The sequence below is a fragment of the Cervus elaphus genome, chromosome 15 (genome assembly GCF_910594005.1).
Source record: "Cervus elaphus chromosome 15, mCerEla1.1, whole genome shotgun sequence".
Lineage (NCBI taxonomy): Eukaryota > Metazoa > Chordata > Mammalia > Artiodactyla > Cervidae > Cervus > Cervus elaphus.
Genome location: NC_057829.1, coordinates 1,687,164 through 1,759,058, shown reverse-complemented (window position 1 = coordinate 1,759,058; position 71,895 = coordinate 1,687,164). Strand labels below are relative to the sequence as shown.

Genomic DNA, 71,895 nt, shown 5'->3' with positions numbered 1-71,895 from the left:
AACTGCAGTGCCTCAGGCAAGTGGCCGCAAGACCTAGAAAACTGTGTGCTCCCCAAATTGTTACATAGCAAGGGCTCCCTGCTATACACACATAGAAGCCAACACTATGGCACTGGCTTTTGAGAAAAAAGAGAGCTTTACGGCAAGGTTAACTGGCAAGGCTGTCAAATCTGTCTCCCCAGTCCCAGGTCAGGGCAAAAGGTAAAGGGTTAGGGGAATTTCAAAGATGGAAATCCTCTGGCTAGTTTGAATCAGTCCATATAAGCTGCTCATGCTGCTGGAAGCCAGATTTTCCTTTTGGAGGGCTTCACAGTTAAAGCAGCTCAGGTGGCCACACTTCTATTCCTTGAGTTCCTGACTCTAGGGTAATACTAGAGATGTGGGATTCCCATTTTACACATGCATAGTGTTGTTTCTACAAAATGACAGCAAGGTTTGAATAATCAACAGTCTATTTAAGGAGACAAAATCAGTTTAAGCCGGTACTGTTTCAATTTGATCAAAAATCTAAAGAGACAAAACCAGTTTAAATCTAACCATATTTTTACTTGCTGTTTCAGAACAATTGAAAACCCAGAATTGGCTGATGGCCCTCTGTGGAATTATTTGATGTTTCAAAGGTACTCTATTACACGAAGAAATCCTTGTTGCTTATCTGTTTTATGTATAGTAGTTTGTATGTTAATCCCATACTCCCAATTCAATCCTCTTTCCATCTTCCCTTCAGTAAGCATATGTTTTCTATGTCTGTGAACAATTAATTTACATTATTTTTGGATTCCACATAAAAGTGATATCAAATATCAAATAGTATTTGTCATTCTCTGACCTACTTCACTAAGTATAATATTCTCTAGGTCCATGAATGTTGAGGCAAATGACAATATTTTAATCTTGTTAATGGCTGAATAATATTCCATTATTTATACACATATATCTATATTTTATATATACATATGTGTGTGTGTGTAGACACATATCTCACATATTAAGCCAGTCATGTATGGGCACTTGGGCTGTTTCAAGTCTTGGCTATTGTAAAGTGTGCTGCAATGAATTCTGGAGTGCATGTATCTCTTCAAATTAAGAGATTTCATTTTTTTTCCCCCAGATAAATACCCTGGAGAGGGATTGCTGGTCAAAAAATAGCAATTTTTAAAGGAACCTCCATATGGTTTTTCATAATGGATTCACCAATTTACATTCCCACAAACAGAGTAGGAGGGTTCATTTTTCTCCACATCCTGTCTAGCATTTATCATTCACAGACTTTTTGGTGATGACCCACTTTGACCACTGTGAGGTGATACTTCATAGTTGTTTTGATTTGCAATTAATAATTAGCCATGTAGAGCATCTTTTCATGTGCCTGTTGGACATTTGGATGTCTTCTTTGGAAAAATGTCTATTTAAGACTTCTTCACATTTTTCCATTTGGTTGTTTGCATTTTCCAAATTAAGTTGTATGAGCTGTTTTCACATTTTGGATATTAACCTCTTGTCACTCACATGGTTCACAAATATTTTCTCCTATTCTATAACTTCAAACTATATTACCAACCTAGAATAACCAAACCAGCATAGTACTCGCATAAAAAGACACAGGACAAAAAGCCCAGAAACATCAGTACGTGTATGGTCAATTTATTTATGACAAACCAGCCGAGAATACACAATGGGGAAAGGACAGTATGTTCAATAGCTGGAGTTTGGAAAACTAGGAAGCAACACGCAAAAGAAGCAATGTGGACCACAATCTTACACCACCTGTAAGTTCAATCTAACAAAAATGAACTCAAGCCCCTGCCCACACCAGGTTTGGAGGGCAGCACAATGGCGGAGCCCGAGCCCTGGCCCGGCACCCACCTGCTCTTTGACGCGGACGGCCTCCTCCTGGGTGGGTAGCTTGCGGCCTCCCCCGCCAAAGGCTGCTGAGGGGTGTGGGGCACAGGTAAGGCCGGGCAGTGTGTGGGACCTCCGGGCGAGCGAAGACTGGAAAACTGGAGCCACGTCAGGCTAATTACAAGTGGCTGGGAGCTGCGGCATCCACTGGCCAACAAGTACTTACTTCCGGCAGCTGCGCCGCGTGTGTGGATGCGGTGCGCGTGGAGAGGAGGTGCTTGAGGGCTCGGTGCTCCGAGTGGAGCCGGACGTTTTCATCCAGCCTCTGGGACCGCGGGCGCTGCGCGCACAGCCCGGCCTCTGTTTCCCAATCTGCACCGACCTCCAGGATTCCTACCGGCTTGCCCCGAGGTGCACGCACTTTGCCAGTGGCATCCTATAGACCATGGTTCTACACCCACTGATTTAGGTTATCTGCCAATGTCTGGCGGAGAAGGCAGTGGCACCCCACTCCAGTACTCTTGCCTGGAAAATCCCATGGACAGAGGAGCCTGGTAGGCTGCGGTCCATGGGGTCTCGAAGCGTCCCACACGACTGAGCGACTTCACTTTCCCTTTTCACTTTCATGCATTGGAGAAGGAAATGGCAACCCACTCCAGTGTTCTTGCCTGGAGAATCGCAGGGACGGGGGAGCCTGGTTGGCTGCCGTCTATGGGGTCGCACAGCCAATGTCTGGAGGCATTTCAGGTGACCTAGCTGCAGGTTGGGAGTCACTGGCATCCAGGGGAAGCGGCCAGGGATGCTGCTGAATCTCCCACAATGCTGAGGACTGCCTCACGTCACTGCAAATGCCCCAGACCCAAGTATCTGTAGCACTAGCAGAGGTGGTGGTGGAGCACTAGCAGTCTGGCTCGGACATCACCTGGGAACTGCTTTACAGTGCAGAGCCTGGTCCCTGCTCCAAAGCTGACCAATCAGAATCTGCATTTTCACCCCAGTGCCGGAAAATTAGAGATGCATGCTGCGGTATGGATTTGAGCGGTTAACAATCCTTAAGTGTGTGCTAAACAGTCCCATAGTCTATGGTGGCAGGCATGAACTTCACCAAACAAGACAAATTCAAATAGAATTCAAAGAAAACGCTCAGTTTATAACTCAAGAGAGAACTGCCCTGAGCACTGCCTAAAACTGAGATATATGGTTCATGACACTAGGAACTGTTGTGAAACGTGTAACCTACTGACCCTCAGAGAGGTAGTTACTTGCCCAAGGTTGCACAGCTAATTAGGAACAAAGCTGAGAAATTATTCCAGCTTGATCTGATTCTATATACATGTGATGTTGTTCTCATCTTACAAGAGTGTGACCTTGCCCTCGATGATATTATGGTTTACTGGTTTAGTAATGAGACTGATTTTTTAAAAAAGACCACAAAAGACAGTCTCTTCTTTTTATGGACCCAGAGATATAAACTAATACATTCCTAAGGGGAAAAATAAATTCCCTGAGAGGTCCATAATTAATGACTCCATATCAAAAATCTTATAGTAATCGTAAGTATAGTTTGCAGACAGTCAAATAAGTTCCTTACTCTCAAAAAAAATGAACTCAAAATACTTTAAAGATTTGAAAGTAAGACCTGAAACCATAAAATTCCTAGAAGAAAAAAATAATATATATAGGCAGTAACCTCTTAGAAACAGTCTTGGTGATGTTTTTTTGGAACTGACTTCAAAAGCAAAGGAAAGTAAAAACAAACAAGAGGGGAGTACATCAACTAAAAGGGTTTTGCACAGCAAAGGAAACCATCAACAAAATGAAAAGGCAACCTGCTCAGAGGGAGAAAATATTTCCAAATCCTATATATGATGAGATATTAATATCCAAAATATATAAAGAACTCATACAATGCAAAAACAAACAAAACAAACAACTCCAAACAATCTGATTTTAAAATAGGTAGAAGATCTGAACATTCTCACAAAGAACACATACAAATGGTCAATAGACCCATGAAAAGATGCTCAACATCACTAAGCATCAGGGAAATACAAATAAAAATCACAATGGGATATCACCTCACACCTGTTAAAATGACTTAAGTAAAGAAATAACAAATTTGGTGAGAATGTGGATAAAAGGGTTCCTTTGTCCACCTTTGGTGGAAATGAAAACTGGTACAGTCACTACTGAAAACAGTATGGAGTTTCATCAAAAAATGTAAAAATAGAACTACCATATGACTCAGAAATTCTACTTCAGGGTATCTGAAGAAAAATTAGACCACAAACTGGAAAAGATACATGCACCTCCATGTTCATTATATGCAATAGCCAAGATATAAAAACAACCTAAGTGTCCACTGATGGATGAACAGATAAAGAAATTATATATACAAACATATATATACATATGTTATTTACCCTTAAAAAGGAATGAAATCTTGCATTATGCTAAGTGAAATAAGTCATACAGAGAAGACAAATACTGTTTTATACAAATACTGTTTACGATTTTATATATATGCGGAATCTTAAAAATGAAAGCAAGCTAAAACAACTCTGACACCCAACATTCATATATACAGAGAACAGAGTGGGGGTTGCAAAGAAAGGAGTTTGAGGATTGCTGGTAGTGGTGGTGGTTTAGTTACTAAGTTGTGTCCAACTCTTACAACCCCATGGACTGTAGCCTGTCAGTCTCCTCTGTCCATGGGATTCTCCAGGCAAGAATACTGGAGTGGGTAGCCATTCCCTTCTCCATGAGGATTGGTGGAATGGGTTAAAGTAAAAAAAAAAAAAAAAAAAATTACCAGTTACAAAGCAAGTCATGGGGATGTAATGTACAGAATGGCAACTACTGCATATTTGAAAGTTGCTAAGAGAATAGATCTTAAAAGTTCTTATTACAGAATAAAACATGTAACTATATATGGAGACAGATTTTAGCTTTAGGGTTATTGTGGTGATCATTTCCCAATACATATAAATATACCTTCTTCATGTTGAATACCTGAAACATAATATTATGTCAATTATGATTCAAAAATAAGGTAACTACTATATCCTAGGGAAAAATTGCCAGAACTAGTTATGACTTTCCAAAAATAGTTTAAAAATTTTTTACAGATTCCAATTACCTTCTCTCCATACCCCCAGTTTTTTTATTGTACCTTATTTACATTCCCAGAAAATAAAGCCACTACATACTGTAATCTCTTTTTAACCCTCATTTAATCTTACTTATACAACTAACTTTATACTTACCTGTATAATTAAGATGTGGGCTTCCCACGTGGCGCTAGTAGTAAAAAACCTGCCTGCCAATACAGAAGACATGAGACACCTGGGTTCGATCTCTGAGTTGGAAAGACCCCCTGGAGGAGGGCACTGGCAACCCACTCCAGTATTCTTGCCTGGAGAATCCCCATGGACAGAGGGGCCTGGAGGCTACAGTTCATGGGGTCGCAGTCAGACATGAAGTGACTTAGCAAACATGTAACTATATACTAACCACCCTCACTAATCCTTATTATAATATCTCTTTAGTTATTTTGGTTTCCAAAGCTGGCTCTTTAGTACATTCCTCAAGGAGGGCTTCTGGAAGTCTACTGAAACACTGTAATTAGACAGGATCAGTATTACTGATTTTCTCTTTTGCTCAGTATGGCTCAGCATGCAACTGTTAATGATTCTATACTTTAAAATTTGATGTTTTGCTCATCAAGGACTTGCTAGCATTAGTTTTTTCTTTTTTTTTTTTTTTTTCATTTATTTTTATGAGATGGATGAAACTGGAGCCCATTATACAGAGTGAAGTAAGCCAGAAAGATAAAGAACATTACAGCATACTAACACATATATATGGAGTTTAGAAAGATGGTAATGATAACCCTATATGCAAAACAGAAAAAGAGACACAGATGTACAGAACAGACTTTTGGGCTAGCATTAAATTTACTTTTTGAAAAATTACTGCATTAAATCGCATTTATCTGGATTTTTCTTTTTTTTTTTTTGGTGGCCCTTGAAATTTTGTGCCTGTAATCAGTGCCTTTCATGCCTCACCTGGTTATAATCCTGAGTTGGAGCTGCTCTGCTTTGTCTTTACTGTTCCCAACCTATTTAATTTTCATTTCACTCCCAACAGTTGATGTCCTCTATGGGGTCCTGTCACATGGAGCCCTGGGGGCTCAGTGTGAGAATTCAAAGACTTCCATGCCTTACCTTAGACCTATGCCTCACTCCGTGTGGAATGAACCAAGTCCCTCCCAGTCTCAAGCTCTGGGTCAGTCTCCTGCGCCATGCAAGCTGGAAGCTCTGCCCTGGCCCCTCCTTTCGCTCCTGTGACGGGCATGCCGGCGGTTCTCCTGGGACAGAGGCTGCGGTGGGCTCATCCACTCCTCTACTGAGCATGCGCAAGGCCCTGGTAATTCTATGGTTACATTGTTGCTGCCTTCTGCTGTCCACACATTCCTGGTGATATTGAGGAAGTCTCCTAACTGTTGTGCTCCCACTTGTATTTTGTACTGACAAATACCTTGTCAGCTAATCTAGTAAAAATTCTCCATAGGTTTGGTTTTAATATTGTATTGCTGTGTTTATATAGCAATTCTGAAAGACACAAGACCATGCTTCCACCACCACTGCCATCTTCAGAACTCCCTAATTTATTGTTAGAGCATTCTTAAAAAAAACAGTGGAAAGCCAGAATGATTTTGTCACATACAGACAGCATTAAAAAAAAAAAAAGCTACATAAAAGAAAAAGGCACTACCATCAGCTTAAGGCATACACATGTTCTTATTGCTAACAGGGCAGATCACAACCGCTAGAGATACGACAGCTCCTGGTCCAAACACCCAGACCTCTGATAGCCTGGCCCAGCTCAAAAGAAAGGAGGGGACGGGCTGCGGGAGTGGAGAGAGGAAGGACAACCAGGTACAGCTTTGAATCTAATGCTTCAGCTCTCAGAGAGGGGGGCCTGCTGTTGTTTCATGGAGTCAGGTGAGTGACTGAGTTTCACTCACCTGTGACAGTAGAGGTGGCAACAGATCGGGGATGGAGACACACACACACCTAAACTAGGTCTGTTGATGGATTGTGTCCCCAACAGAAGGCTGACTAGAAAATATCCTACTCACTAAGGAAGTTGTATTGTCTGGGCTCTGAGTGAGAAAGAAAAACACTACCCTAAGGGCAGACAGTTGTAAGCCTGTGTTGCAGACTGAATTTAAGTATGTTTCTACCAAATTTTGGGACTTCCCTGGTGGCTCAGAGGGTAAAGCATCTGCCTGCAATGTGGGAGACCTGGGTTCATTCCTGGGTTGGGAAGATCCCCTGGAGAAGGCAATGGCAACCCACTCCAGTACGCTTGCCGGGAAAATCCCATGGACGGAGACGCCTGGTAGGCTGCAATCCATGGGGTCGCAAAGAGTCGGATACTACTGAGGGACTTCACTTTCACTTTCTTGCTAACAAATTTATATGTTGAAATCTTAGCCCTAAGATGATGTTATTGGGAGGTGGGGTCTTTGGGAGGTGATTAGGTCATTAGGTCATCCCACGACTGGGGCAAATATCTTATTAAAGAGGCCTGAAAGAGCCCCTTTCCTTCTGAGGACACAGAGGATGGACATCGATGCATGCAAAGCAGACCCTCGTGTGTGCATGCGAAGTCACGTCAGTCATGTCTGACTTGGTGACCCTATGGACCATAAGCCCATCAGGATCCTCTGTCCATGGGATTCTCCAGACAAAAATACTGGAGTGGGTTGCCATGCCCTCCTCCAGGGGGTGTTCCCAGCCCAGGGATTGAACCCACATTTCTTATGTCTCCTGCATTGGCAGGCGGGTTCTTTACCACTAGCGCCACCTGGGATCCTCATCAGACCCTAAATCTGCATGAAACTCAATCTGGGACTTCCAGTCTCTGAAACGGTCATAAATAAGTTTCTGTTATTTATGTGCTACCCAACCTATGGGATTTTATTACAGTAGCCCAAATGGAATTATAACCTGGGTTTGGAACAGTCAGAGTCTGACGATGTGTAAGTAAACATAAATCAAACAGGAAAAGGTGTTTGGGTGCAGGGTGGGTAATAACTGGTAAGTAAATGCTTTGTGTCAGGAGGAATGTGAAGGAAATTACACTTAAGAAGAATTCAATGTGTTCATCTACATATGGCCTGAAAATGTGTTTGAGAAATTCTTTTCTGATTAAAAACCAAAAGAAACACTTAACAAAATAGCAATAGAAGAAAATGTTACCTACACACATAGACACACACACACACATATATATATATATATACCACAAATCAAACAGAGATCCACTATCACAAAAGCATGTTCTGATTGCACCATGAACAAGAGTCAGCAGATGCTATACATGAGGATTAAAATCTCAAGGACTTCTGGAAATAGAATAATCTGATAAAACCATATAATAATTTCCTCTAGATGGGCTAAAAGATCAAATGCAAACAGTAAGTGAATAAGATATTGTGAAAAAAATAACAGGAAAATGAGCAAAACAAGATTTTAAAATTTTCTTGAACTAAAACAACATTGCCATGGAAATTGGAACTCCATTGGATGGATTAGGTTGCAGGTTAACCAGGGTTGAAGACAGATTTGGTGAAACAGAATGCTGCAGATAACTAAGGTGATGGAACACAAAGAGAGCAGGTATAGTGAGATGTGTGAGGTATATATAGAGTCTAATGTACATGGGTTTTAGGATGAAAAATAGAAGGAGTGGTAAAGAATCAGATTTGAAGTTCCTATTTTTGTATTTTTATTTTTAACATTTTTTTGGCCCCTCCACAGAGCATGCAAACTCTTAGTCCCCTGACCAGGGACTGAAGCCTTGCCCCTGTAGGGAAGCACACAGTCCTAATGACTGGACCACGAGGGAATTCCCTGAAGCTTTTAGAGTTACTGTGTTGTAGCCATGCGTTCTTGGAAACAAACTCACTCAGAAGGACAATGCAGATAGTGGAGTGCAGTTTATTACAACGGCGGGCCCAAGGCAGAGTCTCCTCTTAGCCAAGGACCCCGACCAGCATTTGTGAAAATCTTTTATACCCCATGTGTAAGTGTGTGAACCCACCACCCCAAATTCCTTGAGACTTACATAAACTAAGGAAGGGTAAATACAATCCCAATAACCCCATCATTCATGTGCCATGTGCTCAGACAGTTAAACAATTAGCTAATAATCAATAAGCATGAGGTTACACTCCGATAGGTACAAAAAATTTATGGCCTGTCTGAAGGAAGGGGTGATATGTGTTCTCTTAGGCGATGAGTAACCTGGATACGATCTTCAAGGTTCCCCTGTCCAGAGGGGGTCTTATCCTCCTGTTGTCATTTCCATAGACACTAAACACAGAGTTCAGAGTCCACTGGAGAGGTGGCTGAGCATGATCAGCATGGACAGGCCTAAGATGGAGTCCAGACCCTTTGAATTCCTTCTTCAACTGGAAAATATAGTTCTGCAGACTGCAGTCCTGAGCTGGAAAAATAAAAGCAAACTCAAACCTCACCTTACAGTATTGGACTGTAGACTATTAAAGACATTTAGAGAATTTATCACAGAGCAGGGAAGGCAGACCAAGAAGTCAGCAGTCACAGTTCAGGGGGAAACACAAAGGAAGAATGGCTTCAGATACCAAGGGAAACATCACAGAAATGGTCTATATATTTTTCACTCTAAACTATCAGTCAAGAATAAAAGCAAAATAAGAACATGTTCAGATAAAAAGACTACGAGGGTTTGATGCCCTAACACTTAAACTAAGAGGGAGGAAGGGTGTATTTAAGGGAGAAGTGAGTGAATCCCAGAAGAAAGGACTGGAATGTGAGACACAGGGAGGCAGGAAATGGGTGGATGCAGGTTTGAGTCAGACAGTATTAACTGTGTGAAGCAACACTCATGGATCAGTAGTAACAATAATCATGACTAATTAGAAGCATACACCTCTGTGGCTCAGTGATGTCCTGGCCATCACCTGCTGCCCTACCATGATTCAAGAAGCCTGAGCTGAGGTTGGAAGCATATCTTTATATAATATATGATCTTTATATATTGATATATATTTTATATATAGATATCTTTATATAATAATCATTTATATCTATCGATATAATTGGTTCAAATGTTTAAAAATTGGGAATTATTATAAAAAGATACATATCTCATTGTATAACAATCTATGTAATATCTATGTAATAAGAATTATACACCATGAACAATTGGGATTTTTCCTGGAATGCAAGAATGTTTCAACCTAGGAAGATACATTGGTTTAATGCACCACACTGATGGAATGCAGGGGAAAAAAACCATGATCATCTCAATCAACGCAGGAAAAGCAATTGAAAAAATTCAACACCCTCTCATGATTAAAAAAAAAAAAAAAAAAAAAAGGTCTACAAACTAGGTTTGAAGGAAATTACCAAAACAGAATTCAAGCCATATATGTAAATGCCACAGCCAACATCACACTCAGTGGCGAAAGACTTCTGATAACTTTTCCTCTGAGATCAGGAAGCATGAAAGAATGCTGGGTTCTACCATTTCTATGCAACATGGCACTGGTAGTTTCAGCCATAGCCATTAGGAAAGACAGATTAATTTTAAAATTTATGAAAAAGTCACTGACATTCAGTGATTTGAAACAAATAAGTAGAATTATCTCTGTTTCCAAACTACACGATCTCATGTGTAAAACTCCTAAGGATGTCCCCAAAATAACATGCAAACTAATACAATCAGCAGTGTCAGGACACAAAGTCAACATTAAAAATTCTGTGCATGTCTATACACTAATATGATGAATCTGTAAAGGAAATTAAGAAAACAGTTTTATTTACAATTACATCAGAAAGAATATGGCAACCCACTCCAGTATTCTTGCCTGGAGAATCCCAGGGACAGAGGAGCCTGGTGGGCTGCTGTCTATGGGGTCGCACAGAGTCGGACACGACTGAATCGACTTAGCAGCAGCAGCAGCAGAAAGAATAAACTACTTAATAATTAACCAAGGAGGTGAAGACTTGTTCAAGGACAACTGTCAAACTTTGCAAAGAGATTAAATGACACAAATTCCATTTTCTTGGATTGGAAAACTTACCACCACTAAGATCTCCATACAATTGATGGCAATTTACACTTCCAATGCAATCTGCATAAAAACCCCATCCTAAATGGAAAACCTCATCCTAAAATTCACTTTACACTAAAAAGACCCCCAAATAGCCAACAATTTTGAGGAAGAAAAACAATGTGGGAGGACGCACGTTTCCTGATTTCAAATCATACTGCAAAACTGGAAGAATCATAACAGCAAATCATAATCATAACTGGCAAAAAGATAGAATTAGAGATCAATGGTACAGAATTCAGAGCCCAGAAACAAAACCTCACATATATTGTCAAATGATTTTTGATAAGGGTGGCAAAATCGGTCAAGGGGGAAAGACAGTGTTGTCCACACAGGGTGCTGGAAGAACCCTTTGATATGAACGTGCAGAAAAAAGCTGAAATCTGCAAACACTGTTTATAAAAGTTAACTGACAAATCAGACATAAAGGTAAGAACTAAAATCCTGAAACTTCTAGAAGCAAACGTGGGACAAATTTCACAGACATATATACATCCATACAGACACAGAGATTTCACAGTTTCCTTGCTTGAGTTTAAAAAAGCCTCCTCCCTTTTTTTTAACCGCTTTCAGTTTTTAACCCCTTTAAGTTATACTAATTGAGCCAAGGCTGTAGTCTCACGTGTTATAGGCTGTGTTTACATTTTAAGGACAAGAAAGAGTTGAAACTGCAAGCTTTCTCTTAGGACTACTTTTTCTCTCAGGGTCAGAATTTTGAAACTGTTTTCTCAAGCCTGCTTTCTCTACAGTTTTAGCATGTCAAGAGAGTTCCATCCTGGCTCTTATAGAGTTAAGATAAGTGCTTACAAGCTCTGCCTTTGTTCCAGTTCTACTGGAAGTCAGCCTGAGTTTCAGTGCATAGCTGTCTGACAAGGGGGCTGTTTGGCTTTGGAGGCATGGTTTCTCATTATTAATTTGGTACCTAAAACAGATATGATCTGATAAACCTTCTGAGGCAAAGTGATAGATCAGATTGCTTCTGCAAATGAATCTAGCTACCTAAGGAGTTACCCTTGGGTCCTTTCTACTCTCTTGTCTCGGTTTCCCTGTGTGGCAGGAAAGCTGCTGTGGGTGCTCAGAACACCTAGAGAGCAGCCCTATCATGTCCCCCAGGTGAGCAGAATTTACTTAATTATTACAGAGAAAAGCCCTGTAGGATCCATAATTGTCAAGAGATTGACCATCAGATACTTCTACTATAGTCACAGTTCTGCGCAAACAGCCAGTTGCCTGAAGAAGCAAACCTTTCTTTGCTTCAGAGCTGAGCAGGCTCAGTGTCTTCTTTCACTAGCAAACGTTGTGTTCAGACATATATACACAGTCTTGCCAATTTAAGCCAAATTTCACTTCACTTCAAGCAGTTCACTCTAAATTCACTCCCTAGGTGCCTGCCGAAAATTCCCCCTGAATCTCTGGCTACGAAATGTACCAGCACCCTCTTAAGACCCTACGTTAAAGAGAAAAACAGCCTGAGTAAAATTCAGAATATCATTTAAAAGAATGCTGTCCAGCTACCAGGAGAATTCAACAAAGCACCTAGGAATACTGAGACGCACATGGGGTTCACAGGACACAAGCTACTACCAAGCTCCTGTCAGTCAGGCAGCTCAGTCATGTCCAAAGTTTTGTGACTCCATGGACTGCAAGATGCCAGGCTTCCCTGTCCATCACCAGAGCTTGCTCATACTCATGTCCATCAAGTTGGTGATGCCACCCAACCATCTCATCTTCTGTCGTCCCCATCTCCTGCTTTCAGTCTTTCCAGCATCAGGGTCTTTTCCAATGAGTCAGTTCTTCCCATCAAGTAGCCAAGTATTAGAACTTCAGCCTCAGCATCAATCATTCTAATGAATATTCAGGACTGATTGCCTTTAGAATTGACTGGTTTGATCTCCTTGCAGTCCAAGGACTCTCAAAGCCTTCTCCAATACCACAAATCAAAAGCATCAATTCTTCGGCACTCAGCTTCCTTTACACTTCAACTCTCACATCCAAACACGACTACTAGAAAAAAACATAGCTTTGGCTGCACATACTTTGTTGGCAAAGTAATGTCTCTGCTTTTCAATATGCTGTCTAGGTTGATCATAATTTTTCTTCCAATGAGCAAGCGTCTTTTAAAATCATGGCTGCAGTCACCATCTGCAGTGATTTTGGAGCCCAAGAAAATAAAGTCTGTCACTGTTTCCATTATTTCCCCATCTATTTGCTATGAAGTGATGGGACCAGTTGCCATAATCTTATTTATCTGAATGTTGAGTCTTAAGCCAGTGTTTTCACCTCCTTCAATTTCATCAAGAGGCTCTTTAGTTCTTCTTCCCTTTCTGCCACAACGGTGGTGTCATCTGCATATCTGAGGTGATTGATATTTCTCCCAGCAATCTTGATTACAGCTTGTGCGTCATCCAGTCCAGCGTTACTCATGCCTCACACCCATCCCCAAGCAACCACTAATCTGTTTACTTCAGAAATGAAAACGTTCTGTATCTGGCTGCTTTTCCTCAGTATCAATGTTTTCAGATTTATAAATAAACTATGAGGGGAGCTCCGCTGAGTTCCTCCTACTATGCCTGTCACTTTCCCAGGACTCGAGGAAGCATGCATTAAGACTTTAAACAATGCCAGCATGGAAAATATAGAACACGGACAGAAGGATGATCCAGGTAATTTCCTAGATGGACTACAAAAGCCTTTTGCAGATTCCCTGAGATTGATCCTGAAAGTGCAGAGGGAGAAATGGTCTCAAAAGAGAGATCTCTCAGTCAGCTTCAGATATGCGTAGTAAGCTACTAAAACAGGCGTATGGACAAAATCAGTCTTAGATAACCTATTGCGACCGGCTCAGACACATTATTATGGCAGAGAGGAATAGGCAGAAAAAGACGAGGAAAGACTGAAATCCCAGCAATGGCTCTCAGATCCACTCTAAAACAGAGGGAGAAAAATGCCCACAGGGACCCAGCTATAAAGGAAGCCTTGCTTTTACTGAAGAAAGTGGAGTTACCTGCGAGAATTGCTCTCGGGCATCTAAGCTGCCACGGGCTCCATGCCCAGTCTGCAAACACCCACACTGCAGAAGGCTGCCCGCTGAGGCGTATGCCCCAGGGATCGGACTCTCAAGGCAATCAGGACCGAAGGTGCCTGGGGCTCCCCACACAGCCTCCTGTGGGAATTCCACCTGAGGAATCCTGGGTCATGACAACTGTGGGGGCCAATCAGTCGATTTCATCTTAGACCACATGGCAACTTTCTCTCTGTGTTTCCTGAAGCCCCTGGCCCACACTCTCCCCGATCCGCTTCCAATATAGAACTGTCTGGATGAAACAAACATTATACTTTCAGCTGTGCTCTAAACTATACTATCTACTATCAAGGAAAATAGTACTTCTGCATTAAAACACAGTGTGAACTTGAACGTGACAATCCCCGTTTCAGAGAGATCTCCTCGCATAGGTACCATGAGTAAATATGGCCCATCTATTCTGCAGATCACAGTCTTGGATGTGGTCCATGTGCAAGTCATCTTCTTCACTCACAGTGCCTCAGCCATTCTTGGGGAAATGTTCCTTATCCATCAGGGCACAAAGTTAAGTGAGTCTGAACCCTCTTCCTCACCGCAGCAAACAGAGGCCCACAGAGCCACTGAGGGGCGCCTTCCAGCTATGACGAGGCCTGGGGTTGCTTGTCACCCAGCTGTAAACCACCCAGGGATGTGGAAGGCTGGGCAGACTCTGTGCAGGCTTTGAAAGCTCCTTGTGTAATCTGTCACTATCCGTTTGGAAAACTGAGGCCCAAATGGGAGAGGGAAAAACCAGGGCTCGGGGCAGGGGCAGAGTCTCAGGCCATCCTCGGCTAGGGCTGCACCACACACACCAACTTGGTTTTGGGAAGTAGAGAGCCAGAAGCCCAGAACATCCCCACTCACCTGGACTAGATGTCTCTGGGTGTCCACACAAATAGACACAACAGTCACACTAACCTCAGAAGAGGGGACAGGAGGGCATTGGGGTCAAAGGAGGAGTGGACCTGGGGTGGCGACAAATGAAAAAGGAGCAAGGCGATGATCACAGACTGGATCTCACGCTGTCTCTGGTGCAGGAACGGACCAGGACTCAGCCGGAGGTCTCTGCCAGTGGCTCCCAGGGCTTTGAGGCTGTGGACTCACCTGAGACACAAGCTGCTTCATTCAGGGGCAGGCCACAAGGGCCTCCTCAGAGGCTTCTTCCCCAGAATGAGCGACCAGGCGGGGGCGAAGTGTGGCAGAGAGGACACTGCAACACTAGTGAAGAATTGGAAATGGAAACACTAATGGAGCACTTCCACCACAGGTCCTCAAAAAGGAAACTAGGCAGTATTCATTAGACGTCCACATTCCACTCCTAAATCACCCCGAAAGAAGTAAACACAGAAAGTCACAAGCCTGCACACAACTGTTCAGAGCAGCGCCATGCACAAGGGCCCACAGGTGAAAATAGTCCGATTGTCCATCAACAGATGAGGGGAGAGGCGAGGGCAGCGCCTTCCCAGACTGCAGGATTATTCGGCGTCAAATAGGACACAGATGCTCTGCAACAGGCAACAGACAACAGACACGGTCATCCTAGTGAATGTTCTCCATGCCACTCACACATACAATTGAAAAACTCATAGAACTCAGTTTCTAATGTCACTTTATCTCACAGAAAAAATAAGTTTGTACATGGAATCAAAAAATCAAAACACATATGAAGAGAGGGAAGTATCGGGGTGGAGACACAGGCGCAGGGCTGGTGCTGGCACAGGGGCAGCACAGCATCTGCCTGGGAAGGCGAGGCTGGCGGACGAAGTGGGAGCAGCTCCAGGGATGTTAGGGCAGGACCTGGCTCCAGGGCCCAAGCTGCTAGCAAAGCTGTGTCTGCTGGGGTCTCTAGAAGCACAGCTGGATAACACCGGAGCCACAGCTGACTGCAACGCACCAAGGAGCTCCAGAGCCGAGGCAGTGCCCTGGCCGAGGTTGGCTTAAGTCTGGGGACCGAGGCTGTAGAAGCAGCACTGGCACAGGATTTCCGGGCAATTCAGGCTCTAAAGGAGGAAGAGAGCTGTTTCTTGGACGTTCTCTGGATCTAGAAGTGGAGCCTGATGGTACCTTTCCTCGCTTCCAAGCCTAAGGGAGAGCGACGGCATGAGCACGCTGTAGCTCTGGGTTTGGAGCCGGCATGTTTATTTGATGCAGTCCTTGAACTTGAATGGGAGCTGGGCTTTGAGCTTGCTCTGACTGTGGAGCTGTGGCAGGTAGTAGGGATGCTGTTGGCTCTAGGTCTGGGGATGTTTCCAGAGCTTCTTCTCCAGCGGGTGCTGTTTCTCCCAGAAGAGAAAACACTGTCAGTAAGACTGCTTGTCCATGGATCTCAGAGACAGGACGCTACTCGCTCCTTAGCCCTGAAATCTCAATCCAAGATGCCACCTCCCCCAGGAAGTCCTCCCAGGCTGCAGTCCAGGGGAATAGTGATCTGAGCCTCCTCAATGCCCCTGGCTTAGCTCCAGCCTCAGGAGGCGCTGCTCTGTGTGGCCCAGCCCCCTCCCTTCCTTCTTCGCCCCCCTCCTCCTCACCCACCCCGAGTCCTCCTCACCATGCCCCTTTGCCCCAGTGGGCTCCAGGGTCTCCCGCTGCGCCAGGAGATGGCGGGCTCGCTGCTCCAGGTCCGAGTCGGGCATGCTGAGCTCAGCGTACGCGAGGAGCATCTTCAGGCAGGGACGGTCTGGGGACTGCAGGAAGTCCTCAGGGTAAAGCTGCAGCCAGGTGCCCAGGATGGAGGCCATGGCCCTGGGCGCGTCACGGGGGCAGCAGAGTCAGAGACCTGGCCTTCCCGCCACACTGCACTCCGGGGCCGCCCTGCGGGGACCCGGGCCTCTGCGCCGTCTGCCCCTGTCCATCCAGAGGTCAGTTCTCCTCCACGCTCCCTCTCACCTGGCTGACCAGGCAGAGGAGGCCTGGACACAGGGGAGGGGCCACCAACGAGCCTGCTCAAGTGACAGCCCTTGATCCACGGCGTGACCATCAGTCCGCTTCCTGAGGGCAGCCTGACAGAGTGCACTGACCCTCCCCTGCCCCGCCCCCTGGTGTCACCACTGCGAGGGCAGGCCGGGCGTCTACTCTGGTCACTGCATCTCGGGAACATGAAGTGGTCCCAGGAGTATCTGGCCCAGGAGGGCACACACAGACTCTGTCATCTGCCCAGGCTTCCTGCGGGCCTCCTAACACCTCAGATTTACCCCTTACATCTAAAGGCTGCCTCCTCCCCTAGGGACGTGCCTTCATCTCCTCCAGTCACTAACACTCATCCTTTACCAGCGAGGGCTCGGCTGTCCCCTGAGTGTCAATAGGTCCCCTGAGCACCAGCTGAGCAACCCCAGCTGAGGTTCCACCAGACAGTGAGCAGGATGCTCTCCACGCTGTGTGTTCTGGGTCCCAGGATCGGGGGGAGAGGCGGGACTGGGATAGACAGGGGACGGGTGCGGACTCTCATGGAGTGGACTGTGACCTCTGCCCTACCAGATGCTCCTCAGAGCACCCCAGACCCCTCCACAGCTCGCTTGGCCTCCTTTCCCCTTTTCCAGGAGAAGCCCCCCAGACCTTGGCCCCCAGTAGGATCCACACTATGTGAGATCCAGGATTCTGCTAGCCCTGCCCATCCAGCAACCCCATTACTCCTGGCAGCTCTCTGGGGAAGGGGGTCGCTCCCTCTTGAATCACAATCCACTCACATTTTCAGCTGGTGCAGGGGTCCACCATCCTCATCGCAGTAAGGGAGGATGCATCCGTACCTACAGGAGGCCAGGAAGGTGTGTAACATGGACAGTACTGGAGACACGCCCCAATGTGATGGACAGTGCGACTGGGTTCCCCGTCTCCCCCAGCCCCTCGCCCCGAGAGAACTGAAGCCCTGGGGGGCAGGACTGCTCTCTGCCCGAAGCGTTATATGATGCTTGTGCCTACAAAAGTGCCTGCGCCTTGGGCACCTTCCTCTATATTTCAAGAGCGAAAGAGCCCAACCAGCCCCTTCCGAGTGCCTGGGGCACACTGGTCACTCCCAGGGACCCCTGCTCTCACTCACCCAGGACAGGGCACCTCTCACACCTCACCTTGCCATTGGGAAAATGCTTTGGGCCAAAGTCAAAGGCGCAGAGATATCCGAGACAGAGGCTTCCTCGAGGTGAGGAGGAACGTGATGACTCAGCACAACCCCAGCCTTTCCAGGGGACCAGGTTCCCGAAAGCATTTTGCGGGACGCACCCACTTAGTGCCCACAGTCACCCTGGGGGCTTCTCCTCCCTTTCCCCTCGCGTGCAGAAGGGGCCAAGTGGGGCTCAGAGCGGTGGACGGACATTCCCACGATTCACAGCTGGAAGGTGGCCGGGTCCCCCTGAGTCCCCAGTTCGGGAGGGGAAGTGCTCACCTCGTGAAGAGAAGGTCCAGCACCTGCTGGGGGGTCCCAAAAGCCCTGTAGGTGCCCAGGAATGTGGGGAGGTAGGAGGGGTCACGGCCCAGGAAGGCAGGCACCAGGTTGCCCACCAGCATCTCCAGTCTGCGTCTCTGGACGCTCCACACCCTGCAGGTCTCATTCCTGTCCCCCGCGGACACACTTTCCCTCTGGGGTGGAGCACAGCAGAGAGACGAGTCAGAGGCAGCACCAAAGACTCCAGGAAAGCAGGGGCTGGAGCTCAGACTGAGTCCCCAAGCGTCCAGGACTCAGGGCGGGAGGAGGGGCAGGAGTGCCCTCCGCAGGATAAACATCCTGGCATCACGAGTGAACTGGCGCTGGGCCATGGTTACGTGTGTGAGCGTCTCGGGGCACTTTGTATTGGACAGCTCCCCGGGTGTTAACTGCATCATCCCTGTGGTGGTGTCCAAAACTTCCCATTCTGTGGATGAGAACTGGGGTGAGAGGGGCTGATCCTGGGGTGAGAGACTTCAGGATTCTCAGGCCCACATGGATCCCTAGGGATGGAGTTAGTACAGGGTAAACTGTAGAAAAATGCAGACAGGCTCCTTGGGGACATTAAGTGAAATCCTATCACAATCTCCTTCTGAGATTCCCACATGTAAGTGAACAGTGATTTTGCATCTGGACAAGTCAGGGCCTGGGCCGCAAGGGCGCTTCACAGAGCTGACAGTGTCAGGTTCCTCTGGGAGCAGGACTCCAGGAGGGACCCAGGGGCGGGCCAGGGTGGCTCTGGGATCCAGAACTTCCTGGGGGTCAGGCCTCCTCCCACCTGGCACTCACCCTGTGCCCTCCCTGGGCTCTGTGGCTGGTGTGGGGCTCCTGCCCCTCGTGCAGGGATGTGGAGCAGGGGGCTCCGAGGACCGGCTCCTGTCTGTAGTCCCGTGAGGAGCCCTGTGAACAAGTGCCCGGCAGCCGGGCAGAAAGTCTCAGGCCGCCGGCCAGCCGTGTGTGGTGCTTCTCGGACCCCAGACATCTCCCCTCCAGACACACGCCCACCACTCTCTGCACAGACCTCCACCGAGGATGCAGACACCCGACCACCCGACAGTCCTGGGTCCACACTGGCACAGAGAAGACCACCTCAGGGATCCTGTTTCCCCACTGCCAGCCCGTCCTCAGCTGTGACCGTGACAGGACCCCTAGGTCACCACGTGCCCACCAACCTGCTCCTGCCCAGAGGGAGAACCTCCCCTCAAGCCCCACTTCCCCGCCCATGGAGATGAGGGTGGCTGGCGCTGCCCAGGGAGGGCTCCCAGTAGCGGCCAGGCCTGGTGTGGCCAGCTCTAGGTCGACTGGGGTTACCTTAGGTGACCTCCTGGTAAGGGACCAGAGGCATCCAGGTTGAGCGCTGAACCGCCTGAAACATCTGAACAACCTCTCCCTCCAGGGTTTCCTGAAGCAGAAGCCCTGGCCAGTCGAGACACAGCTGGAGAACATCCTTCTGGATGAAGACTCTCCAGCCGAGTGAGCCCCAACTGGCTGTGGCACTGTTGCTAGAAGGTGGGTGCCTGGTTACAGGGTTCCGAGTTCTGTTAGGGTCTGCCATCCAGGAAGTGACTTCACCACCCGGGGGCCCTTCCTTGGGTTGACAGTGGACACCCCTGCACATAGCCCTCGGGATCCTGACCGCTCACCCCTCACCCACGCAGCCCCGGGCCTCACACGCTTGCACCACACAGCCCTCCACACGGCTCCCGGGCAGGCTGTGTGTGCAGCTCTGAGGAGACAGACCTGGGCCCAGACTCACCTCCCGCTTCCCACCTGTTCTCCGTCCTCCAGGACAGAGTCCCTGTCTCTCAACACCTGTCGGTGTCCCCACCTGCACACCGGGGATGATACCCACATGGACTTCTAGGGATGTCCTCAGACATAGGTGGGACAAGACCTGGAAAGTATGGGAGTCCGTGTCTCAGGCAGGCAGTGCCTCCAGCCCCTGTATGTTCGTCTTATTACCGTCCTCCTATCTGTCCCTCTTCTGGTGCCAACCCACAGTCCTTTTCGTATTCACTGTGCTTGGGTGTGTGTGTGTGTGTGTCGGTATCTGTGATCAGTGTCTAGAGGCCAGAGGAACACTGCCCCCAAATAGGGAGGCATGGTAAGAGAATTCTAGGATCTAAGGCTATCTAATTTCTAATGGACTAAAAGCTTGAACAGAACTACTGAAACCATTTACCTCCTAGAAAGAAAGGGCTCCTGTGTTCCTGTCCATCAGTCTTGGCAGTGAAGTTTGCGTGTGATTCCAAAAGCAAAAGAAGCGAAAGGAAAAGTGAACAAGTGAGACTGCATCCAACTCGAAAGCCTCGGCATGGGGAACCATCAATAAACTGAGAAATGAAGTATGAACTGGAGGACATATTGGCAATTGTCATGTCCAATAAGGGTTCGTATCCAAAGTATAAAAAAAGGCACACAATTCAAAGGCAAAGAAGCACTCAAGGAATCTGATTGAGAAATGGGGGTAAGTTCTGATTTGTCTGCGAAGGCCTTACAAATACCTCAGAAATGAAGAGAAACAAAACACCCGTAAGACAAGGAAAGATATACCCATCTTCAATCAGAGTTCCAAAAAGTATTCAAGACAGATAAGAAACCTTAAGTGAAAAATGCAAAGAGATAGAGGAAAGCAATCGAATGGGAAAGACCTGAGATTTCCTCATGACAATTAGACATACTAAGGGAATATTTCATGCAAAGATAGGCACAATAAAGAACAGATACAGTATGGAGCTAACAGAAGCAGAAGATATAAAGAAGAGGCAAGAACACACAAAAGCGGTACACAGAAAAAGGTATGAATGACCTGGACAACTACGATGGGGGTGGTCACTCACCTAGAGCCAGACATCCTTGAGTATGAAGTCAAGTGGGTCTAAGGAAGCATTACTACACATAAAGCGTGTAGAGGGGATAGTCCCTCCACTGAGTTCTTGAAGATGTTGCTGTGAAAGTGCTGCACTCAACATGCCAGCCAATTTGGAAAACTCGGCAGTAGCCGCAGGGCTGGAAAAGTTCAGTTTTCATTCCAATCCCGCAAGAGAATCTTCAAACTACCGCATAACTGTGCTCATTTCACAGGCTACCAAGTTCATGCTCAAAATTCTTCGAGCTAGGTCAACAGCAAATGAACCAAGAGATTCCCGATGACCACTTGGATTTCAAAAAGGCAGAGGAACAGGAGATCAAATTGCCAACAGCCACTGGATCATAGAAAAGCAGATAATTCCAGAGAAACATCTACTTCTGCTTCACTGATGACACAGAACAAAGCCTTTGACTCTGTGGATCATAACAAACGCTGGAAAATTCTTCCAGAGCGGGGAGTAGCAGAAAACCGTACCTGCCTCCTGCAAGAACTGTATACAGGTCAAGAGGCAACACTTAGAAATGGGCATGGAACGACAAACTGGGTCAAATTTGGGAAAGGAGAACATCAAGGCTGTATATTGTCACCCTGCTTATTTAACTCCGAGGCACAGGACATCATGCTAAATGCTGGGATGGATGAAGCACAAGCTGAAATCCAGACTGCCTGGAGAATCATCGGTAATCTCAGATATGCAGATACCACCGCCCTCATCGCAGATGGTATGATCACTCACCTAGAGCACATGGTATGATCACTCACCTAGAGCCAGACATCTTGGCATGCGAAGTCAAGAAGGCCTTAGGAAGCATCACTATGAACAAAGCTAGCGAAGGGGACGGATTCCAGGGGAACGATCGCAAGTCCTAAAAGACGAGGCTGTGAAAGTGCTGCACTCAATATGCCTGCAAATTTGGAAAACTCAGCAGTGGCCACAGGACAGGAAAAGGTCAGTTTTGATTCCGGTTCCAAAGAAAGGCAATGGCAAAGAATGCTAAAACTACTGCACAATTGCACTCATCTCACACGCTAGCAAAGTAATGCTCCAAATTCTCCAAGCCAGGCTTCAACTGTACGTGAACCAAGAGCTTCCAGATGTTCAAGTTGGATTCAGAAAAGCCAGAGGAATCAAAGATCAGATTGCCAACATCCGTTGGATCATGGAAAGAGCAAGAGAATGCCAGAAAAACATCTACTTCTGCTTTATGGACTATGCCAAAGGCTTTGACTGTGTGGGATCAAAACAAACTGTGGAAAATTCTTCAAGAGATGGGGATACGGGCCCACCTGATCCGGCCTCCAGAGAACTCTGTATGCAGGTCGAGAATCAACAGTTTGAACTGGACATGGGCCAAGAGACTCGTTCCAAATCAGGAAAGGAGTACGTCAAGGCTGTATAGTGTCACCCTGCTTCTTTAACTGACATGCAGAGGACATCATGAGAAACGGTGGACTAGATGAAGCACAAGATGGAATCAAGATTGTGGAGAGAAATATCAATCACCTCAGATGCATAGACGACACCCTTATGGCAGAAAGCAAAGAGCCTCTTGATGAAAGTGAAAGAGCAGAGTGAAAATGTTGGCTTAAAACTCAACATTCAAAAAAGTAAGATCATGGCATCTGGTCCCATCACTTCACTGCAAATAAATGGGGAAACAGTGGAAAGAGTGACTGACTTTATCCTTTGGAGCTCCAAAATCTCTGCAGGTGGTGACTGCAGCTATGAAATTAGAAGACGCTTGCTCCTTGGCAGAAAACTTATGCCGTAACCTAGACAGCATATGAAAAAGCAGAGACATACTTTGCCAATGAATGTCTGTCTACTCAAAGTTATGGTTTCTCCAGCAGTCACGTGTGGATGTGACAGCTGGACTGCAGAGACAGCTGAGCGCCAAAGAATTGATACGTTTGAACTGTGGGGCTGGAGAAGACTCTTGACAGTCCCTTGGACTGCAAGGAGATCACACCAGTCCATCCGAAAGGACGTCAGTCCTGAATATTCACTGGAGGGACTTGTACTAAAGCTGAAACTCCAATATGTTGGCCACCTGATGCCAAGAACTGACCCTGATGCTAGGGAAGGTTGAAGGGGGGTGGGGAAGGGGACATCAGAATACGAGATGGTTGGATGCGGTCACTGTCTCGATGGACACGAATTTGAGTAAACTCCGGGATTTGTTGATGGACAGGGAGGCCAGGCGTGCTGCCGTCCATGAGGTCGCAAAGAGCGGGGCACGACTGAGCGACTGAACGGAACTGAATGGCAGAAAGAGAAGAGTAACGCAAGAGCCTCTTGATGAAGGTGAAAGAGGGCAGTGAAAAAGCTGGCTTGAAACTCAACATTGAAAACGCTAAGTTCATGGCATCCAGAGTTCATCACTTCGGTCAAATAGATAGGGAAAGAACGGCAACAGTGACGGACTTACTTTTCTTGGGCTCCAAAATCACTGTGGATGGTGACTGCAGCCATGAAATGAAAAGACACTAGCTCCTTGGAAGAAAAGCTATGACAGACCTACACAGCATCTTAAAAGAAGGCATGGGCATCACTTGGCTGACAAAGGTCCACGTCGTCAAAGCTATGGTTACTCCACTAGTCATGCATGGATGTGACAGCCGGACCACAAAGAAGGCTGAGCACCAAAGAACTGTTGCTTTTGAACTGTGGTGGTGGCGAAGACTATGATGAGTCCACTGTGCTGCAAGGAGATCAAACCAGTCAACCCTAAAGGAAATGAACCCTGAATATTCATTGGAAGGACTGATGCTGAACCAGAAGCTCCAATACTTTGGCCACCTGATGCCAAGAACAAACTCACTGGAAAAGACCCTGATTGGGAAATACTGAGGGCAGAAGGAGAAGAGGAGTCACAGAAGATGAGATGGTTGCATGGCATCATCGACTCATCGGACAGAGGTCTGAGCAGACTCTGGGAGACAGTGAAGGACAGGGAAGCCGGGGATGCTGCAGTCCATGGGCTCATAAAGAGTCAGACACTACTGAGCGAATGAACCACAAGACATTTCTCCAAAGAAGACACGTGCATGTTCAACAAGTACAGGAAGAGATGTTCAACATCGTTAATCATCACACACATGCAAATAAAAGCCACAATGGGATAGAGATTGGCCATCATCAGAAAGAACACAGTTATGAAATCTTGACCAGGATGGAGAGTACAGGGAACCTTCGTCAACTGCGCTTGGAACGAAAATTGGTGTAGCTGGTATGGAAGGCACTATGGAGTTTCCTCAAAACACTAAAAACAAAACTACTGTGTTATGCATCAATTCCATGACTGAATATATATATTAGAAGAAAACGAATAAACCAGTTAGAAAAGATATGTGCATCCGAATACACATAGCAGCATTTCTTTCAATAGCCAAGTCATAAAAACAATCTAGGTGTGCAGCAGTAGATGAATGGAAATATGGGCGTACAGTACATCCATCTACAATCATTGATTGAATTTGGATGACGTTTGTTTTCCAGGAATTGACTCATATAGCCTAACATGTTAACCATAGAGGTATGAAAGTTTTCATTCTTTTGTATAATTCTTTTCTGAACAGTATTGATCTTATTCAGAATAAGCTCATTTTTATCGGCTTGGCAGTGTCCATCTAATTTCCAGAGAGACTATAATTTCATGTTCCAAAACCAAAATTTACTTGACTCCATCAAACATAGTGTTTGTACTCTGATTGTTTTATTAATACTTCGTATTTCTACGTTGAATCCCTCCTCCATTTCCATTGTTTAAAGTTTTGTCTTCAAACCCCAGCTACAATAAATGTGCTTTGTAATTACAATTTTGAAAGGTAAGGGGAAAAGATCATGTTTTTATTAAAGAAAAAAAAAATCACAGCTGCCGTAAATGGAAGGAAAGGACACCAGAAATATTCAGTTCAGGTCAGTTCCGACGCTCAGTCGTGTCCAACTCTGCAACCCCAGGAATCGCAGCATCCCAGGCCTCCCTGTTCATCACCAACTCCCGGAGTCTACCCAAACCCATGTCCATCGAGTCGGTGATGCCATCTAGCCATCGCATCCTCTGTCGTCCCCTTCTCCTCCTGCCCCCAATCCCTCCCAGCATCAGGGGTCTTCTCCAAAGAGTCAACTCTTCGCATGAGATGGCCAAAGTATTGGAGTTTCAGCTTCAGCATCAGTCCTTCCAATGACCAGCCAGGACTGATCTCCTTTAGGATGGCCTGGTTGGATCTCCTTGCAGTCCAACGGACTCTCAAGAGTCTTCTCCAACACCACAGTTCCAAAGCATCCATTCTTCGGCGCTCAGTTTTCTTCACCGTCCAACTCTCACATCCATACATGACTACTGGAAAAACCACAGCCTTGACTAGACAGACCTTTGTTGCCAAAGGAATGTCTCTGCTTTTTTTTTTTTTTTAACTTTATTACATAAATTTTCAAACATAGGCAAAAACAGAGAGAGTATTGTAGTGACCTCCCAGCTTCATGCACTAGTCACCAACTTAATTATGAACACAGGCAGACCTTATTGTGTCTGTTACCTTCCTGTGTACACTGCTTGTATTATATAATTTCTTCTATGACTGCTTTGGTTTGTCTCTGAAACAACAGACCCTTCATCCCACCCCAAAACCATGATACCATTATCAGTCCATGACAACTAATACTTCCTTCCTTTCTTTTTTTCATTTGTTGTTTGGTTCCGTCAGGCCTCAGTCACATCACGTGGAATCTTTCATTGCCGTGAACAGACTCTCTTGTGGCATGGGGGCTTCAGTAGTGTGGCCTGCTGGCTTTGCTGCTTTGTGACGTGTGGGATCTTAGTTCCTTGACCAAGGATTGGATCCTAGTTCCCTGACCAGGGATTGAACCCATGCCCCTGCATTGCAAGGCAGATTCTTAACCACTGGACCACCAGGGGGAAGTCCCAATGATTTCTTTTCTTTTCTTTTCTTTTTTTTTTTTTTTTTTTATTAGATGGAGGCTAATTACTTCATAACATTTCAGTGGGTTTTGTCATACATTGATATGAATCAGCCATAGAGTTATACGCATTCCCCATATCTAGGTTGGTCATAACTTCCTTCCAAGGAGTAAGCCTCTTTTAATTTCATGGCTGCAATCACCATCTGCAGTGATTTTGGAGCCCAAGAAAATGAAAACTGACACTGTTTCCCCATCTATTTCCCAGGAAGTGATGGGACCAGATGCCATGATCTTCGTCTTCTGAAGGTTGAGCTTTAAGGCAACTTTTTCACTCTCCTCTTTCTCTTTCATCAAGAGGCTTTTTAGCTCCTCTTAAATTTCTGCCATAAGGGTGGTACCATCTGCATATCTGAGGTTATTGACATTTCTTCCAGCAATCTTGATTCCAGCTTGTGCTTCTTCCAGCCCAGCGTTTCTCATGATGAACTCTGCATATATGTTAAATAAGCAGGGTGACCACATCCAGCCTTGATGGACTCCTTTTCCAATTTGGAACCAGTCTGTAGTTCCATGTCCAGTTCTAACTGTTGCTTCCCGACCTGCATACAGGTTTCTCAAGAAATGAGGTGGTAACAAATGATGGCTAGAATCCTGTCTTTTTAAATGTATGAGACAAGAAGTTAAAAGGAACCACATACAAAGAATATAAAAATTAAAAAAAATAGAATAGAAAAACAGAAAAAAAGTGTTACAAAAATTCAAATCTGAGGAACTGCCATGCTCAGTAAATCTCAAAACACATCCCTGACCTTACCGAATCAGAAGACAAAGCGCGTTTGGAATGACTTTCAGCCACTGATATTATGGAAAGGTTTATAAAGGGTCACATGCCTTACCAGGAATGAAACACTCCTCTTTCCCAATAGAAACCTGCAACCACCTTTAAGTGGAAGTGCTAAGCACAGCTCTTTTTTCTTTTTTCTTCTTCTTATTTTTGGTTTCAACTACATGCTAGGGCACTGAGTGGATAATTGCAGGAACGTGGATTGTATGGAGGAGCCATCTTACCCATGCCATCAGCTTTCTCCCAATTAATCCAATGATCTAAGATGCTGGGGGCTGAGAAGGCTTTTTCACAGAGAGACTCGTGACAAACTCATGTTATGTAGTAGTTACCCATCATGGACCCGTATGAAGCACTTGAAAATCAAAGACTTCACCTGATGATGCTTTCGTCAAGAGGAGGGAAGGCTCCTTCTCAGCTATCACCCATTTTGTATCAAGCTTTCCCACTTCCAGAGCCTGAGAGTTCCTGGCACTGGCTCCACGCCCAGTCTGCAAACACCCACACTGCAGAAGGCTGCCCTCCGAGGCGGAGGCCCCAGGGATCGGCCTCTCAAGGCAATCAGGACCGAAGGTGCCTGGGGCTCCCCACACAGCCTCCTGTGGGAATTCCACCTGGGGAATCCTGGGCCATGAAAACTGCGGGGGCCAATCAGTCGACTTCATCTTAGACCACAGGGGAACTTTCTCTCTGTGTTTCCTGAAGCCCCTGGCCCACTCCCTTTCCGATCCGCTTCCATAATGGGACTGTCTGGATGAGCCAAACATTATACTTTCAGCTGTGCTCTAAACGACAATATCCACTATCAAGGAAAATAGTACTTCTGCGTTAAAACACAGTGTGAACTTGAACTTGACAATCCCCGTTTCAGAGAGATCTCCTCGCATAGGTACCGTGAGTAAAGATGGCCCGTCTATTCTGCAGATCACAGTCTTGCAAGTGGTCCATGTGCAAGTCATCTTCTTCACTCACAGTGCCTCAGCCGTTCTTGGGGAGATGTTCCTTATCCTTCAGGGCACGAAGTTAAGTGAGTCTGAACCCTCTTCCTCACCGCAGCCAAGAGAGGCCCACAGAGCCACTGAGGGGCGCCTTCCAGCTATGACCAGGCCTGGGGTTGCTTGTCACCCAGCCGTAAATCACCCAGGGATGTGGAAGGCTGGGCAGACTCTGTGCAGGCTTTGAAAGCTCCTTGTGTAATCTGTCACTATCCGTTTGGAAAACTGAGGCCCAAATGGGAGAGGGAAAAACCAGGGCTCGGGGCAGGGGCAGAGTCTCAGGTCATTCTCGGCTAGGGCTGCACCACACACACCAGCTTGGCTCTGGGAAGTAGAGAGCCAGAAGCCCAGATCATCCCCACTCACCTGGACTAGATGTCTCTGGGTGTCCACACAAATAGACACAACACTCACACTAACCTCAGAAGAGGTGACAGGAGGGCATTGAGGTCAAAGGAGGAGTGGACCTGGGGTGGCAACAGATGAAAAAGAACGAAGGCGATGATCACAGACTGGATCTCACGCTGTCTCTGGTGCAGGAACGGACCAGGACTCAGCCGGAGGCCTCTGCCAGTGTCTCCCAGGGCTTTGAGGCTGTGGACTCACCTGAGACACAAGCTGCTTCATTCAGGGGCAGGCCACAAGGGCTTCCTCAGAGGCTTCTTCCCCAGAATGAGGGACCAGGCGGGGGGAACTGTGGCAGAGAGGACACTGCAACACTAGTGAAGAATTGGAAATGGAAACACTAATGGAGCACTTCCATCACAGGTCCTCAAAAAGGCAACTAGACGGTATTCAGTAGACGCTCACATTCCGCTCCTACATCACCCCGAAAGAAGTAAACACAGAAAGACACAAGCCTGCACACAACTGTTCAGAGCAGCGCTATGCACAAGAGCCCACAGGTGAAAATAGTCCGACTGTCCATCAACAGATGAGGGGAGAGGCGAGGGCAGCGCCTTCCCAGACTGCAGGATTATTCGGCGTCAAATAGGACGCAGATGTTCTGCAACAGACAACAGACATGGTCATCCTAGTGAAGGTTCTCCATGCCACTCACACATACAATTGAAAAACTTATAGAATTCATTTTCTAAGGTCACTTTATCTCACAGGAAAAATAAGTTTGTACATGGAATCAAAAAATCCAAACACATATTAAGAGAGGGAAGTATCGGGGTGGAGACACAGGCGCAGGGCTGGTGCTGGCACAGGGGCAGCACAGCATCTGCCTGGGAAGGCGAGGCTGGCGGACGAAGTGGGAGCAGCTCCAGGGATGTTAGGGCAGGACCTGGCTCCAGGGCCCGAGCTGCTAGCAAAGCTGTGTCTGCCGGGGTCTCTAGAAGCACAGCTGGATAACACCGGAGCCACAGCTGACTGCAACGCACCAAGGAGCTCCAGAGCCGAGGCAGTGCCCTGGCCGAGGTTGGCTTAAGTCTGGGGACCGAGGCTGTAGAAGCAGCGCTGGCACAGGATTTCCGGGCGATTCAGGCTCTAAAGGAGGAAGAGAGCTGTTTCTTGGACGTTCTCTGGATCTAGAAGTGGAGCCTGATGGTACCTTTCCTCGCTTCCAAGCCTAAGGGAGAGCGACGGCATGAGCACGCTGTAGCTCTGGGTTTGGAGCCGGCATGTTTATTTGATGCAGTCCTTGAACTTGAATGGGAGCTGGGCTTTGAGCTTGCTCTGACTGTGGAGCTGTGGCAGGTAGTAGGGATGCTGTTGGCTCTAGGTCTGGGGATGTTTCCAGAGCTTCTTCTCCAGCGGGTGCTGTTTCTCCCAGAAGAGAAAACACTGTCAGTAAGACTGCTTGTCCATGGATCTCAGAGACAGGACGCTACTCGCTCCTTAGCCCTGAAATCTCAATCCAAGATGCCACCTCCCCCAGGAAGTCCTCCCAGGCTGCAGTCCAGGGGAATAGTGATCTGAGCCTCCTCAATGCCCCTGGCTTAGCTCCAGCCTCAGGAGGCGCTGCTCTGTGTGGCCCAGCCCCCTCCCTTCCTTCTTCGCCCCCCTCCTCCTCACCCACCCCGAGTCCTCCTCACCATGCCCCTTTGCCCCAGTGGGCTCCAGGGTCTCCCGCTGCGCCAGGAGATGGCGGGCTCGCTGCTCCAGGTCCGAGTCGGGCATGCTGAGCTCAGCGTACGCGAGGAGCATCTTCAGGCAGGGACGGTCTGGGGACTGCAGGAAGTCCTCAGGGTAAAGCTGCAGCCAGGTGCCCAGGATGGAGGCCATGGCCCTGGGGGCGTCACGGGGGCAGCAGAGTCAGAGACCTGGCCTTCCCGCCACACTGCACTCCGGGGCCGCCCTGCGGGGACCCGGGCCTCTGCGCCTTCTGCCCCTGCCCATCCAGAGGTCAGTTCTCCTCCACGCTCCCTCTCACCTGGCTGACCAGGCAGAGGAGGCCTGGACACAGGGGAGGGGCCACCAACGAGCCTGCTCAAGTGACAGCCCTTGATCCACAGCGTGACCATCAGTCCGCTTCCTGAGGGCAGCCTGACAGAGTGCACTGACCCTCCCCTGCCCCGCCCCCTGGTGTCACCACTGCGAGGGCAGGCCGGGCGTCTACTCTGGTCACTGCATCTCGGGAACACGAAGCGGTCCCAGGAGTATCTGGCCCAGGAGGGCACACACAGACTCTGTCATCTGCCGAGGCTTCCTGCGGGCCTCCTAACACCTCAGATTTACCTCCTACACCTGCAGGTTGCCTCCTCCCCTAGGGATGTGCCTTCATCTCCTCCAGTCACTAACACTCATCCTTTACCAGCGAGGGCTCGGCTGTCCCGAGTGTCAATAGGTGCCCTGAGCACCAGCTGAGCAACCCCAGCTGAGGTTCCACCAGACAGTGAGCAGGATGCTCTCCACGCTGTGTGTTCTGGGTCCCAGGATCAGGGGTCGAGCAGGACTGGGATGGACAGGGGATGGGTGCAGACTCTCATGGAGTGGACTGTGACCTCTGCCCTACCAGATGCTCCTCAGAGCACCCCAGACCCCTCCACAGCTCGCTTGGCCTCCTTTCCCCTTTTCCAGGAGAAGCCCCCCAGACCTTGGCCCCCAGTAGGATCCACACTATGTGGGATCCAGGATTCTGCTAGCCCTGCCCATCCAGCAACCCCATTACTCCTGGCAGCTCTCTGGGGAAGGGGGTCGCTCCCTCTTGAATCACAATCCACTCACATTTTCAGCTGGTGCAGGGGTCCACCATCCTCATCGCAGTAAGGGAGGATGCATCCGTACCTACAGGAGGCCAGGAAGGTGTGTAACATGGACAGTATTGGAGACATGCACCAATGTGATGGACAGTGCGACTGGGTTCCCCGTCTCCCCCAGCCCCTCGCCCCGAGAGAACTGAAGCCCTGGGGGGCAGGACTGCTCTCTGCCCGAAGCGTTATATGATGCTTGTGCCTACAAAAGTGCCTGCGCCTTGGGCACCTTCCTCTATATTTCAAGAGCGAAAGAGCCCAACCAGCCCCTTCCGAGTGCCTGGGGCACACTGGTCACTCCCAGGGACCCCTGCTCTCACTCACCCAGGACAGGGCACCTCTCACACCTCACCTTGCCATTGGGAAAATGCTTTGGGCCAAAGTCAAAGGCGCAGAGATATCCGAGACAGAGGCTTCCTCGAGGTGAGGAGGAACGTGATGACTCAGCACAACCCCAGCCTTTCCAGGGGACCAGGTTCCCGAAAGCATTTTGCGGGACGCACCCACTTAGTGCCCACAGTCACCCTGGGGGCTTCTCCTCCCTTTCCCCTCGCGTGCAGAAGGGGCCAAGTGGGGCTCAGAGCGGTGGACGGACATTCCCACGATTCACAGCTGGAAGGTGGCCGGGTCCCCCTGAGTCCCCAGTTCGGGAGGGGAAGTGCTCACCTCGTGAAGAGAAGGTCCAGCACCTGCTGGGGGGTCCCAAAAGCCCTGTAGGTGCCCAGGAATGTGGGGAGGTAGGAGGGGTCACGGCCCAGGAAGGCAGGCACCAGGTTGCCCACCAGCATCTCCAGTCTGCGTCTCTGGACGCTCCACACCCTGCAGGTCTCATTCCTGTCCCCCGCGGACACACTTTCCCTCTGGGGTGGAGCACAGCAGAGAGACGAGTCAGAGGCAGCACCAAAGACTCCAGGAAAGCAGGGGCTGGAGCTCAGACTGAGTCCCCAAGCGTCCAGGACTCAGGGCGGGAGGAGGGGCAGGAGTGCCCTCCGCAGGATAAACATCCTGGCATCACGAGTGAACTGGCGCTGGGCCATGGTTACGTGTGTGAGCGTCTCGGGGCACTTTGTATTGGACAGCTCCCCGGGTGTTAACTGCATCATCCCTGTGGTGGTGTCCAAAACTTCCCATTCTGTGGATGAGAACTGGGGTGAGAGGGGCTGATCCTGGGGTGAGAGACTTCAGGATTCTCAGGCCCACATGGATCCCTAGGGATGGAGTTAGTACAGGGTAAACTGTAGAAAAATGCAGACAGGCTCCTTGGGGACATTAAGTGAAATCCTATCACAATCTCCTTCTGAGATTCCCACATGTAAGTGAACAGTGATTTTGCATCTGGACAAGTCAGGGCCTGGGCCGCAAGGGCGCTTCACAGAGCTGACAGTGTCAGGTTCCTCTGGGAGCAGGACTCCAGGAGGGACCCAGGGGCGGGCCAGGGTGGCTCTGGGATCCAGAACTTCCTGGGGGTCAGGCCTCCTCCCACCTGGCACTCACCCTGTGCCCTCCCTGGGCTCTGTGGCTGGTGTGGGGCTCCTGCCCCTCGTGCAGGGATGTGGAGCAGGGGGCTCCGAGGACCGGCTCCTGTCTGTAGTCCCGTGAGGAGCCCTGTGAACAAGTGCCCGGCAGCCGGGCAGAAAGTCTCAGGCCGCCGGCCAGCCGTGTGTGGTGCTTCTCGGACCCCAGACATCTCCCCTCCAGACACACGCCCACCACTCTCTGCACAGACCTCCACCGAGGATGCAGACACCCGACCACCCGACAGTCCTGGGTCCACACTGGCACAGAGAAGACCACCTCAGGGATCCTGTTTCCCCACTGCCAGCCCGTCCTCAGCTGTGACCGTGACAGGACCCCTAGGTCACCACGTGCCCACCAACCTGCTCCTGCCCAGAGGGAGAACCTCCCCTCAAGCCCCACGTCCCCGCACATGGAGATGAGGGCAGCTGGCGCTGCCCAGGGAGGGCTCCCAGTAGCGGCCAGGCCTGGTGTGGCCAGCTCTAGGTCGACTGGGGTTACCTTAGGTGACCTCCTGGTAAGGGACCAGAGGCATCCAGGTTGAGCGCTGAACCGCCTGAAACATCTGAACAACCTCTCCCTCCAGGGTTTCCTGAAGCAGAAGCCCTGACCAGTCGAGACACAGCTGGAGAACATCCTTCTGGATGAAGACTCTCCAGCCGAGTGAGCCCCAACTGGCTGTGGCGCTGTTGCTAGAAGGTGGGTGCCTGGTTACAGGGTTCCGAGTTCTGTTAGGGTCTGCCATCCAGGAAGTGACTTCACCACCCGGGGGCCCTTCCTTGGGTTGACAGTGGACACCCCTGCACATAGCCCTCGGGATCCTGACCGCTCACCCCTCACCCACGCAGCCCCGGGCCTCACACGCTTGCACCACACAGCCCTCCACACAGCTCCCGGGCAGGCTGTGTGTGCAGCTCTGAGGAGACAGACCTGGGCCCAGACTCACCTCCCGTTTCCCACCTGTTCTCCGTCCTGGATGAGTCCCTGTCTCTCAAAGCCTGTCGGTGTCCCCACCTGCACACCGGGGATGATGCCCGCATGGACTTCTAGGGATGTCCTCAGACATAGGTGGGACAAGAAATGGAACATGTGGGAGTCGTGTCTCACGCAATCTGTGCCTCCAGCCCCTGTATATTCTTCTTATTACCTTCCTCATATCTGTCCCTCTTCTGATCCCAACCCACAGTCCTTATTAAATGTCAATGTGAGTGTGCGTGTGTGAGTGTATCCCAGTGCTCACTCTGATAGGCCAGAAGAAAACTGCCTCTGTAAGGAGGAATAGGCAACAGTTTCCTAAGATCTCAGCGTTTCTAATTTCCAAAGCAAACCTAAAGAGAGGGCTCTCAGCTTTGGCCAAGGAGATCAAGACACTGTGACACAAGGCATTAAAGGTAGCAGGGGCTGGAGCTGGGATGACAGACTCAACATCGTCTGGCCCCACTGTCCACACCCATAACCACAGGACAGGATGTGACGACCCAGCTGCCTTCACGGGGCTCACAGCCCAGCAGACTCAGCATCTCAGGCTGGACACACAGAGGCCCAGGGACAAACTGGTGCTCACAGCCTGCCTTCTGCCACACAGACTTGACCATCCCATCTGTTGTGGCCTTTATGTCCTTGTCCTTAAATCACCCTGTCATTTTTGAGATTGCACCCAAGCACGCCATTTCAGACTCTTTTGCTGACTATGATGGCTACTCCATTTCTTCTAAGGGATTCTTGCCCACAGTAGTAGATGTAATGGTCATCTGAATTAAATTCACCCATTCCAGTCTATTTTAGTTCACCGATCCCTAAAATGCCAATGTCCACTCTTGCCATCTCCTGTTTGACCACTTTCAATTTACCTTGATTCATGGACCTAACATTCCAGGTTCCTATGCAATACTGTTCTTTATAACATCAGACTTTACTCCCATCACCAGTCACATCCAGAACTGGGCGTTGTTTCTGCATTGGTGCCATCTCTTCATTCTTTCTGGAGTTATTTCTCCAGTAGCATATATTGAGCACCTACTGACCTTGGGAGTTCATCTTTCAGTATCATATCTTTTTGCTTTTCATACTGCTCATGGGATTCTCAAGGCAAGAATACTGAAGTGGTTTGCCATTCTCTTCTCCAGCAACAAACAAGCCAAAAATATAAAAGGTAGGTAAGGACAGTCTCTGCAATAAATGATGTTGGGAAAACTGGACACTTACATGCAAAACAACCAAACTGGACCACTATCTTACAATATGCAGAGAACTGAACTCAAAATGCATTAAGCCTTGAGAAGAAGATCTGAAACCACAGAACTAGAAAAAAACAGGTAGAAACCTCTTTAACAGCTGTCTCAGAAATGATTTTTGGATCTGATTCTAAACACAAAAGAAAAGCAAAAAGGAACAACTGGAATTATAGCAGAGGTCAACAAAATAAAACAGAGAGAAGTGAAATGAAATAGGAGAAAATATTTGCAATTCATATATTTTCTAAGGGGCTAATATCTAAAATATATAAAGAGTTCATACAACTGAATAGCAAACAATAAAAACCAACTTCATTTAAAAAAGGGCCAAAGGTCTCAATAGACATTTTTTCCAAAGAAGACATACAGATGGCAAACAGGCACAGGAAAAGATGCTTTACATCTGTAATCATCAAAGAAATGCAAATCCACACCAACAGAAGTTACCCCCTCACACCTACCAAAATAGCCATCATCAAGAAGAACACAAATAAATGTTGGCAAGGATGTGGAGAAAAAGAAAACACTTGAACACTGTTGGTGGGAATGTAAATTGGTGTAGCCAGTATGGAAAACACCATGAAGGCTCTTCAAAAAATGAGACTGCGTCACGATCCAGCAATCCCGCTCCTGGACATATATTGGGAGAAAGCTGTAAACTGAAAAGATAATGCACGACTAGTTACAATGCCTAAGATGTGGAAGCAACCTAAATGTCCACTGCCACATGGATAAAGAAGATGCGGCGCATATACACAATGGAATACTGCTGAGCCATAAAAAGAATGGAATGATGCCACTTGCAGCAACTTGGATGGACCTGCAGATGGTCAGAGAAGTGAAGTCAGTCACAGAGAAAGACAAACGTCTTATGATACTGCTAACATGTAGACTCTAAAAAAGCGATACGCATGAACTGACTCACAAGATAGAAACGGATACACAAATTTTAAAAGCAAACTTACGATTACCAAATGGGACAAGTGAAGGGAAGGATAAATTAGGAGGTGGAGATTAATAAACAGATGCTACTATATGTAAAATAATGAACAAGGACCTACTGTATAGCACAGGGAATTCTCCACAATATTCTGTAATACCTTATAAGGGAAAAGAATCTGAAAAAGAATAGAGCTATGAATATATATAACTCAATCACTTTGTTGTATACCTGAAAATAATACCATACTGTAAATCAACTATTCTCCAGTATAAAATAAAAATTAAATTAAAAAAGAACTCATACAACTTAATAGCAAACAAAATAAATCTCGTTTTTAAAAGGGCAGAAATCCAAATACACATTCTTTCAAAGAAGATATACAAACGATCATCAGGCACATGAAAAGATGCTCAACATTCTAAATCACTAGAAAAATGCAAATCCAAACTGCAATGCAGTATCACTGACCACATGCTATCATCAGAAAGATCAGAAATAACACGCTGGGGAGTATGTGGAGAAAAAAGAACCTTTAGAAGCTGTTGGTGGGAAGGTAGAATGGTACAGCCAGTATGCAAAACAGTATGGAGGGTCTTCAAAAAACAAAAACTAAAATTACCTCATGATCCAGCACTTTCACTCCTAGGTATACATATCTGAAGAAAATAAAAACACTCATGGATCAGTAGTATCAATCATCAGTGACTAAGAAGAAGCATACATCTCTGTGGCTCAATGCTACGTCCCGGCCATCACCTGCTGCCCTACCAGGATTCTGGAAGCCTGAGCAGAAGTTGGAAGGGCATATATATCCCTTTAGATAATAATCATTTATAGCTATCTATGACAACCCACTCCAGTGTTCTTGCCTGGAGAATCCCAGGGACGGCAGAGCCTGGTGGGCTGCCGTCTATGGGGTCGCACAGACTCGGACACCACTGAGGCGATTTAGCAGCAGCATATAATAAGAATTATACACCATGAACAAGTGGGATTTATTTTTGGAATGCAAGAATGCTTCAACCTAGGAAAATGCATCTGGATAGCACATACATTAACAGAATAAAGGGGAAAAAACATGTTCATCTCAGTTCATAGAAAAAACAGTTGAAAAAATTAAACACCTTTTCATGCTAAAATCACCTGACAAATTACATTTGAGGGAAATTATCATGACAGAATAATGCCATACATGGAAAACCCATAGCCAACATCACAGTCATTGGTGAAACCTGGAAAATCTTTCCTTTGACTTCAGGAAGCATGCAAGAATACTGGGTTTTACCACTTCTAAGCAATAGTACTTGTAGTTTTAGACATGGCTGTCAGCAAAGACATAGAACAAAAGAAGTTGAATTAACGCATAAATCACCAACATTCAAATATGAAAAATGGAAGTAGAATTATTTATGTTCACATGTGACATGATTTCATAAGTACAAATCCTAAGGACGCCACCAAAATGTTATCTATAATAAATGAATTCATCAAAGTAACATGGTACAAAAATTAACACTGAAATTCACTTGCATTTCTGTACAGTAATAGGATCAGTTTGGAAAGGAAATTAAGAAAACGACCGCATTTACAAATACATCAGAAAGAATAAATTACTGAGTTTCCTTGGTGACTCAGATGGTAAAGAATCCGCCTGCAATGCGGGAGACCTGAGTTTGATCCCTGGGCTGGGAAGATCCCCTGGAGGAGGGCATGGCCACCCACTGCAGTATTCTTGCCTGGAGAATCCCCGTGGACAGAGGAGCCTGGCGGGCTACAGTCCATGGGGTTGCAAAGAGTCGGACTTGACCGAGCAACTAACCACAGCACTGGGTAGTTCACTGAGGAGGTGAAGATTTGCACAGTCAAACCTTCCAAACGCTGCAAATAAAGTGTATGACACAAATTCCATTTTCATGGATTAGATTTACCACTGTTAAGATTTCAATATCAGCCCCTGTAATATACAATTGTAATTCAATTCCTATCAAAATCCCACAGAAATAAAAAACACATCCAAAATAAAAAACCTATCCTAAAATTCACTACTGAACTAATTAAAATTCACTAATTAATACCTAATTAATGCCCAAACTGCCATCCTATTTTGAGCAAGAAAAACAATGTGGGAGGACACATATTCCTTGATTTCAACATTATCACAAAGTTACAGTAATCACCGAGTCTGGTACTGTCATAAAGATAAAATTATTAATCAATGGAAAAGAATTCTGAGTCCAGCAAAACCTTCACACATATGGTCAAATGATTTTTGACAAAGTGGGAAGATCATTCAATAGGGGAAAGACAGTGTTCCCCAAAACATTGCTGGGACAACTTGAAATCCATATGCCAAGGAATGAGGCTCAAATCAGCTCAGTCACTCAGTCGTGTCCGATTCTTCAATACCCTGGGGACTGCAGCACGCCAGGCCTTCCTGCTCATCACCAACTCCCGGAGTTACTCAAACTCATGTCCATTGAGTTGGTGATGCCATCCATCCATCTCATCATATGTTGATCCCTTCTTCTTCCATCTTCAATCTTTCCCAGCATCAGGGTCTTCTCAAATGAGTCAGCTCTTCACACCAGGTGGCCAAAGAATTGGAGTTTCAGCTTTGGCATCAGTCCTTCCAACAAATATTCAGAACTGATTGCCTTTAGGATGGACTGGCTGCCTTTGGATGGACTGGTTGGATCTCCTTGCAGTCCAAGGGACTCTCAAAAGTCTTCTCCAACACCACAGTTCAAAAGCATCAATTCTCCGGTGCTCAGCTTTCTCTAGAGTCCAACTCTCACATCCATACATGACTACTGGAAAAACCACAGCTTTGACTAGATGGACCTTTGTTGGCAAAGGAATGTCTCTGCTTTTGAATATGCTGTCTAGGTTGGTCATGAGATTTCTTCAAAGGAGTAAGCGTCTTTTAAGTTCATGGCTGCAGTCACCAGCTGCACTGATTTTGGAGCAGTGACACACTATGTCACTGTTTCCCCATCTATTTGCCATGAAGTGATGGGACCAGATGCCGTGATCTTAGTCTTCTGAATGTTGAGCTTTAAGCCACTTTTTCACTCTCGTCTTTGACTTTCATCAAGAGGCTCTTCAGTTCTTCTCTTTCTGCCGTAGGTGTGGTGTCATCTGCATGTCTGAGCTTACTGATATTTCTCCCAGCAATCTTGATTCCAGCTTGTTTTTCTTCCAGCCCAGCATTACTCATGATGTGGCTGCAGCTGCATAAACAAGATTTAGAAAGGCTAACTGGAAAATGAATCAAGAGACATAGCCAGAGATAAACCTACACACCTGTTTTCACCTTATCTATGACAAAAGAGACAAGAAGAGACAATGGAGAAAAGATAGTCTCTTCAATAAGTGGTGCTGGGAAAACTGGACAGTTTCATGGAAAAGAATACAATCAGAACAATCTCTAACACCACACATAAAAATAAACTCAAAATGGATTAAAGATCTAAATGGAAGACTAGGCACTATAAAAACGTTAAGAGGAAAACATAGGCAGAACACTCTCTGACATACATCGCAGAAAGATCTTCTATAAGCCACTTCCTAGAGTGATGAAAAGAAAAACAAAAATAAAAAAATGCAGCCTAATCAAACATAAAAACTGACCCCTGGGAGACAGTGTTGTCCCAAAACGAAAAGAGCCCACAGAAAGGAAGAAAAGATCTGCAAATGAAGTGACCAACAGGGGATTCATCTTCAAAATATGCAACAGCTCATGCACCTCAACACTTAAACAAACAAAGAAACAAACTAATATCCCCAATCAAACAATAGGTGGAAGATCTAAATACACATTGCTCCAAAGAAGGCATACAGGTGGCCAAGAGGAACGTGAAAAGACACTGAACCTCACTAATTATTCGAGAAATACAAATCAAAACTCCAATGAGGTATCAGCTCATACCACTCAGAATGGCCATCATCAAGAAATCTACAAACAATAAATGCTGGAGAGGGTGTGGAGAAAAGGGAAGCCTCGTACATTGTTGGTGAGAATGTACATTGGTACAGCCACTATGGAAAACAGTATCAGTTCAGTGCAGTTGCTCAGTTCTGTCTGACAGTATGAAGGTTCTTAAAAGACCAAAAATAAGACTTACCATATGATATAGTCATCTTACTCTTGGGCATATATCCAGAGAAAACCATAATTTGAAAAGATACATGTTGCCCAATGTTCATTGCAGCACTATTTACAATAGCCAGAAGACGGTAGCAACTAAATGTTCCTCAATGGAGGAACAGAAAGAGAAGATGTGGCTCATGTTTACAATGGAATATTACCGACTCTTAAAAAGAACAAAATAATGCTATGTGTGCAACATGGATGAAGCTGGGGATTGTCATCCTGAGTGAAGCCTGATAGAGAAAGACAAATATCATATGATGTCACTTACATATGGAATCTGAAAGAATGGTACAGATAAACCTACTTACAGAAATAGAGTCTCAGATGTAGAGAACAGACATACGGTATCAAAGAAGGGTGAAGGATAAATTAGGATCGACAAATACACTCTACTACACATAAAATAGAGAAAGACCTACTGGAGAGCACAGGGAACTCTATTCAGTTCTTTGTAATAACCTACGTGGGAACAGAATCTAAAAACAGAGGGTGTGTATATATATAACTGATTCACTTTGCTGCACAGCAGAAACTAACAGCACTGCAAAGAATGATATGACAATGAAAATTTAAAATAATAAGACAATGAATCAAGACACATAAATCTAAGAACTGAAAACACAGAACCTCATCTCTCTCTCACAATGATTAGAACCACTGTTCATTGTTCTGACCCTGATGCTTCCTCAGGGTATACAGGATTTAAGCCAAGTGCCCTGGGGCTGGGGCGGATGGGTGGCTGGGAGGGAAGCAGACTCAGTGTTTTGGGGATAGGAGACAATGTGGGCTGGCCTTGGCCGTGCTGAGCAGAACTCCCCCCTGGACTGACTCCCACTGAGACCTCCTGCCCACCTGAACACTGTCTCCCAGGGCTCAGGGACACACCCAGTGTCATAGGAGCAGATGATCTGCTACACAAACACTGACATCACAAGGAAGGAGCAACGTGATTGAAAAATAGCTCTGATAATGTTACACGGATTCTCCAAAGGCGTTTCAGAGAGACAGTTATCTATAGCTGGATGAGGGGGAGAGAAGAAGAAACAAAGGGGCTGGCACAGAATTTTACCCATCGATATCCAGCTGGTGCAGTGGGAAAGAACCCACCTGCCAATGCAGGAAACACATGAGATACGGGCTCCGTCCCTGGGTCGAGAAGATTCCTCTGGAGTAGGAAGTGGCAACCTACTCCAGCATTCTTGCCAGCAAAATCCCATGGACAGGGGAGCCTGGTCTACAGTCCATGGCATCACAAAGAGCTGGGCTTGACTGAGCGGCTGAGCACACAGGTGTGTCACAAGGGACAACCTTCAAACAGGGGCTCACCTTACATGTGTTACTTGTAATGGCTTTTCACTCGTTTCCAAATGAAACTGGAGATGAAAAGCATGGAAATATATTTTAAAGAAATTCTCTTAAGTTTATAAAATATGTTCTGAGGAAGTTTAACTTGAAAAGGACTCTTTTGAATGGGGCAGTCAGTCAGTTCAGTGGCTCAGTCATGGCTGACTCTTTGCGACCCCGTGGACTGCAGCACGCCAGGCCTTCCTGTTCATCACCAACTCCCGGAGTTTACTCAAACTCACGCCCATTGAGTTGGTGATGCCATCCAACCATCTCATCCTCTGGTGATCCCTTCTCCTCCCATCTTCAATCTTGTCCAGCATCAGGGTCTTTTCAAATGAGTCAGCTCTTCACATTAGGTGGCCAAAGTATTGGAGTTTCAGCTTTGGCATCAGTCCTTCCAACAAATATTCAGAACTGATTGCCTTTAGGATGGACTGGTTGGATCTCCTTGCAGTCCAGGGGACTCTCAAAAGTCTTCTCAACACCACAGTTCAAAAGCATCAATTCTCCGGTTCTCAGCTTTCTTTACGGTCCAACTCTCACATCCATACATGACTACTGGAAAAACCACAGCTTTGACTAGATGGACCTTTGTTGGCAAAGTAATGTCTCTCCTTTTTATTTTTTATTTTTTTCTTTTCTTCTGGAAAAGGATAGGAAAAAGGAAAAGAATTTTGTTACATGAACTTAATCTCTCCCATCTTGGGCTCTCAAAGAATTGTGTTGATAGTTCTCCTAAGGTGTATCGCCTCTTATTCGTGTACCTCGTCCTTCCTTCCTAGATTATGAAAGCAAATATCCTCATTCAACAAATATTTACAGAGTCCTACCTGATTTCAGACCATGTTCTAGAAACTTATATGCCACTGCAAAAGACAAAATATACAAACAAATAATTAGAACATACAGTCTGCTGTATGGAAGTGATAAGAGTCATGGGGAAAAGCTATACTAAATTAACAGATTAACAGGAGAGACTTTATTAATAAACAGTAGTCAAAAAAATTAAGACTTATTAGCTGGGGAGGGAATAAAGTCAAGAGAAAATAAAAACTTATTAGCTGATGCTTAATTTTAAAAGAGGACTTTTGAAAATTAATCAATATAATTCTCTATAAAAAAAAATAAAAAGAAAAACAGGTGGTTTCTCTCAACAGATATAGAAAAATAAAAAGGCTCACCATTAGGGATAGAAGGAAACTTCTTCACCGTGCTAAGGACATCTACAAAACTACACACCACTAGTGCCATCCTTAATGAAGAAAAACTGGAATACTATTTTGTTCCTATTATCTTGTTTCTGTCATCAAGACAAGGCAAAGATGTCCACTCTCACCATTCCTGTTCAACATCACACTGAAAGTCTTGGATAGCATACCAAGGTTAAGAAAGAAATATAAAAATCACATGAATTAGAAGATATAAAAATGTATCTGCTCAAAGCTAACTTGATTGGCTATATAGACTATCCCAAAGAATCCCTTAAGAAACCACTAATAAAACAAGTGACTGTTCAAGGTCATAGAATACAAAGTCAATATACCAAGTTCAATTGCAACTGTATTTCTATATACTAACAATGAACATATGGAAACTACCAGACAATGCAAATTCTTGTTGGCAATGTTAAAGACCAACACCTATGTTAACAGCAGAAGAAAACCACTAAAAGGTTTTACATCAGTCAGGTGGCATGATTATATCTGTGTTTTCAAAAGCTCCCTCTTGACTGGAGTGTGGGAGAATAGGTTGGAAGAGGGCAAGAGTGGATGCAAGAATAATCGTTAAGAGGCAAAGTAGTAATATAAGTAGAAGATAACAGCCTAGGGAGGTGATAATAGAGAAAGTAGTAGAATTATTTGAAAAATATTTAAGAGATAAGATTTAAAGGATTTGGTGATGAAATGAATAAAGGAGAAGAAGGTGACAAAAACAATTCATGTCTCTGGCTTATAGCACTGGATGCACCTAGAGAAAAAACACTGGTGCTGGCAGGGACAATCTGCCCAGGCTCCCGAGCACACCGACATGCCCTTGTGGGGTGTACCAAGAAGGCAAGGCCCTGGATGCTTTTTACCCAGGCCATTTCTCAGGACTGTGTGTGCAGCAAGCAACCCTGAGGGAGCAGTACTGTTTCCCCAGGGAAAAAAGCAGGCCCATTTCTGCTGTCTATGGGCATGCTAAGCCACTTCAGTCACGTCTGACTCTCTGCACCCTTACGGACTCTAGCCCCCCAGGCTCTTCTGTCCCTGGGAGTCTCCAGGGAAGAGTACTAGTGTTATATACAGTCAGTTCCCCAAGGCTCAGAGTTCCTTTCCTGTATCACAACCACCTGTATGTGTAGGAGTCCATGATGGGCCCTTTGCCAAGTATCATCCCAGATGCAAAGGTACACTGAGGAATTTCAAAAGCAATGTGATAAAATATTTGCAAATTTTTTTAAGCATAGACTCTTTCACAAGGCAATTTTACCTCTAGTAACCTATCTTACAAAATATACAAAATATTCACACATGTGCCTGCAAATCTGGATGTGTGAGTGTTAACTGCAGCAATATTTGTAATAGTCCAACTGAGGAAAAAAGTCAGTGTTTATCAACTGGAAATCAGTGAACTATCATGCTCCATAATTACAAAATCTTATTACAAAATCTTATGGAGCTGCTATACATGTCAACTAACATGCAAAGATCCTCAAGACACTTTAAGTGTAGTACAATCCTATTTACATTTTAAAAATTCTATTGTTGTTTTTTTTTTCTTTTTTTTTTTTTTTTTTCTACACAGAGGTGCATGTCAAGGGCATTCTCCAAGCAGGGCTGCTGCTGCTGCTAAGGCGCTTCAGTCATGTCCGACTCTGTGTGACCCCGTGGACAGCAGCCCACCAGGCTCCTCTGTCCACGGAATTCTCTAGGCAAGTACTGGAGTGGGTTGCCATTTCCTTCTCCTCTATTGTGTTTATATTCAAATATTTTCATAAATTCATAAAAAGAAAGATTAGGAAAGTTAACTAAAAACAGTACCTCTGAAAAAGATTTTGTGTTTTTTGGTTGGGAATAAAGGGTAGAGGGGGACTTTCACATTTTACTCTACACACTTTCATACTGCTTACTCAGTTACTAAAAGAATGTTCTTTTATATTTCTTATGTAAATTAAACAAACAGAAAATAAAATTTGTATAAAGTTACACACCTAATTGGTGACTGAGCTGGCATTTGAATTCCTAAGTTTTCACTAAGTAAAAATTAAAACTTTTCACTAAATACATACTATATGTAATATTGTGATTTATAAGAAATATACATTTGGTCTTTGTCCACCGTTGTTGTTGCTGTTTAGTCACTAAATTGTGTCCAGCTCTTTTGCAACATCATGGACTATGGCCTGCCAGGCTCCTCTGTCCATGGGATTTCCCAAGCAAGAATACTGGAGGGGGCCGTCACCTCCTTCTCCAGGGGATCTTTCCAACCCACAGATTGAACCTGTGTCTCCTGCACTGGCAGGCAGACTATTTACTACTGAGACACCAGGAAAGCCCACTGTACCAGGCACAGAGCTCCTAAACCCTTGAAATTTCCTATATGAACCACAGGGGCATCTTTTGTTACATTTAATTGTGTTCCTAGTTACCAAAATAGCTCCAGTAAAAAAAGTTAAAATGGGTGTCTTTTATTATTCATAACAAGCCCTAGTTCAACCACACCTGAGTTTATGTTAATAAGATATCAGAAAGTCCCTAATGTCGGAGGCAGGTTGCCAAGAGAACCAACGAGGATTAGAGGATTAGAATTTTCAATCCCACCCCCTGACCTCCAGGAAGAGAGGGACAGAGGTTAAGCCAATCACCAAAGGCCAATGATTTCATCAATCAAAACCTTGATCAGGCTTCCCTGGTGGCTCAGACCATAAAGAATCTGCCTGCAATGCAGGAGACCCAGGTTCAATCCCTGTCTTGCAAATATCCTCTGGAGAAGGAAATGGCAACCCACTCCAGCATTCCTGCGCAGAGAATCCCAGGGACAAAGCAGCCCGGTGGGCGACAGTCCATGGTGTCACAAAGTCAGACAACACTGAGCGACTCTCACACACACACACACACACACACACACACACACACACTCACGCCCCTACATAAAGAAGTCTCCATTAAAGAAAAAAAAAAAACTCCAAAACACAGTTGGAGAGCTTCCGGGCTGATGAACGTGTGAAGGTGCTGGGGAAGCTGTACACCCAGAAGGGACATGGAAGCCCTTTGCCCTTCAACACACTTAGCCCTATGCACCTCTGTCTGGCTTTCCTGTGGTATATCCTATTATAATAAACCAGGAATCTGGTAAGTAAAATGTTTGCCTGGATTCTGTGAGACACTCCAGCAAATTATTCAAATTCGAGGTGTTGACAGGAGCCTACAATTTATAGCCAGTGGCTAAGAAGCACAAGCTGGCCTGACAGTGGCACCTAGCAGGAAGTGGGGGCAGTCTTACGGGACTCCTAACCTGAAAGATTTGACACTATCTCCAGATGGACAATGTCAGAATTGGGTAAACTGACACCCAGCTGATGTCACTTAAGGGTGCGATGTGTGGAAAACCCGCACATCTGGCATCAGAACTGAAACAGTGCTGTAGGTAATAGTAGGGTGAGTGGTGGTGATGGTTTAGTCGCAAAGTCGTGTCCGACTCTGGCGACCCCATGGACTGTAGACCACCAGGCTACTCATCCATGGGATTTTTTAGGCAAGAATACTGGAGTGGGTTGCCATTTCCTTCTCCAGTATCTCTGCTTTTTAATATGCTGTCTAGGTTGGTCATAACTTTTCTTCAAAGGAGTAAGCGTCTTTTATGTTCATGGCTGCAGTCACCATCTGCAGTGATTTTGGAGCCCAAAATATAGTGTGTCACTGTCTCCCCATCTATTTGCCATGAAGTGATGGGACCAGATGCCGTGATCTTAGTCTTCTGAATGTTGAGCTTTAAGCCACTTTTTCACTCTCCTCTTTTACTTTCATCAAGAGGCTCTTCAGTTCTTCTCTTTCTGCCGTAGGTGTGGTGTCATCTGCATGTCTGAGGTTATTGATATTTCTCCCAGCAATCTTGATTCCAGCTTGTGTTTCATCCAGCCCAGCATTTCTCATGATGTGGCTGCAGCTGTGTAAACAAGATTTAGAAAGGCTAACTGGAAAATGAATCAAGAGACATAGCCAGAGATAAACCTACACACCTATGTTCACCTTATCTATGACAAAAGAGACAAGAATAGACAATGGAGAAAAGATAGTCTCTTCCATAAGTGGTGCTGGGAAAACTGGACAGGTTCATGTAAAAGAATCAAATCAGAACAATCTCTGACACCACACATAAAAATAAACTCAAAATGGATTAAAGATCTAAATGTAGAACTAGGCACTATAAAAACGTTAAGAGAAAAACATAGGCAGAACACTCTCTGACATACATCGCAGAAAGATCTTCTATAAGCCACTTCCTAGAGTGATGAAAATAAAAACAAAAATAAAAAAATGCAGCCTAATCAAACATAAAAACTGACCCCTGGGAGACAGTGTTCTCCCAAAATGAAAAGAGCCCACAGAAAGGAAGAAAAGATCTGCAAATGAAGTGACCAACAGGGGATTCATCTTCAAAATATGCAACAGCTCATGCACCTCAACACTTACAAAAAAAAAAACAAACAAACAAACTAATATCCCCAATCAAACAATAGGTGGAAGATCTAAATACACATTGCTCCAAAGAAGGCATACAGGTGGCCAAGAGGAACATGAAAAGACACTGAACATCACTAATCATTAGAGAAACACAAATCAAAACTCCAATGAGGTATCAGCTCATACCACTCAGAATGGCCATCATCAAAAAATCTACAAACAATAAATGCTGCAGAGGGTGAGGAGTAAAGGGAAGCCTCGTCCATTGTTGGTGAGAATGTACACTGGTACAGCCACTATGGAAAACAGTATCAGTTCAGTGCAGTTGCTCAGTTCTGTCTGACAGTATGAAGGTTCTTAAAAGACCAAAAATAAGACTTACCATATGATATAGTCATCTTACTCTTGGGCATATATCCAGAGAAAACCAGAATTGGAAAAGATACATGTTGCCCAATGTTCACTGCAGCACTATTTACAATAGCCAGAAGACGGTAGCAACTAAATGTTCTTCAATGGAGGAATAGATAGAGAAGATGTGGCTCATGTTTACAATGGAATATTACCGACTCTTAAAAAGAACAAAATAATGCTATGTGTGCAACATGGATGAAGCTGGGGATTGTCATCCTGAGTGAAGCCTGATAGAGAAAGACAAATATCATATGATGTCACTTACATATGGAATCTGAAAGAATGGTACAGATAAACCTATTTACAGACATAGAGTCTCAGATGTAGAGAACAGACTTACGGTAGCAAAGAAGGGTGAAGAATAAATTAGGATCGACAAATACACTCTACTACACACAAAACAGAGAAAGATCTACTGCAGAGCACAGGGAACTCTATTCAGTTCTTTGTAATAACCTACATGGGAACAGAATCTAAAAACAGAGGGTGTGTATATATATATATAACTTATTCACTTTGCTGCACAGCAGAAACTAACAGCACTGCAAAGAATGATATGACAATGAAAATTTAAAATAATAACACAATGAATCAAGACACATAAATCTAAGAACTGAAAACACAGAACCTCATCTCTCTCTCACAATGATTAGAACCACTGTTCATTGTTCTGACCCTGATGCTTCCTCAGGATATACAGGATTTTAGCCAAGTGCCCTGGGGTTGGGGCCAATGGGTGGCTGGGAGGGAAGCAGACTCAGTGTTTTGGGGATAGAAGACAATGTGGACTGGCCTGGGCTGTGCTGAGCAGACCTCCCCCCTGGACTGATTCCCACTGAGACCTACTGCCCACCTGAACACTGTCTCCCAGGGCTCAGGGACATACCCAGTGTCATAGGAGCAGATGATCTGCTACACAAACACTGACATCACAAGGAAGGATCAACATGATGGAAAAATAGCTCTGATCATGTTACACGGATTCTCCAAAGGCGTTTCAGAGAGTTATCTATAGATGGATGAGGGGGAGAGAAGAAGAAACAAAGGGGCTGGCACAGAATTTTACCCATCGATATCCAGCTGGTGCAGTGGGAAAGAACCCACCTGCCAATGCAGGAAACACATGAGATACGGGCTCCGTCCCTGGGTCGAGAAGATTCCTCTGGAGTAGGAAGTGGCAACCTACTCCAGCATTCTTGCCAGCAAAATCCCATGGACAGGGGAGCCTGGTCTACAGTCCATGGCATCACAAAGAGCTGGGCTTGACTGAGCGGCTGAGCACACAGGTGTGTCACAAGGGACAACCTTCAAACAGGGGCTCACCTTACATGTGTTACTTGTAATGGCTTTTCACTCGTCTCCAAATGAAACTGGAGATGAAAAGCATGGAAATATATTTTAAAGAAATTCCCTTAAGTTTATAAAATATGTTCTGAGGAAGTTCAACTGGAAAAGGACTCTTTTGAATGGGGCAGTCAGTCAGTTCAGTGGCTCAGTCATGGCTGACTCTTTGCGACCCCGTGGACTGCAGCACGCCAGGCCTTCCTGTTCATCACCAACTCCCGGAGTTTACTCAAACTCACGCCCGAGTTGGTGAGGCCATCCAACCATCTCATCCTCTGGTGATCCCTTCTCCTCCCATCTGCAATCTTTCCCAGCATCAGGGTCTTTGCAAATGTGTCAGCTCTGCACATCCGGTGGCCAAAGTATTGGAGTTTCAGCTTTGGCATCAGTCCTTCCAACAAATATTCAGAACTGATTGCCTTTAGGATGGACTGGTTGGATCTCCTTGCAGTCCAAGGGACTCTCAAAAGTCTTCTCCAACACCACAGTTCAAAAGCATCAATTCTCCGGTGCTCAGCTTTCTTTAGAGTCCAACTCTCACATCCATACATGACTACTGGAAAAACCACAGCTTTGACTAGATGGACCTTTGTTGGCAAAGGAATGTCTCTGCTTTTTAATATGCTGTCTAGGTTGGTCACGACTTTTCTTCAAAGGAGTAAGCGTCTTTTAAGTTCATGGCTGCAGTCACCAGCTGCAGTTATTTTGGAGCCCTCAATATAGTGTGTCACTGTTTCCCCATCTATTTGCCATGAAGTGATGGGACCAGATGCCGTAATCTTAGTCTTCTGAATGTTGAGCTTTAAGCCACTTTTTCACTCTCCTCTTTTACTTTCATCAAGAGGCTCTTCAGTTCTTCTCTTTCTGCCATAGGTGTGGTGTCATCGGCATGTCGGAGGTGATTGACATTTCTCCAAGCAATCTTGTTTCCAGCTTGTGTTTCATCCAGCCCAGCATTTCTCATGATGTGGCTGGAGCTGTGTAAACAAGATTTAGAAAGGCTAACTGGAAAATGAGTCAAGAGACATAGCCAGAGATAAACCTACACACCTATGTTCACCTTATCTATGACAAAAGAGACAAGAAGAGAAAATGGAGAAAAGATAGTCTCTTCAATAAGTGGTGCTGGGAAAACTGGACAGTTTCATGGAAAAGAATCAAATCACAACAATCTCTAACACCACACATAAAAATAAACTCAAAATGGATTAAAGATCTAAATGGAAGACTAGGCACTATAAAAACGTTAAGAGGAAAACATAGGCAGAACACTCTCTGACATACATCGCAGAAAGATCTTCTATAAGCCACTTCCTAGAGTGATGAAAATAAAAACAAAAATAAAAAAATGCAGCCTAATCAAACTTAAAAACTGACCCCTGGGAGACAGTGTTCTCCTAAAATGAAAAGAGCCCACAGAAAGGAAGAAAAGATCTGCAAATGAAGTGACCAACAGGGGATTCATCTTCAAAATATGCAATAGCTCATGCAGCTCAACACTTAAAAAAACAAACAAACAAACAAACTAATATCCCCAATCAAACAATAGGTGGAAGATCTAAATACACATTGCTCCAAAGAAGGCATACAGGTGGCCAAGAGGAACATGAAAAGACACTGAACATCACTAATCATTAGAGAAACACAAATCAAAACTCCAATGAGGTATCAGCTCATACCACTCAGAATGGCCATCATCAAAAAATCTACAAACAATAAATGCTGCAGAGGGTGTGGAGAAAAGGGAAGCCTCGTACATTGTTGGTGAGAATGTACACTGGTACAGCCACTATGGAAAACAGTATCAGTTCAGTGCAGTTGCTCAGTTCTGTCTGACAGTATGAAGGTTCTTAAAAGACTGAAAATAAGACTTACCATATGATAGAGTCATCTTACTCTTGGGCATGTATCCAGAGAAAACCACAATTTGAAAAGATACATGTTCCCCAATGCCCGTTGCAGCACTATTTACAATAGCCAGAAGACGGTAGCAACTAAATGTTCCTCAATGGAGGAATAGAAAGAGAAGATGTGGCTCATGTTTACAATGGAATATTACCGACTCTTAAAAAGAACAAAATAATGCTATGTGTGCAACATGGATGAACCTAGAGATTGTCATCCTGAGTGAAGCCTGATAGAGAAAGACAAATATCATATGATGTCACTTACATATGGAATCTGAAAGAATGGTACAGATAAACCTATTTACAGACATAGAGTCTCAGATGTAGAGAACAGACTTACGGTAGCAAAGAAGGGTGAAGGATAAATTAGGATCGACAAATACACTCTACTACACATAAAATAGAGAAAGGCCTACTGGAGAGCCCAGGGAACTCTATTCAGTTCTTTGTAATAACCTACGTGGGAACAGAATCTAAAAACAGGGTGTATATATATATATGTAAAGAACTGATTTACTTTGCTGCACAGCAGAAACTAACAGCACTGCAAAGAATGATATGACAATGAAAATTTAAAATAATAACACAATGAATCAAGACACATAAATCTAAGAACTGAAAACACAGAACCTCATCTCTCTCTCACAATGATTAGAACCACTGTTCATTGTTCTGACCCTGATGCTTCCTCAGGATATACAGGATTTTAGCCAAGTGCCCTGGGGTTGGGGCCAATGGGTGGCTGGGAGGGAAGCAGACTCAGTGTTTTGGGGATAGAAGACAATGTGGGCTGGCCTTGGCTGTGCTGAGCAGATCTCCCCGTTTGGATGACTCCCACTGAGACCTCCTGCCCACCTGAACACTGTCTCCCAGGGCTCAGGGACATACCCAGTGTCATAGGAGCAGATGATCTGTTACACAAACACTGACATCACAAGGAAGGATCAACATGATGGAAAAATAGCTCTGATCATGTTACACGGATTCTCCAAAGGCGTTTCAGAGAGACAGTTATCTATAGATGGATGAGGGGGAGAGAAGAAACAAAGGGGCTGGCACAGAATTTTACCCATCGATATCCAGCTGCTGCAGTGGGAAAGAACCCACCTGCCAATGCAGGAAACACATGAGATACGGGCTCCGTCCCTGGGTCGAGAAGATTCCTCTGGAGTAGGAAGTGGCAACCTACTCCAGCATTCTTGCCAGCAAAACCCCATGGACAGAGGAGCCTGGTCTACAGTCCATGGCATCACAAAGAGCTGGGCTTGACTGAGCGGCTGAGCACACAGGTGTGTCACAAGGGACAACCTTCAAACAGGGGCTCACCTTACATGTGTTACTTGTAATGGCTTTTCACTCGTCTCCAAATGAAACTGGAGATGAAAAGCATGGAAATATATTTTAAAGAAATTCCCTTAAGTTTATAAAATATGTTCTGAGGAAGTTCAACTGGAAAAGGACTCTTTTGAATGGGGCAGTCAGTCAGTTCAGTGGCTCAGTCATGGCTGACTCTTTGCGACCCCGTGGACTGCAGCACGCCAGGCCTTCCTGTTCATCACAAACTCCCGGAGTGTACTCAAACTCATGTCCATTGAGTCGGTGATGCCATCCAGCCATGTCATCCTCTGTCGTCCCCTTCTCCTCCCGCCTTCCATCTTCCCTAGCATCAGGCTCTTTTCCAATAAGTTGGTTCTTCGTATCAGGTGGACCAAATATTGGAGTTTCCGCTTCAGCATCATTCCTTCCAATGGATATTCAGGATTGATTTCCTTTAGGATTGACTAGTTGGATCTCCTTGCAGTGTTGGCCATAAGCAGCTACACACTCCCCTCTGGTGGCCCTGTGAGAAATAGCAGGAGCACTGCAGGGCTCCATGGTTCTGCTGCCAAAGAGGCTAACAACCAGTTGCCATCTTCACAGTCTTGCTATGAGCAAACCAAATTCTGCAAGTCTCATTGTTTCAGGAGAGCCGTCTAGTGGAAATCACTGTCTTGACTATGACAGAATACATCACTCTCCAAGTGCAGAATTTCAGAGAGTGATGGTTGAGCCCCTGAGTTAGGCCCTGGGACCACAACAGAGAAGAGAGAGGAGGTAGCCACCTCTTGGGACCTGCAGGGAAAGGGTGGGAACTTGCTGGGTGGGATCACTTGCCTATACCCCAGCTCTGTGTGTCTAGCATAGAGATCAGTCTATCTAACCAAAGAATTTTCATAGCTTTCTTCTGAGTATGTTAACAAAATGTTTTAGAAATTTGGGAAACTATCATTCAAAATAGTCTGCATAATTTCACCTACAATTACATAGCATTTTAAAAAATGGGATTGCCTGATGTTACCGGTGACCTTTTCACTTCATATGAGTAATTATTCTCTATATTTATAAATTTAAAAGATGTTAATTTAATAGCTACAAATATTCCTTATGATACCTTGTATCACAGGACCTGTTTCTACAGCTCCTGATGCCAGCTTCCTCTGAACGTATCTTGTTCATCTCTGAAAGTGGTGTCCAGAACCTATCAGCTCCAGGCAACGTCCAAATCTAGTATCATTCCTTGAATTTTCAAAGCAGGTTCTCTTTTATCCTTTCTGCTAGGACAGCAGGCCCTTCATACCATGTCTCCTCTCCTTTAAGAGCTCCTCCCAGACCAGGACACTGCTCAACGGATCCTCAGTCTGCTCTGTGCACAGTGCACATTGTATGGTAAATGTCCAATAGAGATTTGAAACACAATAGGTCTAAATGAGTTACTTGTTATTGCTGATGTCATCCTAAAATTGTAAATAAATTCCAGAAAACGATCAGTGTTACCTGAAGCGAAAAGACAGGGAACTGTCCGCAAGGTTTGCAAACTGGGGACACACAATTCTTGCCTGTAACTGAAAGCACATTCCCGGGGCTGAAGGGAGGGAAGAACTTTTAAAAAGCAAAAGCCCCAGAATGCTCAGCCGGGAGACTTGTGAGGGGTTAAATGGCCCTGTGCAGCCTGAGCACAAATCCTGGCAGCGGGACCGCAGTCTGCCACGACTGGCGGTCAATGGAATGTCTCCTTCAGAGTGCTCACAGGCAGGACCCTTAGCAGGATCAGAACGCTTCAGAGCTTTCGTTTGTGGTTTTCTAAGAACTCAGAACATTACTTCATCTCAGGTCTGTTATGACCTCATGACTCTGTTTTATTTGGGGTCTCTGTTAGCTAGAATGGGTCCATTTTCTATGCTCTCTTAAGGAATTTCTCTCAGTTTTACTTTTCCTTGGGGGTTACTATTTTATTTTTACATGGACAAAGTTGATTTTCCATGAAAATTCACTGCCCTTCCTGGGGCACACTACTGGAAGACTTCCCAGCTTCTTCCGTGGCCACAGGACCACATCATGGCCAATGAAGTAGGAGAGAAACTGATGTTGCATCCTGGCCTACTATAACCTCCCACAGGCATTTCTCCAAGTTCCTGCCCCTTCTACTGATGGATAGATGGGGATGAGATACTTGGGATGGAAGAGGCCAAGGAGAGGAGAAGTCTGGGCTCCTGAATGACCACATGAGCAAGTGCCGTCTCCCCAGGGTGAACATCCACTCAGCACTGTCATGTGGGAAACAGAGTGATGTGCTTCTGAAATTTTAAGTTATTTGATAATTCAGCATAAACTATTATATCCACAAAAATGTTCATCATAGGATGAACTTAAATAGCCATCAATCTAATACATTTAAATAACAAAAGTAAATTTTGTACCATTAATAGTTTTAACATCCAGTTTAACCTTGTTAATTCTGACTCGGTCATTTGAACTCAGAGAACTTCAATTCCTCAACATTTTAAATTCTGACCTTAATAAAAACTGCAGTAAGAATTATAATAATATTTGAAACACAGTGTAGAGAAAGTATTTTCAGGAGAAAACTTCAATAGGAGATTTTAATTCCTTGATCTTGATTTGAAAGCATAGCACAGCAAACTAGTTGTGGTTTATCCATATTTATTTCTAATTGAAAATATTTAAGTTGGGATTCAGTTTAAAAACATAAATGATAGGTTTCTTAACTGCATCACAGCTGAATGACTATAAATATCCTTTTTGGGAGATTCTTTAGTGATCAGTACCTGTATGTGGTTGACTGACTTGGGTCAAATATCAGCTATCAGAAAATTTAAAAATGTTCTTTTCCTTTCATCAATTTTCAGTCAATAATACATTTGATCTCATGGAGTTTTATATGGGTTGGAACACTTCCACTACTGATGATTTCCCTAATGTTGCAAGAGGCCTTAAGATCAAAATTCTGGCATCCAGTCTATTTCTTTGAAGACAGTGATTAAGTTTGAGTCCAGTTTTTGCAACATTTGCCCCCAAGGCTCCACCACCCTCCCTTTCTGCCTAACTCAATAGAGAAGAAGACGTTCTCAGAGCTACTTACAAGGTTCAGGGAGATGAAAGCTACACAATGGATCTCGTCATGTGCCTAGGAATTGAAAGGATCTTTCCCATTCAAATATCCTGGTAAGGAACCACACTTCTAGTTTCTTTGGGAGTCAAGAAACATCAAGGAAAGGAAGTCTGTGGTTGGGAAATGAACATACGGCCAATCCATCTGAGAATCACTGCACCTCCTCCCCTTCCTCTGGGTGTGTGGTGCACGGAAAGAGCCGCGGTCATCACCAGGTGGTTCTCCTTCTTTTTCCCTTAGAAGAGAAACTCAGCTTTATTGCCGACACCAATGCACCGAACTGAGCACTCGAATTTCTCTTGTGTACCTGTTGTCCATCTTTGAAATGTCTGCCATTATCTTCAACAGCGAAACAATGTTCTTCCTAATTATCAGAGTCAGAACTGCAGGGTTTTTTTTTTTTGTTTTTTGTTTTTTTTTAATTAATTTATTTTTTTTTATTAGTTGGAGGCTAATTACTTCACAACATTTCAGTGGGTTTTGTCATACATTGATATGAATCAGCCATAGATTTACACGTATTCCCCATCCCGATCCCCCAACTGCAGGGTTTTAAAAAGTCATTCCTGACTGTTTCAAGGGAAAAATTTGCTAACTCAAGAAACAATTTTGATAGAGAAAGACAACCTATCTCTGTGTTACAAAGCATAGTACTTTGCACCAATCACTAGTTTTAATTAGATTGTTTTGAAGCCTCCTAAGTAGGTACCTCTTTCACTTTCATCAAGAGGCTTTTTAGTTCCTCTTCACTTTCTGCCATAACAGTGATGTCATCTGCATATCTGAGGTTATTGATATTTCTCCTGCCAATCTTGATTCCCGCTTGTGCTTCTTCCAGCCCAGCATTTCTCATGATATACTCTGCATATAAGTTAAATAAGCACAGTGACAATATACAGCCTTGACAAACTCCTTTTCCTATTTGGAACCAGTCTGTTGTTCCATGTCCAGTTCTAACTGTTGCTTCCTGACCTGTATACAGGTTTCTCAAGAGGCAGGTCAGGTGGTCTCGTATTTGATGAAAGTGAAAGAAGAGAGTGAAAAAGTAGGCTTAAAGTTCAACATTCAGAAAACTAAATCATGGCATCCGGTCTCACCATTTCATGGGAAATACATGGGGAAACAGTGGAAACAGTGTCAGACTTCATTTTGGGGGGCTCCAAAATCACTGCAGATGGTGATTGCAGCCATGAAATTTAAAGACGCTTACTGCTTGGAAGGAAAGTTATGACCAATCTGGGTAGCATATTAAAAAGCAGAGACATAACTGTGCCAACAAAGGTACGTCTAATCAAGGCTATGGTTTTCCCAGTGGTCATGTATGGATGTGAGAGCTGGACTGTGAAGAAAGCTGAGTGCTGAAAAGTTGATGCTTTTAAACTGTAGTGTTGGAGAAGACTTTTGAGAGTCCCTTGGACTGCAAGGAGATACAACCAGTCCATCCTAAAGGAGATCAGTCCTGGGTGTTTGTTGCAAGGACTGGTGCTGAAGCTGAAACTGTAATACTTTGGCCACCTCATGCAGAGAGTTGACTCATTGGAAAAGACCCTGATGCTGGGAGGGATTGGGGGCAGGAGGAAAAGGGGATGACAGAGGACAAGATGGCTGGATGGCATCACCACTCGATGGACCTGAGTTTGAGTACACTCCAGGAGTTGGTGATGGACAGGGAGGCCTGGCGTGCTGCGATTCATGAGGTCGCAAAGAGTCGGACACGACTGAGTGACTGAACTGAACTGAACTGAAGTAGGTACCAACAAATGGCACATAAAAACCACAGAACGAAACCCAAACTATTCTCAGACAAAATATGCATTTTCTGGAAAAAAATCTGAGAATTCCCCTGGGTTAGATATTCAAAATTGCAAAAGGGGGCACCACAATTTCATGAAATGAACATTTCTCTGGATTCCAAAGTCTTCCCTTCAAGCAAAATTTACCAAACAACCACCGAGCTCTTTGTAGATGCTAGAATTCGAAAATACTTTAGCATCTATGATTACTGTGCAGAAATAAACATTTTAAATGCTCCTTTAACTTAGAGTAATGCCGTTTCTCAATGGTCTGTTGCTGGAAAAGATGAACAGAAACAAAAACAAACTGTTCAAAAAGCCCTCCATACGCAAAAACATTAAAAGGCGGGGACTACTTTACTTGAAACTTTGCTTAGGTGCTAGCATGTCACGAATTACCCTCCTGGAAGCGCTCGGTGAGTTATCACAGTCAGTCAATAAAGCCCGAAAACACTGCGCGTGAAAGTGAACTTTAAGCCTTTGTACCTGATCCTTCAGAAGGCTTTAGGAAAGAGCACGGAGGCCCATCTGAACACCCGCTGCTGCCTGCGGCCAGCGAACAGGATCCCCGAGCTGTGCGCCCCCATCACCCCCGCGCATCCGGGGAGCAGAGACTCCTTCATACCTGCGGACCCACCGCGCCCGACGCACACCCGGCGGCCCCAATTTCGCGCTCCTCGGTGGCACCTCCCCGTCTCGGATCCGCGCACCCGAAGCGACGGGGCCCAGGCAGCGTCCGCAGGCCCAGAGGCCGCCCCCCGCGGTCGTGGGGCAGCCCCGCCGAGAGGAGACTCCAGAGGCGCCGGGCAGGGAGGGCTGCGAGCGCGCGGGGCGCCCACCGCTCCACGACCGCCCTGGGGCCCCGGCCCGGCGTCCTCGCCCTGCGGCCGGTGGCGGTGACCCGGGAGCCGCGGACCGAGCGAGGCTCGCGCTCCTCTGGGCTGGAGGAGTCGGGGCCGCTGGCCGTTGGGCAGGCGGGGGCGCGCGGTGAGGGGCTGCGGGTAGATCTGCACTTACTCGTGTCTGCGCTGCTCCCCGGTCCGGGGCGTCTCGCACTGGGGACCGACCCGGTCTCCACCTTCCCTTCCCTCAGCGAGGGTCCTGGGAGCTCAGGCGTCCCCACGCCCCCGCCCTCGCACCTGCCCCGCTCACGCCTGCGCACTCGCTGGAGATGGAGCCGGACCTCGCAGCCACCCTGCACCCTCAGCACCCCTGACCTGGATATTACTGTTTATTTTTAATTTACTGTAACTGTTTTACTTGGGGTCAAAAATTTTTCAAATAAATAGCAAGGTTTCTTATCTAAATCATAATTTATGATTTATAGATGTGCCTTTTTAAGAGTTTCTTCTTTTTGTAAGATTTCTTTATGATCATTATTTGTACTTGGTCAACTGGTGGTCAACTGACCATCGATTTTCAGTTAGTAACACATTTATACCATGTGGAGTTTTCATTGGTGTTGATTATTTTTCCTAGAAATCACCATGATGGCCCACGTGTCCCTAAGTCAAACTGGGTGTCCAATAGGCCTACTTCTTTGATGACAGATACTCTTTTTTGACAGATACTCAGTTTTGACTCACCTTTTTGAACTGTTTTCCCAAAGAGTCCACCCTCTGGTCTCTCCACTTCATTCGAAAATAAAAAAGGATTTTCTCTCATCTCCTTCCAAGGTCCACGCAGATGAAAGCCACCAAATGGTTCCCAGTCACCTCCTGAGGAACTGAATCTTTTCCTCTCAAATATCCTGGTTAGAAACCACATCTCTCATTTCTCTGGGAACAAAGAAACATCAAGAAAAGAGAGTCCATGGTGGGGAAATGAACAATTCATCTTAAAATTATTCTGTCTTGAACTCTTCATCCTGGTATTTAGTGTAGGAAAAAAGCACTGAATTTCATCAAAGCACGAGAAATTTGACAGGTCAATATTCATACCCAGTAAACAATTACTCTAGCACAAATGGATAACAGTAGTTTTTAGCATTATACTACTCTATACCACATTATAACATGACACAATTTACTTATGTTTCTCTTGGTGTGTATCAGGTCTTTTAGAGCATCATCAGAGAAAGGCTGAAATTCAGCAACCATGCTGACTTCAGAGAAAAACCATTTCTTTTTATGCCATCAAGTTTAAAATGAATTGTTCAAGGAAAACACCATTAAGATATAGTCATGGGCTTCCCTGGGGGCTCAGTGGTTAAAAATCTCCCTGCCAATGCAGGAGACACAGGTTCGATCCCATATCCCTTGAAGCGACTAAGCCCATGCACCACAACTATTGAGCCTGTACTCTAGAGCCCAGGAACAGCAACTACTGAGCCCATATGCGGCAACTACTGAAGCGGGAACGAACGCTCTAGACCCCTGCTCCACAACAAGAGGAGCCACCGCAGTGAGAAGCTCACACACCGCAACTACAGAGCAGCCGCTGTTTACCACAACTAGAGAAAAGCCTGTGCAACGAAGACACAGTACAACCACAAATGAGTAAGTAACATTATTTCTATAAAAGGTAGTCATGTCAAAGCTATCCTTGTCCATATAATTATTGCCTCGTCAATTAAAGCCCATCATTAAGCTTTAGCTCCACAGAATCTACTATTCTGACATGACATCCTGAAGGGAATCAGAGGTGGTCCCTGAGCCCTAGAGTGGACAGTCACACAGCAGGACAATTAAGGAGGCCAAAGCCCGTGAAAGGAGTCAGAGAAGATGGTAAGATTTGACCTGAGAAATACCTAGGACCAAGTCCATCCTGTCTGAGAGGTACTGTGGGAAGGCCAGCAGGTATACAGGGCCTGGCAGGGGAGGAGGCAGCTGATTTATGACGACCTCCTATTGGGACAGGTCTGGGAGAATCCCAGTTTCAAATACATTCTCAAATCTGTCAGGTCCTGATCCCAAATGTATTTATTCAGCAGTACTGGAACATCTACTTTGCCCAGTACTGGGCTGGAGGGCTGTAACAGTCAAAATCAAGGAGCAGTCTCTGCTCCCAGATGGCTGAGCAGTGGTGATAATAGAATGAACATTGTTGGAGGCAGAGTACCAGGTCATTAACATCATAACCTTAGCTCTCTCCCAGAATTACTACAACCATCACTCATTATCTTAACACTGATGTTGCTTAAAATAATCAAAATTTTAGCAAAGTTCCCCCAAGAGGGTAGACTCAGTGCTTTAAGGATAGGAGACAGTGTGGATGGACCTGACCCTGGCTGTGCTGAGCAGATCTCCCCGTTTGGATGACTCCCACTGAGACCTACTGCTCACCTTCACACTGCTTCCCGCTGTCTTATAAGCAGTCCACTTACTACTGAAACATTCACGTCACAAAGAAGTAGGAACATGATTGAAAAATATCTGATATGGTATGTAGATTATCAAAAGATGGGTTACACAGATGTTTACAGATGGATATAGAGAGGAAGGGACAGAGGTGGACGAAGAAGGGGATTGGACACATAATTTTACATGTCTACATGTCCCAAGGTAAAACTTAGTCAGTGGCTCACTTTATGTTTGTCATTGTAGTGAATTTCCATTAACTTCCAAATAAGATTAAAGAAGAAAAGCAAATCAATATACCTTAAAGAGGTCCTGTAAGTTTATAAAACGTGTTCTGATGAAGACTAACTTGCATCAGTTGTGAATGGGACAGTGTTTGTCAGAAGCAGCCACACTGCCCTCTGGTGGCTTTTCTCAGAAATGGCAGGAGTGCATGATTTTGTCAGCAAAAAGAAGTCAACATTTACACTTGCCACAGTCACAATCTTACAATTAGAGCAAACCAAACTCTGTAAGGCTCAGTGTTTTGGGGGTGTCTGTCTTCACACTGTCTTGAGGACTTGAGCCAGGACCTGGGTCCACAGCACAGAGGAGAGAGGAGGTTGTTGCCACCTCACCAGCAGAGAGACGGTGGGAACCTGCTAGGATCACCTGTCTACACCCAGCTCTGGGTGTGGTGGATAGAAATTAGTCTATCAAATCAAAGCAATTTATGATACTTTTCTGTTTATATTAGTAAGACAGTTTAGAAAACTACAAAACTATCATTCAACATATACGTATGATTTCATCTAAATTTACACAGAATTCTAAAAAATGGAATTACCTTACCTTACTGGTCTCTTTTTCACTTAATATGGGTAGTTATTCCATCCATTTGTAATTTTAGAAAATGTGAATTTAATGGCTGCAAATATTTAAGAAAATTGGAGATTTAAGTGAACATTTCATGCAAAAATGGACACAATAAAACACCATAAAAGACAGAAATGTAAAGACGTAATAGAAACAGAAGAGATTAAGAAGAGGTGGCAAGAATACACAGAAGAAGTATAGAAAAAAGTCTTAATGACCATGGTAACGATGGTGTAGGCGCTCACCTAGAGCCAGACATCCTGGAGAGTGAGGTCAAGTGGGCCTTAGGAAAGCTTACTACAAACAACGCTAGTGGAGGTGATGAAATTTCAGTTGAGCTAATCAAAATCCTAAAAGATGGTGCTGTTAAAGTGCTGAACTCAATGTATCAGCAAATTTGGAAAACTCACCTGTGGCCACAGGACTGGAAAAGGTCAGAGTTCATTTCAATTCAAAAGAAGGGCAATGCCAAAGGATGTTCAAACTGCTGTAAAATTGTACTCGCTCCTCTAAGATTATGTTCAAAATCCTTCAAGTCAGGCTTCAACAGTACATGAACTGGGAACTTCCAGATGTACAAGCTGGGTTTCGAAGAGGCAGAAGAACCAGAGATCAAATTGCCAACATCACTGGATCATAGAAAAAGCAAGGGAGTTTCAGAAAAACATCTACTACTGCTTCATTGACTATGCTAAAGCCTCTGACTGTGTGGATCACAACAAACTGTGGAAAACTCTTAAAGACATGAGAGTATCAGCCCACCTTACCTGACTCCTGAGAAACCTGTATGTGGGTCAAGAAACAACAGCTAGAATCAGACATGGAACAAGGGACTGGTTCCAAATTGGGAAAGGAGTATGACAAGGCTGTATATTGTCACCCTGCTTATTTAACTTCCATGCAGAGTACATCATGTGAAATGCCAGGCTGGATGAATCACAAGCTGTAATCAAGATTGCTGGGAAAATATCAACCACCTCAGAAATACAGGTGATACCACTCTAATGGCAGAAAGTGAAGAGGAACTAAAGAGCCTCTTGATACGGGTAAAAAGGAGAATGAAAAGGCTGGCTTGAAACTCAACATTCAAAACACTAAGATTATGGCATCTGGTCTCATTACTTCATGGCAAAAAGAAGGGGAAAAAGTGGAAGCGGTGACAGATTTTCTTTTCTTGAGCTCCAAAACCACTGCAGATGGTGACAGCAGTCAGGAAATTAAAAAACACTTACTCCTTGGGAGGAAAGCTCTGACAAACCTAGACAGCCTATTAAAGAGCAGAGACATCAATTTGCCAACACAGGTCCATATAGTCAAAACTATGGTTTTCCAGTAGTCATATATGCATGTGAGAGTTGCACTGTAAAGAAAGCTGAGTGCCAAAGAACTGATGCTTTTGAACTGTGGTGCTGGAGAAGACTCTTGAGAATCCCTTGGACTGCAAGGAGACCCAACCATTCAAACCTAAAGGAAAGTAACCCTGAATATTCATTGGAAAGACTGCTGCTGATGCTCCAATATTTTGGCCATCCGATACGAAAAGCCACTGGAAAAGACCGTGATACTGGGAAGGACTGGAATCAAAAGGAGATGAGGGCAGCAGAGGATGAGATGGTTAGGTACCATCACCGACTCAATGGACATATATTTGAGCAAACTCCAGGAGGTAGTGGAATACAGAGGAACCTGATGTGTTGCAGTCCGTGGGGTCACAAAGAGTCTGACACAACTTAGCAACTGAACAATGACGACATAATATTCTTTATGATACCCTGTATCGCAGGACCTGTTTCTACAGCTCCTGATGCCAGCTTCTTTCACAATCATATCTGGTTCATCTCTGAAAGTGGAGTCCAAATCCTATCATTTCCAGGCAGCTTTCAAATCTAGAATCATTCCCTGAAATTTCAAAGCAGGTTCTCTTAATCCCCTTCTCCTAGGATGGCAGGCACTTCATACTCTGTCTTCTCTCCTGAGGATTCAGAACTCCTCCAAGATCAAGATGCTGCTCAATCAATTCTCAGGTCACACTCTGCACAGCGCTTGGTGTAAGGCAAACAGCCAATAAAGAGTTGAAAACTAATTAAATCGAAATGAATTACTCACGGTTGCTGACAACTTTAATTGTTCTCCCTTCCTGGGGAGAACAGTTGGAAGACTTCCCAGTCACTTTTGCGGCCACAGAAATGGATTGTGGCCAAAACAGCAGCAGAGAAACTGACCTGTATCCTTCCAGAGCTGGCTCATCATAAACTTCCATATGCATTTCTCCATATTCTTGCCCCCTTCTGCTGATGGATGCATATGGGGATGAGGTCTAAGGGAATGGAGACGGTATAGGACGGGAGGAGTCTGGGTTCCTGAATGACCAGCGGAAGGAGTGCAGTCTCCCCAAAGTGAATACCCACCCAGTGCTGTGATGTGGGAACCATAGTGTTGTGCTGCTGAAATTTGGGGAGTTGTGTGGTAATTTAGCAGAAACCATTATACACACAATTATGCTAATTATATGATCAACTTAAATTGCCCTCAAGCTAGTACATTTAAAATGACATACATCAATTTGTATTACTGACAGTTTTACCCTCCAATTTAACCCTGCTCTTCTGAATCAGTCATTTGACCTCAGAGAATATCAATTCCTCAACAGTTTTTACTCTGAGATTCATACACACTGCAATCAGAATTACAATATTTGAAAAATAATGTTGAGAAAGTACTTGCCAGAGAAAACTTCAGTAACTTTTAATTCCTTGATCCTGCTTTGAAAACACAGCATAGTAAACTACATGTAGTTTATCCATATTTATTTCTAATTAACAAAGTATTTTAGTTGGGATTAATTTTTAACAAATAAATAGCAGGTTTCTTGTCCACATCACAGCTGAATGACTAAATTCTCTCTCTGGAAGATTTCTTTACTGACCTTTATTTGTACTCAGTCAACTGATCTGGGTCAAATACCAGATATTAAAAATCTTCAGAATGTTCTTCTTCTTTCATTACTTTTCATCCAATAAGCATTTGACCACGTGGATTTTTCTATGGTCTGGATTATTTTTGCTAACAAGCTACATGATGTTGCAAAAGACCTTAAGGTCCAAATGCTGGTATCTAATGAGTCTGTTCCTTTGAAGACAGTGATTCACTTTTGCTCCAACTTTTGGAAAACCTGCCCCAAAAAGCTCCACCACCCTCCTATTCTGCCCCCTTCATCCATTAGAGAAGAGGATTTTCTCAGTGTTACTTCCAAGGTACAGGCAGATGAATGCTTAGACAATGGATTCAGTTACCTGCCTGGGAACTGAAAGGACCTTTCCCATTCAAATATCCTGGTTAGGAACCACGTTTTTAATTTCTCTGGGAATTAAGAAACAGCAAGGAAAGAGGGTACGTGGTTGATAAATGAACGTCAATTCTTCTGAAAATCACTCTGTCTCCTCCCCTTCCTCTTGGTGTTCAGTGTAGGGAAAGAACCCTGGTCATCACCATGTGGTTATCGCTCTTCTTCTCTTCGAAGAGACAAGCCATTTCATTGAGGACACTAATTCACCAAACTCAAAGCTCGAATTCCTTTTATGTACCAGATGCCTATCTTTATAATATATGCCATTATCTTCAACAGTGAAATGATATGCTTTTTATTCCTCATTACAGAGACCAAACTGCTGTAGCAAAAGTCACTCCTGAGAGTTTTACGTGGAAATTTACTAACTCAAGAAAAAATTTCTGGGGAAAAAGACAACCCATCTCTGTGTTACAAAGCATTGTTCCTTGCACCAACCACCAGTGTTAACTACAATCTATTATGATTTGAAGCATGCTAAATAAGCAGATTGTACTAAAAAAAAACACACACATATAAAACCCACAGAACAAAACCCAAACTATTCTCAATAAAAATATCCATTTGCTGGAGCCAATCTGAGATTTAACCAGGATTAGATACTTTAAACTGCAACACTGCATACCAGAATACCATGAAATAAACATTTCCCCTGATTTGGATATCATCTCTTCCTAATGCAAACTTTACCCCGACCCCCACTCCCCCAAAATATCCAAAAATCCCAGAACCAGCCAACCAACAACAAAAAACAACCAAAGACCCAAAACCAAACAAAAAACCAAAGAAACCACGCCCATTACTATAACTAGAATTCTCAAATATTTGAGCGTCTCTGGTAACTGCTCAAAGAAGTATTTTTTAAATGCTCATTTAACTTAGGAGCTTCCCTAGTAGCTCAGTTGGTAAAGAATCCGCCTGCAATGCCAGAGACTCGGGTTCCATTCCTGGGTCGGGAAGATCTCCTGGAGAAGCAAATGGCAACCCACTCAAGTATTCTTGCCTGGAGAATTCCACGGACAGAGGAGCCTGAAGGGCTACAGTCCATGGGGTCGCAAGAGTTGGGACACGACTTAGCGACAAAACCCTCACCATTTAACTTAAGAGCAGTGCAGCTTCGCCAAAAGTCGCCCTATTGCTTGAAAAGCCTAACGCAATCAAGAAAAACTGTTCACCATACCCCAAAACATAAAAAGGCGCGAATAGTTTTATTTCAAACTTTGCTTACATGTTAGTATGTCACAAACTGCCCTCCAGGAAGCGCTCTTAGAGTCAGCGACCGTCAAGAAAGCCTGAAAACGCTGAAAGTGAAATTTAACCTTTTGTAGCAGATCCTCCAGAAGGCTTTAGGAAAGAGCACGGAGGCCCATCTGAACACCCGCTGCCGGCGGCCAGCGAACAGGATCCCCGAGCTGTGCGCCCCCATCACCGGCGCGCATCCCGGGAGCAGAGACCTCCTCACACCTGCGGACCCACCGCGCCCGACGCGCACCCCGCGGCCCCAACTTCGGGTTCCTCGGCTGCACCTCCCCGTCCCGAACCCGCGAGCCCGCGGCGACCGGGTCCAGGCGGCGCCCACAGACCCAGAGGCCGCCCCCCGCGGTAGAGGGGCGCCGAGCAGGGAGGGCTGCGAGCGCGCGGGGCGCCCACCGCTCCACGACCGCCCTGGGGCCCCGGCCCGGCGTCCTCACCCTGCGGCCGCTGGCGGCGACCCCGGAGCCGAGGACCGAGCGAGGCTCGCGCTCCTCTGGGCTGGAGGAGTCGGGGCCGCTGGCCGTTGGGCAGGCGGGGGCGCGCGGTGAGGGGCTGCGGGTAGAGCTGCACTTACTCGTGTCTGCGCTGCTCCCCGGTCCGGGGCGTCTCGCACTGGGGACCGACCCAGTCTCCACCTTCCCTTCCCTCAGGACCGGCCCGGGAGCTCAGGCGTCCCTGCGCCTCCGCCCCCGCCCCTGAGGCCGCTCGCGCCTGCGCACTCGCTCCTGCAGCCGCTCCCGCCTGCGCTCTCGCTCCGGGCCGGTGGGGGCGGGAGGGGCGTTTGTCAGCCTCAGGGCTCCTGGCTGGGATATCCTCATTTTACATTTCCTTCAAGTGTTTGACTTGATATCAGTCTTTTTAAAAATAAATGTCAAGTTTTCTTATCCTAATCATAATTTCATGACTATAGATTCTGTCTTTGTAAGATTTCTTTAAGAATAATAATTGGTACTTGGTCAACTGAGTCAGATAATAGGTACCAAAATTATATATTGCTTCTATAAATTTTCAGTCAATACGTTTTAGCCTGTGAAGTTTTATTTGTGTGTGTGTGTGTGTGTGTGTGTGTGTGTGTGTGTGTGTGTTACTACCAATCAGCCTTGGCAGGGGCAGAGTCTTGAGATGAAGGGAGAGTTAGGATCTCCTAGGCTAGGGCTGTCTCCCTGCCACATAGTTTGCTGTGGGAATTAGGGGTCCTGAGACCCCAGGATATTTTGGCAATGTGGAGTAGATTCTCTGGGTGTGCGCACAAGCATACACTGACACACATCAGAGGAAGGCACCATAGGGAGTGGGGTCAGGGGAGGGGTGGGCCTTGGGGGAGCAACACTGACAGAAACATGCGTCATCTTTCCTCGGACTAAGGCAAAGACCACCTTGTTGGACCTCATATGGAATCAAGGTCAAAACGTCTGCACTGGCTGTGGTGAGGAGTCCTCAGAAGGGCATTAGACACCCCACGGCTGAAGTGGGGGGAGGTTGAGGGTCCTCTTCAAGGTCCCTCCCAAAGCCCCTGGTTCCTGTGGATCCTGTCACATTCCCTCCTGGGGCCCAAGGAATGTTGGTGTCCTGAAGTCTCTCAGAGGTATGGTTTGTGCTGTGGTTTCCCTGCTTGGTGTGTAGCATGTGTGGTTCCCATCAAAGGGGTGATGTGTCCAGTCCTGGGGCGAAGAGAGTGTCCCTTGCACTCCTACACATTCCCCTGCCCCTGACCTGGCCTATACCTCCTCCTATTAGCATCCGAGCTTCTCAGTGGAGGAATGGAGCCTCTTATCTATTCAATTACCAGCTGTGCCCTGAGCATTCAGTGGGGGCTGTGATGAAAAGAAGCACCAGGGTCACAGTCTGGAGGGGGAAGTGGAGAAACACAGAAGGAAGCAAGTTCTGTGTTGAAAACCAGTAGGTGCCACAATGTGGTCATGGAAAGGCTGCACTGAGGGGACATGTCTGTCCCCAACAGGGTAATGAGAAGGTGCCAGCCATTCACACATCTGGGGATAATTATCCTAGGAGAAGGCTCAAGTGTATGGACACACAGAATGTGTTTGTCCAGAGATGAAGCCAGAGGGAGCTAGTGTGGCTGGTGGGAGCTTGGGAGGACAGTAGGGGACAGCGGGGAGGGAGGGGCCAGGGCCTGAATGCTTGATGGCTGTGTGAGTGGTCCATTCTGTGTGACAACATTAGCCAATCTTGAGTGACTTAAGCAACAAACATTTATTGTCTCACACTATCTGTGGACCAGGAATTGACCATGATTCACCTGGAGGCCTCTGCCAGTGTCTCCCTGGGGTCTAGGACTGTGAACTCACTGAGTCAGGACCCAAGGGCTCCTCTGTCATGGTCTCAATGCTAAACCACAGATGCCTCTTCAGATGGCAACTTGTAACATACAGGCTTGTTCCTTAGAGTGAGGGACCAGAAAGAGAGAAGGACGGAGAGAGAGGAAACTGCAATACAAATGAAGAAGTGGAAATTAGACACCTAAACTCTGGGGATTGTCAAATGGTACTGCTGCTGCTGCTGCTAAGTCGCATCAGTCGTGTCTGACTCTGTGCGACTCCATAGATGGGAGCCCGCCAGGCTCCCCCGTCCCTGGGATTCTCCAGGCAAGAACACTGGGGTGGGTTGCCATTTCCTTCTCCAATGCATGAAAGTGAAAAGTGAAAGTGAAGTCACTCAGTCGTGTCTGACTCTCAGCGACCCCATGGACTGCAGGCTACCAGGCTCCTCCGTCCATGGGATTTTCCAGGCAAGAGTACTGGAGTGGGTCACCAGGGCCTTCTCTGTCAAATGGTTACAACCACTGTGTAGAACACTTCAGCAGTTTCTCAAAAGGACAAGCTTACAGTTTTCAGTCAATCCCAAAATTCCCCTCCTACATCAATACCCAAAAGCATGTGAATACACATATTCACATGCCTGTACACAGGTATTCAGAGCACCACTGTTCAGAAGAGCCCAAAGGTGAAAACTCTAATGTCCATCAACAGATGAAAGCCAGATGTGCTGGTTCCTGGATGGAATATTCTTTAGCAATGAAAAGAGTGAAAATGTTCTCAAATAGACATTTAATAGGGCTATGTAACATTGTGAATGGACTTCTTGTAATTTACATGTACAATCTAAGATAATCAAACTATTAAATTTTAAGCAAACTTTATATCATAAACAATTTAGTATCCACTAAAAAAAAAATACCAAAAATGGGCTTGCTCTAACTCTGGAGCTCTGGTGGGCAGTAGAGGTGTAGTTGGCTCCAGGTCTGGAGATGTCTCCAGAGCTTGTTCTGGAGCTGGTGCTGTAGTTCCAAGGAGAGAAAACATCAATAGGACTGCTTTTCCAAGTGTCTCCCAAAAACAGAAAGGAAAGCCTCTCACTGCCACTCAATGATCTCTCAGAGATGCCAGCCCCAGAAAGTCTTCCCAGACTGCAGTCCAGGGCAATAGTGATCTGAGCTTCCTCATTGCTCCTGGCCCAGGTCCAGCCTCAGAAGGTTCTGCTCTGTGTGGTTCAGCTCCCTCCCATCCTCGTTTGCTCCCATCACCTCCCCCTCTGCCTCAGTGGGCTCCAGGGTCTCCAGCTGTGCCAGGAGATGTAGGGTTTGGTGCTCCAGGTCTGAGTCAGGCATGCTGAGCTCTATTTAAGCCAGTAGCATCCTCGGGCAGGGAAACTCTGGGGGCTGGTGGAAACCCTCAGGGTAATGGTACAGCTAGGTGCCCAGGATGGTGGACATGGTCCTGGGGGGAGGCAGGTGGGCAGAGGAGTCAGAGACCTGGCCTTCCTCCCACACTGAGCTCCCGGGCAGCCCTGTGGGGCCTGGGTCTTTGTGCCTTCTGCTCCTGCCCATTCAGAGGCCAGCTCTCCTCCATGTCACATCTCCCTTGGTGGTTCTTTGGAAAACTGAGTCCCTCCCTCTTGAATCAAAGGCCCACTCACATTTTCAGCTGGTGTAGGGGTCCACTGTCCTCATCAGAGTAAGGGAGGATGCATCCATAGCTAGAGGAGGCCAGGAAGGCATCACATGGACAGTACTGGAGACACGCCCAGATGTGATGGCCAGTGTGACAGTGTGAGCCCCGGAGAACTGAAGCCCTGGAGGGCAGGACTGCTGTCTGCTCAATGGATTACATGATGGTTGTTCCTAGAAAAGTGCCTGCCTGCACCTTGCGGGCCTTCCTGTATATTTCAAGAATGAATGAGCCCAACCAGCCCCATCTGAGTGCCTGGGGCACTACTGATCACGCCCAGGGACCCCTGCTCTCACTCACCCAGGACAGGGCACCTCTCACAACTCACCTTGCAATTGGGAATCAGTTTGGCCCAAGGTCAAAGGCCAGAGACAACTGAGACAGAGACTGCCTTGAGGGGAGGAGGAACATGATGCCTAAGTACAATCACAGCCCCTCCAGCAGACTTTTCCATGGGGCCAGGTCCCCGGAAAGCACTTTCCAGCTTTCCAGGAAGGACCCACTGAGTCCCCACATTCACCCTGAGGGCTGGTTCTCCCTTTGCCCTTCTGTGCAGAGGGACCATCTGGGGCTTAGAGAGGTGGAGAGAGATTGCTGTGACTCCAACTGGAATGGGGCCAACTCCCCAGTGTGCCACAGCGGGAGGAAAGTGCTCACCTTGTGAAGAAGGCCCAGCACCTGCTTTGCTGTTGTTGTTCAGTCACTTAGTCCGACGTTTTGCAACCCTGTGGCTGGCAGTACACTGGCTTTCCTGTGCTTCACCATCTCCTGGAGTTTGCTCAAACTCATGTTCACTGAGTCAGTGAAGCCATCCAACCATCTCGTCCTCTGTTGTCCCCTTCTCCTCTTGCCTTCAATCTTTGCAGCATCAGAGTCTTTCCCAATGAGTTGGCTCTTTGCTTCCATCAGAATATTTCCCAATGAGTCAGCTCTTCCCACCAGGGGGCCAAAGTATTGGAGATTCAGCTTCAGCATCAGTCCTTCCAATGAATATTCAGGACTGATTTCCTTTAGGATGGACTGGTTTGATCTCCTTGCAGTCCAAGGAACTCTCAAGAGTCTTCTCCAAGAACACAGTTCAAAAGCATCAATTCTTCGGCACTCAGCCTTCTTTATGGTCCAACTCTCACATCCATCCATAACCACTGGAAAAACCATAGCTTTGACTCTATGGATCTTTGTTGGGAAAGTAATGTCTCAGCTTTTTATATGCTGTATAGGTTTGTCATAGCTTTTTCGCTTTTTATATGCTGTGTAGGTTTGTTACAACTTTTTTCCCAAGGAGCAAGTGTCTTTTAACTTCATGGCTGCAGTCACCATCTGCAGTGATTCTGGAGCCCAAGAAAATAAAGCCTGTCACTGTTTCCATTGTTTCCTCATTTATTTGCCATGAAGTGATGGGACCAGATGCCATGATCTTAGTTTTTGAATGTTGAGTTTTAAGCCAGCTTTTTCACTCTCCTCTTTCCTCTTCATCAAGAGGCTCTTTAGTTCCTCTTGGCTTTCTGCCATGAGGGTGGTGTCATCTGCATATCTGAGGTTATTGATATTTCTCCCAGCAACCTTGATTCCAGCTTATGCTTCATCCAGCCCCACATTTTGCATGATGTACTTGCATACAGGTTAAATAAGCAGGGTGACAATATACAGTCTTGATATTCTCCTTTCCTGATTTGGAACCAGTCCATTGTTCCATGTCCAGTTCTAACTGTTGCTTCCTTACCTGCATACAGGGATCTCGGGAAGCAGGTAAGGTGGTCTGGTTTTCCCATCTCTTTAAAAATTTCCCACAGTTTGTTATGATCCACACAAAGACTTTAGCGTACTCAATGAAGTAGATGTTTTTCTGGAATTCTCTTGCTTTTTCTGTGATCTCCAATGAGTACTGGCAATTTGATCTCTGGTTCCTCTGCCTTTTCTAAATCCAGCTTGAACATCTGGAAGTTCTCAGTTCGTGTACTGTTGAAGCCTAGTTTGGTGAATTTTGAACATTACTTTGCTAACATGTGAAATGAGTGCAATTGTGTGGTAGTGAGAGGGTATCAGGCAGGAAGGCCAGGGGTCTCCAAAAGGAGGAAAGAGGCTG

At 45.7% G+C, this 71,895-nt stretch overlaps 2 protein-coding genes and 1 long non-coding RNA gene across 3 annotated transcripts; all 3 read right to left on the bottom strand.

Moving 5' to 3' along the window:
* Positions 1-15,665: 15,665 nt before the first annotated feature.
* Positions 15,666-28,210, bottom strand: LOC122709162 (ral guanine nucleotide dissociation stimulator-like). The gene is made up of 6 exons (XM_043926306.1): positions 28,020-28,210; positions 19,276-19,386; positions 18,448-18,641; positions 17,756-17,815; positions 16,621-16,814; positions 15,666-16,345 (listed from the first exon to the last, which is right to left on the bottom strand). Exons 1-6 carry the CDS (start codon positions 28,083-28,085, stop codon positions 16,155-16,157), a joined length of 816 nt encoding a protein of 271 aa, XP_043782241.1. The 5' UTR covers positions 28,086-28,210; the 3' UTR covers positions 15,666-16,154.
* A 1,059-nt stretch (positions 28,211-29,269) lies between these two features.
* On the bottom strand, positions 29,270-58,297 carry LOC122709163 (ral guanine nucleotide dissociation stimulator-like). Its single transcript, XM_043926308.1, has 7 exons — positions 58,105-58,297; positions 33,797-33,882; positions 32,816-32,926; positions 31,988-32,181; positions 31,296-31,355; positions 30,164-30,357; positions 29,270-29,888 (listed from the first exon to the last, which is right to left on the bottom strand). Exons 4-7 carry the CDS (start codon positions 32,107-32,109, stop codon positions 29,698-29,700), a joined length of 567 nt encoding a protein of 188 aa, XP_043782243.1. The 5' UTR covers positions 32,110-32,181; positions 32,816-32,926; positions 33,797-33,882; positions 58,105-58,297; the 3' UTR covers positions 29,270-29,697.
* Positions 42,344-44,885, bottom strand: LOC122709165. Its single transcript, XR_006345429.1, has 2 exons — positions 42,695-44,885; positions 42,344-42,379 (listed from the first exon to the last, which is right to left on the bottom strand). It is a non-coding gene; the product is annotated as an uncharacterized LOC122709165 (long non-coding RNA).
* Positions 58,298-71,895: the final 13,598 nt, after the last annotated feature.

Bases quoted from the DNA above. Each gene is read 5' to 3' on its own strand.
- LOC122709162 (XM_043926306.1), bottom strand. From the start codon at position 28,085: ATGACTTGCACATGGACCACTTGCAAGACTGTGATCTGCAGAATAGAC. The intron at 19,387-28,019 runs GTACCTATGCGA...ACTTGTTCACAG, and splicing joins ACGGGCCATCTTTACTCACG to GGCTCCTCACGGGACTACAG. The intron at 16,815-17,755 runs GTGAGTGGATTG...TGACGCGCCCAG, and splicing joins CCCCTGCACCAGCTGAAAAT to GGCCATGGCCTCCATCCTGG.
- LOC122709163 (XM_043926308.1), bottom strand. From the start codon at position 32,109: ATGCTGGTGGGCAACCTGGTGCCTGCCTTCCTGGGCCGTGACCCCTCC. The intron at 31,356-31,987 runs GTGAGCACTTCC...GGCCTCCTGTAG, and splicing joins CTGGACCTTCTCTTCACGAG to GTACGGATGCATCCTCCCTT. The intron at 29,889-30,163 runs GTGAGGAGGACT...TGGGAGAAACAG, and splicing joins CACTGGGGCAAAGGGGCATG to CACCCGCTGGAGAAGAAGCT.